The sequence below is a fragment of the Panthera leo genome, chromosome A2 (genome assembly GCF_018350215.1).
Source record: "Panthera leo isolate Ple1 chromosome A2, P.leo_Ple1_pat1.1, whole genome shotgun sequence".
Taxonomy (NCBI): domain Eukaryota; kingdom Metazoa; phylum Chordata; class Mammalia; order Carnivora; family Felidae; genus Panthera; species Panthera leo.
In genome coordinates this window covers 70,716,100-70,788,188 of record NC_056680.1, presented here as the reverse complement: position 1 = coordinate 70,788,188, position 72,089 = coordinate 70,716,100, and the positions used below count along the sequence as shown (strand labels likewise).

Below are 72,089 nucleotides of genomic sequence, written 5' to 3'. Positions count from 1 at the left end.
CCAGGTCACCTTTTCTAAAGAACCCATTCATGTATTTGTCTCTTCAAGTACGCTGTTTGAGTGTGCCATCTGCTGGGACCTGACACTTTATGATAGGAACATATATGAGAAAGTACAAAGAAGAATAAATATTTGTATCAATAATTAATTTTTATGAGCATCTACTTTGGGCCATGTAAGGTTTACATGCTTTACATGTACAATGTCATTTAGTTACTCTTCATGCAACATATATTTTGATTATATCTGCATATCAAGTATGAATCTAGGCTTTGGGAACTAGTGTTCAAAGTAGAAGAAGACTTTGAACTTGTGGAGCTAAAATTCTGCTGGAGGAGCTCAGAAATATGAATTCATACTCCAATGGATATGGATAAAATACTGGAAATAAGGGAGTGAGAGAAGGGCCATAATTTCATGGGTGGTCGGGGAAAGAGGCTTTGGTACAGTGGTGCCATGAGAGCAGAACTGTAAGAAGTCAGCCCCGTGGGGATCTAGGAAAAGATCAGTGTAATTACTGTTTCTCTTTGATGGATTTTAAAAAATGAGGCTTTGAAGAGTTAAATGACCTCCTGAAGGTCATATAGCTAAAAATCAGGAGAGGCAGACATGTCTCATCAGAAAGCCAAGCACAGATCTCTCCTAAGCACCTAATTCAGGAGAACAGTAGGTCTCAACAAATACTCGTTGAAGGACTGAATGAAGGAAATTACTTGTGTAATAAATCATAACTAATAATAACTGATTTTATGTTCATTGGTAATCTAAATAATATCTTCCTGGGAACCAAGGATAGGCTTTTTTAGATTAAGCAATGGGCTGAGAATCCCTGATATGCAAGATTCAGCATGAGAAAACCAAGTGATGAAATTCACAATATCAACAAACTGAAAGAGGAAAATCACATGATTTTCTCAATAAATGCACAAAACACACTTAACAGAATTTAAGATCCCTTTTATGATAAGGAATAAACAGGAACTTTCCTAACCTGATGAAAGGCATATAGGAAAAACTTATAGTTGATATTTTTAATTATTGTGTCTTAATGGAAGATTGAATGCTTTCATCCTTGTAAACAATGCTTTCTTTGTAAACAAAGAAAGTCAGTCTGCTGTCACCACTCCTATTCCACCTTTTTAGTGGAGTTAGTAGCCAATGCAATAAAGGAAGAAAAGTAGGGGCAGGGGGAGGCATACAGATTGGAAATACATAAATAAATCTGTTTTTATTTGCAGGTCAATGATGGTCTATGTAGATGCAATGGACTGAATATTTGTGACCCCCACATATTCATATGTTAAAACTCTAATCCCATTGTGATGGTATTTAGAGGTAGGACCCTTGGGAGGTAATTGAGTCATGAAGATGGAGCCCACATGAATAGGATTATAAAACAAGGCCAGAGAATTAGCTCTCTCTCTTTTTACCTTGTGAGGATATAAGTCAGCATTCTGCAACCCCAGAAAATGACTCTTACCAGAACCTGAAAATGTTGGTACCCTGATCTTTGACTTACAGCCTCAAGAAATGTGGGTAATAAATTTTTGTTCTTTATAAGCCACCCAATCTGTAGTGCTTTGTTATATCAGTTCAAATCCAAAAGGATCAAGGGATTAATTAAGACCTGTTAAGGCAGCAGAAAATCTCAAAGTACCTACAAAAAAATGCTCCTATAACTGACAGATAAATTTAGCAAGATCATGGGATACAAAGTCAGTATTAAAAAAAATGAAATTTAAAATTAAGAATATTTTGAATTACCATTTATAATAACAAAACATGAAATACTTGATACAGAAAAAGACTTAACATTATAAGTATGCATATATATGCTAAAATATGTATGTTAAAATTGTAAAACATTCATGAGTGATATCAAAGTAGATTTAATAAAAGTGGGACTTTATCATGATCATGGATTGCAAATCTCTATATTGAGATGTTGGTGTATACCAAATTGATGTATAGATACAATGTAATCCCAAGCAACATTTTTTTTTTTTTTGGTAGAAATTGGTAAGCTGATTTCACATGGAAAAGCAAAGGACCTAATATGGCCAAAACCATACTGAAAGAGAACAAACTTAAACAATTCATACTAGCTGATTTCAAGATTTAATATAAAATCATAATAATCAAGATAGCGTGGTAATGATGAAATAATAGACAACTGGATTGATGAAATAGAGTATAAATACCAGACATAGGTCAGCACAGGTGCAATCAATTGATTACTGACAATAGTTCAAGGTAATTCAATGTAGGAGGAATAATCTTTCCAACAAATGGTTCTAGAATAGTGGATATGTACATAATATCTTTCACCAACATCTCATACCATACCAAAACATGAAAAGTTAATATAAAGAATGATTTTATATTCAGGGATTAAAGTAACAATGGATTGGTTTGTAAAAAATAACAACTCTGAAGAATAGAGGCATAGCAGTTATTAAGAGAAATCATGATCTCCAGGGCTGAGATAGACTTTGTTAGACAGGGCACGGCTGTGGGTCTTTGAATGGCAAAGAATCACTGTGGTGCTGTGCTGGTGGAACATGCTGGAGAGCTGCCCTCTGGAACTTGTTCATAGCAAAGTGTCTTACCAGAAACACTGGCTTACACGGCTGCCCTCAGGGCTGCCAGGGGATGTCATTGCTTGGTCAGCAGTCTGCTGACTCTGACGGAAGTGCCCTAGAGCAGCCAGCCCTGGAGAAACTGTGGGTATTACAGGAGCCTGTGGTATGAGCACTCTAAAACCAGAAAACAAAACTCCTTTCCTCCTGCAGTCTCTCTAGTACCTTCTATTGACAAGGCTTCAATGACAGTAGGAAAAGGAAAAAATATTTAATGGGCCCAGATCTGTTTTCAGTGAGCAGGCAAAAAGAATTAATGTGGAGGTGAAAGGTAATAAACTGATAAAGGCACACACCTAAAATTTTAACACTTCCAAGAGAAAACATAGAAGGAATTTGTGTGACTTTCGGTTAAGCAAATATTTCTTAGGAGGCAGAAGACATAAATCATAAAAGAAAAAGTGATACATTCAACATCATTGAAATTGAAATCCTTTGTTTTTTGAAAGACACTGTTAAGAAAATGAAACGACAAGCTACAGATTGGGAGAGATTATTTGCAAAGCATGGAATTGAAAAAGGGCTTGCATTATAAATATATAATGTTCATATATTGCTTGCTGGAAATCAACCAACCCAATAAATAATGAGCAGAAGACCTGAACAGTCACTTCAGGAGAAAAGGTTTACAGATGGCAACTAAACAGATGCATGATGTTCAGTATCATTAGTTTTAGGTAAAGAAAAATTGAGATCAAAATGATACTACACATCATTTGGGATGGCTACAATTAAAATAAACTGACAATACCAAGTGCTGCATGGAGATGTAGAGCGACTAGAATGCTCATTCATTGCTGGTGGCAATAAAAAATACTATAGCCACTTTGGATGGGGCGCCTGGGTGGCTCAGTCGGTTGGGCAGCTGACTTCGGCTCAGGTCATGATCTCGCGGTCCGTGGGTTCGAGCCCCGCGTCGGGCTCTGTGCTGACAGCTCAGAGCCTGGAGCCTGTTTCAGATTCTGTGTCTCCCTCTCTCTGACCCTCGCCCGTTCATGCTCTGTCTCTCTCTGTCTCAAAAATAAATAAACATTAAAAAAAATTAAAAAAAATACTATAGCCACTTTGGAAAACAGTTTGGAAGTTTCTTACAAAGTTCAATGCCTTCTTGACTTATGACCCAGTAATCTTATTCCTAAGTACTTATCCAAGAGAAATAAAAATACATGTCCACATGACCCTTATAGGTAATGTTTATAGCGGTTTTACTCAAAATTGACCCAACAAGTCTAATATCTATCAGTTGGTGAGCGAATAAACAAAGTGTGCTAACTCCACGCAGTGGAATACTACTCAACAAGAAAAAGGAATGAATTACTGGTATGTGCATAATTAATGGATCCGAAAAGCATTATGCTGAGTGACAAAAGCTCAACACAAAAGTCTACATGATTCCATTTATATGACATCCTTGAAAACCAAAAACCATGGGAACAGAAATCAGATCAGTGGATGTAGGGGTATGGAAGGAGGAAATTGATTACAAAAAGCCACAAGGAACCTTTTTGGAGTGATGGAGAAATATCATATCTTGATTATAGCATCGTATACATTTGTCAAAACTCATGGAACTGAAGTGAACAAAAAGAAAATTTACTGTATGTAAACTATTCTTCAACAAACCTCACTTTAAAAAGTTCAGATGTAAAAACATTTACGTACAATTAAAAGGTGCCTGTGGGGCCCAGTTAGTTAAGCGCCCAACTCTTAATTTCAGCTCAGGTCAAGATCTCATGGTTCATGAGTTTGAGCCCCACATCGGGCTCTGCCCTGACAGCACAGAGCCTGCTTGGAATCCTCTCTCTCTCTCTCTCTCTCTCTCTGCACCTCCCCCACTCATGTATGTGCATGTATACACACACACCCTCTCTCAAAATAAATGAATAAACTTAAAATATATTTATATGCAATTGAAATACCAAATCTTTAGTGTAGGTATTGAAGACTGCATTTAGTTATTTTTCCCTTACTCATGGACATTTAAAAAAAATCCCAATTATTTGCTGTTATAAATATAGTCTATGAAAATCAGATACAAGACTCTTGGTGGATACACATCCTTGATTCTTTTGGAATTGGAATCCACTAAATTCCTAAGCTAGAAATCGCTGGGTTACAGTTTACATATATGTTTGGTGGAAATTGCCAAAAAGTTTCCTAAAATGGTTGTAATGCTTTATGATCCTGCCAATACATCTGACAGTTCCAATCGTTGCACTTTCTCTCCAAAGTTGGAATTTCCAGTTTTTGAAAAATAAGAATTCAAAATTTAACTTTAGCCATTCTGATGGCTCTATAGTAGATCTCATTTTGGTTTTAATTTGGATTTTCCTGATAAGAAATGATGTTGGGCACCTTTTCATATGCGTGTTAACTATTGTGATATCTTCTTCTATGAAGAAGAAATCTTCTATGAAGAAGAAATGCCTTTTCCAATCTTTTTAACATTAAAATGAATGAATTGTTTTTCTTTTTTTTTTCTTATTGATTTTAGGAGTTATTAATATATTCATGATGAGGGTCCTTATCAGATATGTGAGCTTCAAGTATTTTCTCAGGGGAAATTTTGGCTAATTATAGTTTAGATGAGAGTATGCTGAAAAACACAACCAGTGGCTAAAGCACATTAACCTTTTTTTATTTTTTATTTCAGAGAGAAAGAGAATGTGAGCAGGGGAGAGGGGCAGAGGGAGAGAGAGAATCCCAAGCAGGCTCCGTGCCCACCATGGAGGGATTCCACCCCTTGAGCTGGAATCAAGAATAGAATGCTTAACCAGCTGAGGCACCCAGGTGCCCCTGAACCACATTATTCTTTTAAAACAAAATAGCTAATGTAAGAAGAAGAAAAGACTTTGGTCGGCCCCTGCTGTCCCTATCTTGGTAGACTGGAAATTGGCTAGATGTTCACCAAACCCATTCTTTATCTTCTCACCTACTTCAAGACTATATTCCCCAGCCTTCCTTTCAGTTGACTGGGACCATATTACCAAGTTCTAACTAAAGGAGTGTGGTTGGAAGTGATGCATCCTGCTTCCCAGCCTGGCTCATAAAAACCACTCATTCTTTTCCTGCAGTCTCCTGACTGAGTGGAGATGGCTCTGAGTCTCTAGAGGATGGTGGAATCAGAAGATGGAGGGGTCCTGGCTCCCTGAATGACAGAATGGAGCAAAACTTCCCTCCCACTCCCTTCCTAACTTGATTGCCAAATGGACTTGATGTCAGTGAATAACAGACTTCTCATGTGTTATTCTGATATTTTGTGTTATGTCTTGAAGAAGCTGGTATTACTCTACTTAGTATCCTTGGATATTTAAATCTGCACTCCTGTAAAATCAGTACTGTGAAAATTCTGCTTTCTGAAACAATGGGAGTCATTTAATCCCTTCACTCCTGAGCCATGGCTATCATCAGCACCTCTATTTCTATGGTTATTCAATGAAAAGATCCGACTTTTCATCGAATCATTTGGGGGAGGAATGAAGCCAATAAAGAAATAGTACATGGTTTGAATCAGTTGATACAGAAGGATGTTGAAGAGACTACCCATTTGTATTTAGTTCTTTTTTGCTCCTGCAAAGGAGGCTCATTTCCAGTTAGAATCGTCCAGGTACTATGGCAAGGGAGGTGCTTTGATTACTTCCACTTGAGGACATCACTTGCCAGCCTGGGTGACGCTGCATCTGTCAGAAGAGCACCTTACTCTGAAGCTTCCCATGGCAAGAAAATTTTAATTATAGAATTAAAATTAGCAAGTATCTGCCATTAGAGAGGGGCTTTGATTAACTCAGAAACTTGCACTGGAAGGCATCATAACCATATTAGTCTGGGCAGACTGAGTTGGAGGTGTCCATTGGCTACACGTGGAGGGGATCCAGGACCTCTAATGGGCCAGAAGGATGGCAGAGTGATGGCCGTGTATGTGTTCCTGGGTTACATGAGATCCAAGCTGGAGAGCTTCGTTATTATCCTGAAGCCCCCTCCTTCAGCTTATCCCACCAACAGCTGCCCTCCTCTATTCTGTGAGGCATAGCATAGGCACCTTACAAACTCCAGCCCAAAGTGGAGATTCAGCAAGCCTGCCATTCCTACCTTTTAATTCCTACTGTGAGAACAGTTAGAGCAGTAGCACTGAAAATCACCTGTCTGAGGAGGACCAGGAATTAGGACAAAAGCCAGTAGCACAGCCAAATGCCTGTCAGTCTACTACCTGGCATGGAGAGAAAGACCACTCTGGCAAGCTCACAAGCCTGGCCCTCCTCTACCCATACTAGCAACAATTGGTGGAGCCCCCAGTGAACCACCTTGCCCCAGGGTGTATCCTCCAAAGGAAATTCCCTTCATCCTGGGCCACTTGGACAAGTGGGAGGTTAGCAGAATTTGCCTCGCAGTGTGATCATGGGAGCAGCCATGGTGGCAGGGACCAAGGGGCGGTCCTGCCTCTGCAGACACATGCGATTCAGGTCAGCTCGAAAGAACTGGCATGAGGCTGAGAGCAGAGAGTAAGAGGAGACCTCAGGTAATGGGAAGCCAAGGTAGTGATATAAACAAGAAAGCAAGTCAGGAAGTCAAGCGCACTCTCTATGCTTTACATGGAGCATGAAGTTCATGAGCTCCATGGAGCCCAATGGGATGGCGTAGATCAGCCAGGTGTTGGATACACACAGCTGCAGATATGAGCTGAGCAAGAAGCACACAGCCCACCTGAGAGAGGACCTCATTCAGTGGAGGATGAGGGTGTGAAACTGGCCTTGCCTTTGCTCACAGGGTTCAGAAAACAGGACATACGGCACTTCTATGACTTTCCAAAGCAGTCTCCAAGATACCTGCTGAGCTTAAAGGACTTCCAGGAGCCACTTGGAAGACAGGCTAGCTCCTGGGTGAACATCAGAGATTAGACTGTTTCTCCAGGGCATTTCTCCCCTCCTCTGCTCTTCTCCATCTTGTCTACTGTGTTTATGGGGGGGTGGGTGGGAAATGGCTCTGTAGAAATAAACACAGGCTCTCTCTCTTTTTATACATAATATGCCAATTCGTTGTCTAAATACAGTATTTTAAAAACGCCACCCTGCTTTATCACTGTACTTGTCACAAGACACTCATCCTCCACTTTACAAGAGGAGGGTTCTGAATCCTTCAAAGTTCTCTTCTGAGAATGAAACAAAACACTTCTCTTGAGGGAAATTGAAGCCCAGAAAGACCATCCTATGAACAGAACAAATGTTACTACACTGTAGAAGGGTCTGTGTTTGGAGTGGTTGCTGGGAAAAAAAGGCCTGAGGCTCACATCTATATGATAAATATTGCTGTGAGGCAATCACTTCAATATTTTTAAGTCTAAAACAATTACAGTGTATTCTCTCTCATGGTCCCATGAGTTTGGCTGGGCTCAGTGAGGTGGTTTCTCCGCTCCTTGTTGGTATCTGCTGGGCCCACTCCTGTGGGTTCATCCAGCTGGTGATTGGGCTGGGGTGGAAGGTTCCGAAAGGCTTTGGTGCTAATTGTGGGCTGATGTGCCTTAGTTCTTCTTCACGTGGCTTCTCTCTCACAGCAGGAGAGCCAGAACTTCCCTACAGAATGGTGGGTTCCAAGAAGGATCATTCTGGAAGGGCAAGACCCATTGGGCAAATGCTATCAACCCCTGCTTGCCTCACTCTGGCTAAAGTCACATGGCCAAGCTCAGGATCAATGTGGGAATGGATCATTCAGGGGCGAGAGTACGGGGATGCATAACCAATGGGGAGCCTGTGTCATAGTCTACCACAAACTGCTGTATGGCAGAACAGTAGACTCATTCAGAGAACCGGACAAAAATGCTCCAGATGGTGACATCCACAGCTGAATGTGGAGTAGAAGAGGCCACAGAATTCCATGAATAAGTGTGGAGGCTGATGGGATGCCCACTGTCACTATCCATGACCATTTGTGGTCTTTCTGTGCCATCCCATGTCATGATTCCCAGGGAGGCAGGGTCTGATTCAAAATGTTCCAGTGGACTGCCAATGCCTGGTATGTCACCACGTTGGGAACACAGGAACCTACTGTGGTAGAGAGTGACATGTCTACTGTGGAGGTCACACCAATAGCAGACATTGCTTTTTCACACCGATGTTCAGGACAGCATCCAGGTTGACCAAAGCACAGAGTAGCTGTCAGCAGCCTGGCTGAACTTTGTTGACTGGGGAAATGGGGGCGGCTTGGTAAGACCTGAACGTTTGGAGGGGGGACGTTATTCCCTGTTCATTTTCAAATCTTTCCCTAGCTTCACTTCCCAGGGAAGTCCCGTACGGTTCAATTATTTTTAATTCTCATCAGAATTCCCTCCCCTCTTTATTTTAACATGCATCTCTCTTCCTGATTTCAAGTCTGCATTCCTACTGGCCTCTCAGCTCTGGGCATAGAGGAATCGGGTATCTTGCCGTGTCTCCATTGCCAATATCGAGGGTGTTGAAATTGAAAATTGAAAACTAAATTCCCTTCTTACCTTCCACCACCTCTCCCTTCCGCAGAATCATTTACCTTTGAAACTGCTGACTAAGAAGCAGGCCGATGACCTTGGGTCTCTGACCATGGCCTCCAGTGATAACTGTTTTGAGGAGCCATGGCCCCAGGATGTGGCGCTCAGCTGGGCTGATGTAACTGCTGCCCTTTGACACGGTCATGTAACTCAGCCGTCAGTGGATGGTAGCATCCTTGGAGAGTTACATGACAGTATCTGCAATCCCCCATTCTCTGCAGAATGGGGCCTTGAGCCAAGTTTCAAATCCCAATGGGGATTCTTGAAAGTCAGACATTTCACCGGGTCATCCCAGACTGTTTTTCTGCTTCCAGTGAATCCTTGATCTTTCTCCCATCTTGCATAGTTCAGCTGTCCCTTCTTATTATCCTAGATCCACCCAGAAAAGTTCAGCTCCTTTATTTCCTCTATGTAGTGCTCATCCAAGGCCATGTACCGTCCTTATTCAAGATTCAGGATGTAAGTGTGGGGGTTACATCAGAGGGTAGCACAGCAGATAGAGTAGACTGTCAGACTTCATTCATCTAAAGGCCTGCTGGTCCCCTTCTCTTGGGGCCCCAACCCTAATGGGGAATGTGCACTGAGGGGTCTCCTGTTGGCCCCAGACTCCACTTCTTCTTGACTTTCACCACTCCCGTCAATCTCCTTTCATCCTACTATTCCAAACCCCCCTTCAAAAAAGCTTATTTTTATTTTTAAGAAAGTTTTCGAACGTTTTTGAGTTATACTTGAAATGCACAGAACTGCAAATACTTATTTTTTATTTTTTAAATTTTTTTCAACTTTATTTTTTTAATTTATTTATTTTGAGAGAGAGAGGGGGACAGTATGAGTGGGGGAGGGGCAGAGAGAGAGAGAGAGAGAGAGAGAGAGAATCCCAAGGAGGCTCTGCACTGTCAGTGCAGAGCCTGATATGGGGCTCAAACTCATGAACCATGAGATCATAATCTGGGCCGAAGTCAAGAGTTGGATGCGTAACTGACTGAACCACCCGCGTGGCCCCAAACTACAATATATAAAGTGTATAATATCTAAAGTGTATAATTTCATCAGGTTTGACATATATACCCCCATGAAACCATCATCTCTCAAACATTTTCGTCACCCCCTAAAACTTCCTTGTGGCCTGTTTAATCCATTTCTTCTCCATCCCATCCCCAGGCAATGGCTGATCTGCTTTCTTTCTATGTAAATTAGCTTCTACTTTCTAGATATTACGTAAGTAGAATCTTATAACGTTCTCTCTCTCTCTCTTTTTTTTTTTTTTTTGCCTGTCTCTTTCACTCAGTGTGATAATTTTGAGACTTACCCACATTGTTGTGTACACCGATCGTGATTTGTCTTTGTTGCTGACCAGTGTCCCATTGTATTCCACTTCACAGTCTATCCATTTATCTGCTGATGGATTTGGGTTGCTTCTCGGTTCTGGTATTACAAATTAAGCTTCTATGAACGCCATGTACAAGTCTTTGGGTTTCATGCTTTCTGGTAAATACGCGTCAATACCATCTCATACTTCCTCCAGCCATGGATGAGAATTTCAGTCGTCCCACGTCTTCACCAACATTTGCTATGGTCAGTCATTTACAATTCGGCCCTCATTGTGTGTGTGTGTGTGTGTGCGTGTGTTTTAAAACACAACAGTTTAGCTGTCTCTTGGCTTCATTTCTTCCAAAGGGGAGTGTGTGCTTAGGTTTACAGGGAACAATGCCGGGTTATGCGTGTTGCTCCAGGGAAATTATTAATAGTATCTGCTCTTCTCCTCCAAAGTGTCCTGGAGTGCATGATAAAATATCTGATTCTTCTACTTGTAGCCCAGCCGGACATGGTCCTGGGTTGTCCTTCCACATTCACAAAGGCCCATCAAGGTGTTCTGTCCAACAGATTTTTCTCTAAAAGGAATGTTCCTGCTTTCCTTAAGCGTTGTTTTTCCTTACCATAATGCCACCCAGTGAGAAGAGCTTGCCTCAAGATGAAGCCAATACTGAGGAAAGGAGGGCGAGGATTGGGAGGGGTGGGTTCGGATCATGTCCAGGTGACATCCCTCGAGTCACTGGGTCTCTGTACTTTCTGCTCAGTTTTGCTGTGCCCTGGAAACCACTCTGAAAAATAAGGTCTATTAAAGCAAACAAACATTTTAATTTTCACTTATTTTTTTTATATATTTCCCTTTGGCCACAGAAGTTATTTAGAAGGCCATTATAAAGTTCTAATTGGAACAATTCTTTACCTAAATCTTTACCATTATCTCTAATTTTATTTTACCGATGACAATGTGCTTTTTCCAGATATGTTGACACTTGATAGGTGGCTTAAAATGAAATAATTTTCTAAAAACTATTCATGGGCACTGGAAACAAAATGATACTTTCTGTTTAAAAGGTAAAAAGTTAGAAATGTATCTTTCAAAAAATTGTAATTCTTTGCATGAATAATATTTCTTATAAACTTAAAACATTTGTCTACTTGCTTAAACAAAGGCTGAGTGAACTTTCATTTCTTCTACCATTATGGTTTTGTCATATTTTCTATCTCTATTTTTAACTTAAATACCCAGACAGATAATAGCATTTGTCACATAAATTGATTGATTGATATATCCTTTTGTGAATGGTACTCTCACAACTTAAAATGACGCCTGTCTCGTCACTTACCTGCACCGTGAATTATTTTGACCTCAGACTTTTCTATTGCTGTTTATATTTGTCTTGCGTATGTGCTTAACATTTTCCGTTGGCTTATTTTATTTACTTTTGGGATATCAATGATTTTGATGCTGAAATGATCCTACCTCCAGCTAGGGAAACCTCTTCAAATGCTCTGTGTCCTTTGACACAATTTCAAGATGATCCAGTCTTACCCTGTAAGTTTATGGGTGCAGGAATCAGATCTTGCACTGGGGATCTCTCCAAGAATTTCTGATTCCCTTACATGGGAAAGAGTATTTAGAGAAAACAATCAAGGCACATCATAATTCTATGGCTTCAGGTAACTAACTTGTTGCAGTAAGAAATTATGCCTACTTTACCTAAGATTGCCTGGTAAGACGCAAGTAAGTATGGCGGCTTTATAGGAACAGACTGTGAAACACTCTTGACATTTTTGTGGCAGTGCTTTAAGTAAGTAGGTGAAACTTTCCAACATCTGACAATAGAAAACAGAAATCAGTAGATAGCTATATCACAGAGTGTGAAATAACGGTCTTGCTATAGAGACAAAAAGAAGAAACAAACGCGGTTGCCACATAGCCAGTAGGGTGCACTCACTGGAAGGGGTGTGTTTTCTCTCCCCGTGCATCATGTTTGTGTTATACACCCCTTATGCACAACAACACTGCAGGACCTTGACCAGGCGGGACTATGTCCTATTTGTCATACACTCACTTATCAGGCACATATCATGTGATAGATACTTTATTAACAAATAAATTTAAAGATGCCACAAAAGATGCCCTTTTTTGGCAGGGGAGAGGACAAAGTAACTTATGGGAAATGTAGTTTGTTCTGTATGTTTTTTAAACATGCTCTTTTCAGTTTCATACAGTTACAGCTTGCCGACTCAAAAACCATTTCCATGTGTGACTTAGGAAAAGCAAATATTAAAAACAAAGCATCAGCTCAAATCATATTTCGTTGCCAGATTAAATGTGAAAATCATTAAAAGACAAATTATTTGAAACAATGATTGCTCCTCAGGAAATCCACAACAAATAAAAGGAATAGTTGGGAAAGTACTTTTAATATATTATCTTTTTTAGAAAAAATTCTCTGAGCCTTTGTTCTTAAGGAAGCAAACTGCTGTTTTACTTCCCCGAAGCCACTGATAAAACCGTGCAAGAACATCAGAGAAAAAACGAATCCAAGATAGGTGCCATCCCCAAGGGAACAGAGCATTTCTTTGTTTTATATTTCCATTGGAAATCTGGAGATTTTGCATGCAAACATCTTATTTCATGGCACTGCTTCTCAAATTGAGAGATTAAATCTAGCTGCGCATAAAGGTTTTTCAATAAGGTAGGGTTGCACAGTCTTCTGTTTATGGAAAATTGATGCATCACCTGATATGGTTTCAATTGCTAACTTTTGTTTCACAAAAGCTGGAAGGAATTTCAACCAACCATTATCTAATCAAGAAAATATTTCCTACCTCTCTTGTCTTTAACATAACTTGCTGCCAAATGTAGTTTTGACTATTGTAAATCACTATGCATTTTAACAAGCAAAATGGACTCTCTCGTTTTGTTAGAAAAGGTACAAATTATTGAAACTATCCATCATTATCAGTGGGATGCCCCCAAATTTTGTGTGCATTGCAGAATGATTATGACATAATTTAATGTTATGTTGGTTATACTACTTTAAGTAGAAATTTTACAATCCTGAAATACAGTTACATATTATAATACTTCGCCTAACCCTGACTCGGTAGTAAAGTCTGCACTTTGGGTGTTGATTTAACTATAAAATTGACAGTGACTTATAATATCAAAATCCCACCTGGGTTCAACACGGTATAAAGAACAAGAAGAAGCAAATTCAATATGAATTGTGAAGGCTTTTGGTGGTTTTCAAATAAAAAGGAAATTATCTCGGGGCACCTGGGTGGCTCAGTCGGTTGAGCGTCCGACTTGAGCTCAGGTCATGATCTCACAGTTCGGTGAGTTCCAGCCCGGTGTCAGGCTCTGTGCTGACAGCAGGAGCCTGGAGCCTGCTTTGAGTTCTGTGTCTCCCTCTCTCTGCCCCTCCCCCACTCAGGTTCTGTCTCTGCCTTTCTCAAAAATAATAAATAAACGTTAAAAATATAAAAAAAAATTAAAAGAAAGTTATCTCAATCTATCCAATTGGTGTTCCTCGTGGACGCAAAAAGTGCTTGAAGAAACATGCCATAGTTTGTAAGGTGGCTTCTGTCTCCCGAGACGTTTGTACCCGATCATCCAGTTTGACTTGATTCGAGAGGATGGTGATGCATGTTCAGGAAAGAGGGCCTGACTGAGGAGGACTATCGTTATCACCCCTGGAGCCTTCTGGAATGTATGCTCAGGGAGCCAAGGTGGATTCTGGAGCTGTCTGGGTTCAGCCCCTGCTTCCACGTCTGCCTCAGTGACTTTGGGCGAACGTCTTTAGGTCTTTGTACCTGTGCTTCTGTCCAGTGGGAAATGTTTCAAAACTGGAGGTTTAGATGAGTAACGTATGTAAAGGTTTGGAAAAGGGCCTGGAGTGTGAGAAGCGCTATCCACACGACAGCGATTTTTCATTATTATTGAAGCTTCGTTGCAGACGGTGACTTGCCACCTGTGTTGAAGGCATTCCTTCAACACACATTTGTGTGTGCTTACAGAAAAGATACGTAATGCGTGCTTTTGGCTTATGGGAACACAACCGCAGAGTCTCAGGCGGAGAAGGAACCAGTGAAACAGCACAGTCCCCTCGTTCGCTCCACCAGCGAGAACCAGGACACCTGAAAGGGAAGAACCCGGCTGTTCCCTCAGTGGGTCTCAGTCTCCCTGTGTCTCCCCTTGTAGAGCGACAGACTGTCACTCTAGTGTCTGAAGCATCACTGTCGCTTCCGGTGAGCATAAAACAAAAGCAGGGGTCTCTTCCAAAGGTGGAGAATTCATAGTGTTGGCAGGATGGGTGCACGCACACACACACACACGTGCCCTCACACACATCTGTATACACACATGCACACATACACCTGCACACACACACACGCTCGCATGCACACACACGCGGTGTGTGTGTACCTGCACATACAACTGTACACACACACACACACACATGCACACACACGCAATTTGCAAGCACCCTGTCACCATACCTATGATCATCCCCTCCCCACCCCTACTCTGGAATCCAGCCCTCTGCGTGGTGACTCTGTGTGTTCTGTGCCAGAGGATGAAGATACACTTGTCTACAACACACAGCTTCCGTCCTCAGAAGCTAGTCACCCAGTTCAGACATCCTCACGTTTAGCGTACGGAAGAACCATCTGGGGTACCATAAACATGCAGCCTCTTCCAACCCATCCCTAGAGCGTCTGGGTCAGTAGGTCTGGGGTATCGCCTGACAGCCCGTTGCTCAATGCACAGCCCAGGTGATTTTGGCACATGTGCCCCTCAGACCACTCACGGGGCTGATGGTCAGGCAAGAGGCACTTGCCAGAGATGATGCAGGAATATGTTACAGAACATGGGAGTCAGAAGTAGAGCCAATTCTAATGAGGGAGTTGGACCAGAAAAGACGGTAGAGCTGAGGCGCAGCTGCCATGGGTGATAACAGAGGTCACACTTGAGAGAGCCCCAGCTCCGGCTTCTGTGGGCCGTCCATCTGACAGCCCCAGTGCCTCAGTCTAGTCTAGCGGTTCTTTATGACCCGGGCGTGCTCTTCCCCCTCCCCTCCAGGACTCAAAGCTTGTGGGGACCTTGATGCACAGGGGCCTTGCCCCCCTCCCTTTTGTGGCAGAGCTCAAAGGGCAGAGCAACAAGGTCAGGCAAAGAGAGGCTCTGACCTTGCGTTCCTCACCCTCTGTGGGCTGGCCGTGGGGCCAGTGCAGTGGGGTCCAAGCGATACTCCATAAGCAGAAGCAGAGTCCGGTCTAGTAGGGTTTGTAGGGGTCGGGAGAGCTGAAGGACCACCAGGCTCCGAGTGATCCCAGGATAGATCCCAAGTCAACCAACACCTGTAGACATAAGCCTCCAATGCCAGCAGACAGTCTGCGAGGACTCGATGGAGGGGGAATCCCTCCCCCAACCCACAGATGGTGAAATTCCATCTTTCACAGAAAAGAGGAATCCGAAAGACCAGTTTTCCCCCACTGGGTGAATGAAATCTCAAAGGCAGCTTTAACTACCGACTCTGTTTCTAAATAGCTCCATCAGTGTTTTGTTTTTTTTTTTTAATTTTTTTTTCAACGTTTTTTATTTATTTTTGGGACAGAGAGAGACAGAGCATGAACAGGGGAGGGGCAGAGAGAGAGGGAGACACAGAATCGGAAATAGGCTCCAGGCTCCGAGCCATCAGCCCAGAGCCTGATGCGGGGCTCGAACTCACGGACCGCGAGATCGTGACCTGGCTGAAGTCGGACGCTTAACCGACTACGCCACCCAGGCGCCCCCATCAGTGTTTTTCAAAGTGTGGTCCATGGACCAGTAGCATCAGCATCGCTTGAGAACTTGGCAAAAATACAAATTCTCAGGCTCCATCCCCTGCCCTGGAGAATCAGAAATCCCGGGGAGGGGCCCGGGGGTTGTGTTTTAAGCCCTCCAGGGAGAGGATTTTGATGATGCCAAATCCAGAACCACCAGTCTACCCGAGGTTCTCAAATGCATCCACACGTCTTTTAGTGTTACTGCTCCGGGTTCCGGTTCCAGGGACGGTGCTTTAACCAGCAGGGGTGAGGTCTGGGCTTTGGGAGTTTTTATGATCACAGGTGATCTAATGTGCAGACTCGTTTGGGAATCACTGGGTCAGACTGAGATTAGTTTTTTCTTCTGCATTAGCGGCAGGGGCCTCATAAAGGATTCCGGAGAGAAAGGCAGTGCATTTCCTCCTCACAACAGGCAGGGCAGGTTATTTCATAACCTCATAACACTTCTTTCCTTTCCTGCTCCCTCCAATTTGGCACTTCCCCTTCCACCTGACAAGCTCGGGTATCCTGGTTGTGACTTCCCCCCACCCACGCCCATCACCTTCGGCTATTTCTTGAACAGGGGGTGCAATCCAGGGAGGCTGCCGTGGAGAAGGCTGCTGTGAGCAAAGAGAAGACGAGCTACGCTTTCCCCAGGCCGCCAGTCATCAGGGGATGGTCTTCAGACAGGACATCCAAGCTTGGACAGAGGACCTCTGGCCAGCGGACAGGCAGGCTCGGGTCATTCTCTGGGCTTCTCCTTCTCAAGCCTGAATGGGGATTTAAGCCTGCATAAGCCTCAGCGTGTCCAGGCAGTGATCTACCCCTTACAGCTGAGTAGTGGGGGCAGCAACAATCAGGGACACCTCCAAGGATGCTTTGAAGCTCGAGACCAGGAGCTGGACACTGAGGGTTAGTTGGCTGCATGCTGTGCATCCTGCTGAGTGGCTCCTGAAGAGGAACTGGACTTAGTTCTGTTAGGAGAGTGTGGGGTTGTCTAGGGCGCCTGGGTGGCTCATTCGGTTAAGCACCTGGCTTCTGCTCAGGTTATGATCTCTCGGTTCGTGAGTTCAAGCCCTGTGTCGGGCTCTGTGCTGACAGCTCAGAGCCTGGAGCCTGCTTCGGACTCTGTGTCTCCCTCTCTCTCTGCCCCTCCCCTGCTGGCACTCTGTCTCTCTCTCTCTCAAAAATAAACATTAAAAAAAACTAAATAGCATGGGGTTTTTTTTGTTTTTTTTTTTTGCTTTATTTTTTAAAAGGCGTTTTGTTGGGGCACCTGTGTGGCTCAGTCGGTTAAGCTCAGGTCATGATCTCACAGCTTGTGAGTTCGAGCCCCGCATCGGGCTCTGTGCTGACAGCTCAGCGCCTGGAGCCTGCTTCGGATTCCGTGTCTCCCTCTCTCTCTGCCCTTCCCCCACTCACACACACTCTCTCTCTCAAAAACAAAGAAACATTAAAAAAAATTAAATACTCCAAATGGGTGGCCATCTATAACAATGTGTCATGAGCAAAATGACTCAACGCACAATTACTTAATGGTCACTCTTGGCAACCACCGAATTCTGGGAATGCAGACACGGGAGGCACTGGCTCTCCAGAGGTCTTTAGTCCTAGTGCATGAGGGGGCACAGACGGCCGCAGTTCACTTGGCGCTGTGTGTGTGTGTGTGTGTGTGTGTGTGTGTGTAACGTGAAGGGAATCTCCAATTGTGCTTCTGTGAATCCCAAAGGAATCCCGTGAGCCCTATGGGGAGTTCGAACTTACAAACTGCAAGACCGTGACTCGAGCCAAAGTCAGATGCTCAACCAACTGAGCCACCCAGGCATCCCGAAGATGGTGAATTGTAAAGTATGTGAATTTTATCTAAATAAAAATAAATAAATAAAAATTTAAATAGATTTACATGTAAATCGTAGATGGGATAAGAGGAGGCAGAGTCTCTCTCTAGGAGCTTTGTGGAGGCCTGGGTCCTGGATCTGAGGCCAGACGACCCAGCGTTCAGCATGGGAGCAGTCCCCAGCTGGTGCAGCTGGGCCAGGGTGCAAGGGAGGAATCCTGCTCCCCGAGGATGCCTCACCCAAGCCTTGGTAGGTGGGCTCTTTACATGTCCATATCCAGCAGCTCCTCTTTGTTCATCTTCGTGCTATTTCCTTTATTTAGCCATGAAATTTAATTAACATCTCATAGAAAATTCCAGTCTTATCCTTTCTGTTAATCTAGTCAGCAAAGTCACGTCTGTGCCAGCAATAGAGACACGGTTGTGAGCAGGGAGCAGAGAGCATGAGCAATCAGTCTTGAGACTTCGAGAAGCCCTTGTAGGGGAGAAAGCCGTGTCCCAGGGGATGGCAGGAGCCCCGTCGAAAACCAGACCACAGGAAGCCAACTACCAGAAGCCCTAGAAACACTGAACAAGGAGACCTTGGGAAGGGCTGAAATGTCTACTTTGCGTAGTCAAAGTAGTCATGGAGATTTGAGCCACTGCTATGCTGTTAAATGGGCATGAAAGAAGTAACCTCTCAATTTTGAGTCACATGCCAGTAACTGATTTATAATTTAAATGTAAATTTAATTCACACACATTTAATTTTTTTAAATTTATTTTTCCCCATAACGATAGAGATGATATGGTAACTGCTTGTCTCTGTTATTAAATAGTATTCTATAACATAATTTAAATGCCCATAGATTTTGCCATTATGTGGGATTACTACAATTTAGACAATGAATTTAGACATTGTATGACATATAATTTTCATAAGCAAATTTTTTTAGATACATCTTTGCACAATTCATGATTACTGCTTTAGTTTAGTATAAACCTTCCCAGTTCCCTTACATTCCTCCTCTCAGAGTTTGCTCTCAGGGCTCCTAGGTAAAGCAAGGGACAGGCTGAGTGCTGTGTGTGTTCTCACTGAGGCCTCCCATTGCCATGTCTGTCTCACATGACCTCACATATTTCTCTCAGTTTTGACTCTGTAGCAATAAGCCTCCTCTCCATCGGCTCAGGCAAGCTTCTGGATTATTTGTTTTTTGGTGTGTGTTTATTTTCACAATGAAACGATACGACCTGGACTTATGATGTAGTCCCATAGGAGGAATTGTTGGATACAAGTGAATAAAATTTTTAATAGAGAATATATCCTTATGTACACACACACACACACACACACACACACATAATCTTCACTTACATACACACAACACGTACACATATATTTGGAAGCTGACCCCCAAAAAGATTTTACCGTTTTCAGTTTCTATATCTATTTTCTATGTCTATTAGCATTTTTCTAATGTCGAAGGTCAAATGTAGTATTCCAATGCTTTTTAATTTGGAATCTTTATGAGGTTGAATTTTTTCAACATATATAAGCTATTTGTTTCTCTTCTTTCATAAATGGCCTTTCTTGTACTTTATTTTCGTATTTAGGTAATTGCACCTTTCTTATTCACTTCTAAATAATTTCCTCTCATTGGTTTGCAAATATTTTTTATTTGTGAGTGTTAATATGATAAAATGTGATGATGGTTTTAAAATTCCTGTGTTAGCATGATACTTAAAAAGTCATCTCTATCCAAGGCTATATTTGTATTGATCTATGTTTGCTTTCATATTTTGTATATTCATTTCACATTTATTTATTTAAAAAAAATTTTAAATTTATTCATTTTTGGGAGACTGAGAACAAACAAGGGAGGTGCAGAGAGAGGGAGGGAGACATGGACTCCAAAGCAGCCTCCAGGATCTGAGCTGTCAGCACAGAGCCCAATGGGGCTCAAACCCACAAACTGCAAGATCGCGACCTGAGTTGAAGTCGGATGCTTAACTGACTGAGCCACCCAGGTGCCCCTCATTTTACATTTATATCTTTAATTTGTGGCTCATGGTCAGAATATAGAATTTATGTGGCTTATGGTCGGAATGCAGAATTTATGTAGTTTATGGTCAGAATATAGAAAGTAAATTATTGTTTTTCAAAATGCTTCATTGGTTGTCCCCAAATCTTGTATTCATTAAATACATCCTTTCTTCACTTATTTGAAATTCCACACTTATTATACATTAAATGCTTAAATATATTTTGGTCTTTGGTTTTACAAATTCTTTGGTTTGATATTCTAGCGTTGTGCTGTTACCTATCCCTGTATATATGTTATGGTCCTGGTATGACACATTTTCCTCTGTGCATTTATTACTTAATATTTACTTTTGATATTTATATGTATTTATTTTTCAAGGCTGACTTGAAAACCATGTAGTCAATGGGCCCTTCCACACACATAAAAGTCATTGGCTTCCTAATCATTATCATCCTCCTCCCCATCATCATCCTGGTGAGCATTTCACGTTTCACTGAATTTAGAACGATGAGAATGTACGTAGCTGTATTAGTCAGGGTTCTCCAGAAAACAGAACCATAAGACGTGTGTGCGTGCATGGAGAGAGACAGAGAGTGAGATTTTTTTTTTTTAAGTTTTTATTTATTTTGAGAGAGCATGAACGAGCCAGTGGGGGATGGACAGAGAGAGAGGGAGAGAGAAAATCTCAAGTAGGCTCCTCACTGTCAGCGTGGAGCCTGATGCAGGGCTCAAACTCACGAACTGTGAGATCACGACCTGAGCTGAAATCAAGAGTCAGACACTCAACCCACTGAGCCACCCAGGTGCCCCGAGAGAAAGAGAGAGATTTCAAGGAACCGGCTCGTGTCACTGTGGGGCTGGCACACGTCCGTACTCCTCAGGGCAAGCTGGTAGGTTGGGAAGCTAAGGGAGACCTGATACACATTCCCAAATCCAAAGGTTTCCTGGAGCAGAATTCCTTCTCTCAGGGGGCTGCCGGGGGTGTCCTCAGTCTTTTCTTTCAGAGTCTTCAACTGTTTAGAAGAGGTACAACCCAGCCCACAGGCGCGTATGGGGGACCTGTGCACTCGTGGCCTGTCCACGTGGTAGTTTTGTCCTCACTGTTTTACTCTGTTTTCTAATTTGAGGTAATTGACCATATATATTGTTCGAATAGGGGGATTGCAATAGAAATCCAGAGTTCCAGATTCTTTAAAAAAAAAAAAATTAATGTTTATTTATTTTGAGAGGAGGGCAAGTGGGAGAGGGGCAGAGAGAGAGGGAGACAGAGAATTTCAAGCAGGCTCTGCACTGTCAACTTAGAGCCTGATGCAGGGCTCGAACTCACGAGCCATGAGATCATGACCTGAGCCGAAATTAAGAGTTAGGCGCTTAACCGACTGACCCATCCAGGGGACCCCAGATTCTTTTATAAGGCGGACGATCTTGATCTTGGAGCCCTGAGCCTGTTTCTGATGCAGGGGCTGTGCACGTGGATGGAGCACAGGGCTCCCGGGGAGCACAGGCTTGTTCCCCCACCCTGGCTTCTTGCACATGGAGATTGAATGCCAGTTACCACTTATAATGATACTTACAATACTGTTTTCCGTATCTAAAGTTATGAAAAATAAACTATTTCTCCTATCTATGTTTCTATCAAAATCTGGGAGAATAAAAGACTAAAAGACTAAGAGAATAGATGTTTGAAAAAAAACAAGAGAGACTAATTTTGAAAGAGAAGCATGTCATTTCAAGTGTGAAATGCAAATTTTATTAAGATGTCATTTTATAACAAGCCAGAGCTCGTTAAATGTGTATGTATGTATATACGTGTGTGTATAAAAGTATATATATATATATATATACACACACACACACACATAGATTATATGTATAGAAATACGTGTAGATTCCTATACATGGAAAAGGTAAGTGATTTAAATCTGAATAAATTGAAATAAAAGGACCTGAATTTTAATTTCAGAACTTGAATAAAATAGTCGTGCTGCAGTAACATAAAGACCTACGTTAAATGGAAAAAATCGCCTAGGTGTCAGAATATTTTCTAGATAATAAATTTATATGAATGTCTATTCAGTGCAGCAAAAATTGCGTGATTCTCACAAACATTTACAAATATTAATTTAATGGGAAATAGCAGTTGCTCTGTCTGGTGGAGGTTGATAGTTTTCTGCCAAATACTGTATGGACGCCATGCTAGAAACTACGTTTCCCAGCCTCCTTTGTGGCAATGGTGGCCATGTGATTAAGTTAATACCTGTGTAATGTGTCAATGTATGGAACGTGAGCAAAAGGGATAGATATTCTTTCTGTGTCATTTGTTGAGAAAAATGCTTATCATGTTCTTCAGTACTTTCTCTTCCTGAGAGTGGGTCCTCAGAACCACATTTCAATCATGTGGACAAGATAAACACCTCAAGAAAGGCTAGAACAAGATGGAACCTGCAAATGATGCATGAAGCAGAGTAGCCCAGCCAACCAGGGCTCCACACACTTTGAAACTATTCGACGGGAGTGAAATACATTTCTCCTTTCTTTATGCCACTGTATTTTGTTATAGAAGCTTACATTTTTCCTGAATGCCTTCAGCATATTGAAATATGGCTAAGAAGTTATAGAAAGACTGCCGTGAAATTTTAAGTCACTCATGGCATTTTCTATCATAGCTGATATGAAGACAAAAATAATAACACTGCCTTGTAAGTTATGTTAACTTATGGTGGCAATGAGAAATCTTACACACCAAAAGAAAATTTGGACACAGTGTCCATGAAAATGCAAAGTCAAGGAATAACTTATTTTTGTGTGTTATGTTAAGAATTTTAATACAATCTGTCAAAATTGGAAAATCTAACTACAGATGATGTTCCTTCCATGCTAAGGGTTACCGCCTTATTTGTCGGGAAATCTACATCTAAGGTACTAACTTTTCATTTACTTGCTGCCTCAAATGAAGTAAATACTCACTTTGAGTTAAAGAATTAGAGACAGAATATAGCATGAATGTGGGTTAATTAACACCATGGCCTGGATACCCTCAAGTCGCTGGATCTTGAGACAAAGTTTCAATGCCCTTGTCAATGACTTGGATGCACATGAGTATGCTCTTCACAGAGGGTAGATGTGGATTAGAAATGAACTGACTTGTTAGATCATTCAAGGAAAATACCCCACCTCACCTCACACAGAAGAAACAAAGACTTGGCCTCCGCTTTGCCAAACATTCCTACCTACTCTGAAAATATTCTATAAGACAGCCTATAGATAGATACTCAGTTATGATTTAACACTGTCAGATATGATGGAAATCAGCCTCGGCTCACTTTCTTTCATTGCAATCAGCTTCCAAAAATGAAACCATGTCAGCATGAACTGCATTCCCTAATAGTGGCATTAAAGGCTAAGTTCAAAAACAGGTTCGTAATAATAACTAATACAATGTGCTTGTCATGCACTGGGCATTGTTCTAAGAGCCTTGCATGTATTTGATAATATAATCTTCCCTCTGATACAGGTGCTATAATTGTTATCCCTTTATTGATGATGCACTGAGGCCCCAAAAGTTTGAAAAATTAGCCCCAGGTCATAGTTCCTGAGTGTTAGAGCTAGGATAGAATTCACACAGTCTGGCTGCAGAATCAGTGCTCTTAACCTGTGAACCATAGAGTGTACACAGCCTACTGTATGCCAGCCTCTCATTTTGAGAGAAGTAACCAATAATGCTCACTTCATCTTTATCAGAAGAAGGCTGAATGAAGAGCTACACGTGGAAGTTTCTGAGCTCAGAGCATACAGTGACACATGTTTACATCATTCCATGAGAATTGTGTGGATATCCGGGGTGTGACTGCACTAAATAGAAAAATCATCAGACAAAGATTATGTTAGGTTAGGAATTTCCTAAATTTGTGAGCAGCTGTTTTCTCTTATGAAATATGAAACCGTACGAAAAGAAATATTACTCTCAGTTAAAGGCTTCAAAGGTTGAATCCTGTTCTGCACATTACAATGGAAACATCAAATTTGGTATTGCTATCTTACTACAAAATGTGTCCTATTTGTCAGGCTGAAATCAGCATCCCCAAGTGAGAAAAATTTGTAAAATAAAGTTGTTCTGATTTCTCAATGTATATTTTTTCTACTTGAAATTTAAAATGTAATCTTTAGTATAACAAATGTTTACATTGCTCGTTTAAACCAAAATTCAATATAATAAAAAATTTGTACTGCCTTCCTCACAATTTATTTTCTTTCATCCATTTTCATTAGGTGAAAACGCTGTATGCGTTTGAACTGTGACCCCAGTTATAGATCAACGTGGGTTTATTGATTAACTGGCAATCTTACTAAACTCTCCATAGTTCTATTTTTTTTCAATAAGTTTTTGGGGATTCCAGAGGAAATATGGTAAGAGCTAACAAATACAATATTACTTCTTTCCTTCTAATATTTATAATCCCGATTTCATTTACAACTTATTTTAATACTAGTATTTCCAGGTCAGTGTTCAATAACAGTATAATAAAAGATGATGGTAATGGATGTCCTGTCATTCCCAGGTATTCTGTTTACACAGTGGGATGTACAGATCTCATGTGTACAGGTCAACGATTTTGACAAATATATATGTCCCATGTGAACCACATTTCAATCAAGATATAGGACATCAAGAGCATTTTATGTTCTTCTGCGGCCTGTCCCATTCAACTGGAGGAAATTGGCAAGTCCTATCTCTGTAGGGTACCCCACATGGGTAGGGAAGTATCAACTTCATAAAAGCTCTGCAGAGATGAGGAAACTAGATGAGGCAACGAGTCCAGGCCTTTGACATCCGGCCCTTCCCGTTCCCCTCCCAAATCTTAGAGCTGGTGGATTTCTGTTTCTTTGGATGAATTTGTAGATGGCTTTGCGGTCCAAGAGTTGACTGGTGGAGTAGCAGCGAAGAGATGAACAGTGGAGCTCTTAGGTTCATCCCCTTGCCTCCCCTAAACTGTTTAGTAGGATGAGAACTGGAGTGTGTGTTTTGACCTTTCTTGTATGCACGTTACAGGATAAGGTAGCTGCTATTCCCAGGGAGACTTAAAGTCGCAGGCCAAAAGGACACATGAGAGAAGAACATAACTATTTAAAAAAATATCAACGAGTACAAAGAAAACATACTGCAAAAAGAAGAATCTTTAGATCAGATGAATAGTGAATTGAAAGGAAGCACAGCAATACCTCCAGGGCATCTGGGAAGGGGGATATTATTAATCTGAAGCAGGAAGAAGTCATTAAAAAGAACCAGATGAAATGTAAAATATAAAAAATATAGGAGTTGAAATAACACGATTCAATTCAATCCCGGTCAAAATTCTGGTTTGGCGGTTTTATAACGAACCTGATTTGTTCTAAATGTCTGTTGAAGGATAAGGTCTATGAATAACTAACTTAACTTTGAGAAGGAATTTGCTCTCCTTTCAATGAATGCCTACCACTAGGCCACAGTAATGGCAACAGTATAGGATTGGCCTGAAAACAAATAGAATAGAACTGGGAATTTAGATCCATGCATTAATGGAAATTAATGCATAATGAAGATGAAAATTATTTCAAGGAGCAAGGACGGGGGCCAGTAGCCCAAGAAAAATAAAACTGGATCCTTACCTAAAATGGTATGCAAGTGTAGGCTCCAGATAGGTGACAGGCCTATAAGTAAAAGATAAAGCTAAAATGTTAATAGAAGTTGTTATAAGAAAATATCTTCATGATCTAGGGGAAAAAAAGAGTTTTCCTTTCATACCATGAATTGCACTTTACTTAAACTTATCATCAGTAGCCACAATTTAGGGATAGGATCAAGTTTTTTTTTTTTTTTTTCTTTTTCTTTCATTGTGTATGCTTCTGCTGAATGGAATTCTATGTGCTTTCCTGATTGTCGTGACTAGGACTTCCAGTACTGTGTTGAATAAAAGTTTTGAGAGTGACATCTTTGTTCTGTTCCTGATCTTAAGGGATATGTCTCAGTTTTTCACCTGCCTATTCACATTCTTAATGACATCTTTTAATAAACAAAAGTTCATGATTACACTAAAGTCAGAACGATTGTCTTTCCTTTTATGTTTAGTTTTTGTGGGATTCTGTTTATGATATCTTTGTTACTCCCAAAGTCATGAAGATGCTATTCTACATTTTCTTTGAGAAGATCTCGATCTACGAGCCACCACGAATTAAGTTTTTAGTATGGTGTGAGGTAGGGAATTAAGGATCATTGTCTTTCTTTTTTTTATGTCTGATCTTATTTATCTGTTACTCTTAGAAAATCTCATTTTTGACTGGACTCAGACTTAAAGGCAGAAGCTTTCAGAGAGGACAGCCTCTATCTCCTGGCAATCTTCTCGTTGCATGTTATTTTGACCTCTTTCATTCTCTTGGCCAAAATTTTAGCATATTCTGAAGCCTCTTCCTTATTTTCGTTAGTACACTGTTTCTTCAGAGCCACACCCCAATGTTTGTGTTGCAGGATACGTGCAGTAACCAGATGTTGAATCTTGGGGACTTTGGTTCTAGGTTTCTTACCATCTTTGTTTAGGGGCTTTCTCACAACGTACTGCTGGACATCATCTTCTCTAGAGAGATCGAAAAGTTTGCACAGATTCTCCTAGCTCTTTTGGGTCCCAGGTGATGAGGCACAGTAGTATCAATGAGTCCAGGAATTTCCTTCTCTTCTTCTTTTTTTTTTTACAATGACCAAGTTGAGAACACTGAGATTGGCATGCAAAATGCAACTCTGAGCAGATTTACGCTTTCTTTCTCCAGTCCTCCTTGGTCGGTAGCAGGAATGTCCCTTACTCAGCAGCAGGCAGACACTTCCATGGTCAACACCCCCTGCTTCATGAGGAAGCCTTGTTTGTCATTGCCACCACTGATTGAGTCCATGTAACCTTTCCACTCTTTACCCACAGCATCGGCAGCAACTTCTGTGGCCATACACTTCCCATAAAAGGTGAAAAGTTTGCATTTATTGTCCATTTCAATGAGTTTCTGGCAGCCAGTAGCTGGGAAAGAGATTCCAGCTTCATCCTAAAGCAGCCTACTGCCTCTGAAGCACCATTGAAAGAACAGGATCATTTTCTTCTTTATGTGGACCTACAGTTTCTCCAGCACTAATTTTTGAGAACAGAGTCCTTTTCCTAGAGAATTGTGGTGGTGCCTTTATTATAAATCAAAAGATAGTGTATGTGTGAGTCTATTTCTGGACTAATTTATTCTGTTCCATTGGCATTTTTGTCTATCTTTGTGCTAATATCATTTTATCTCAATTACTGTAGGTTTACAGTAAATCTTGCAATCTGGTAGTGAAAATCTCCCAACATTTTTCCTTCAAGATTGCCTTGACTCTGCTAGAAACTGCATTTCTCTATTATTTTAGAATTTTAGGGGTGCCTGGGGGGCTCAGTCAGTTGAGCGCCAGCTTCAGCTCAGGTCATGATCTTGCAGTCTGTGAGTTCAAGCCCCACACTGGGCTCTGTGCTAACAGTTCAGAGCCTGGAGCTTGCTTCAGATCCTGTCTCTCTCTCTCTCTCTCTCTCTCTCTCTCTCTCTCTCTCTGTCCCTCTCCCACTCGCGCTCTGTTTCTCTCTCTAAAAAATAAAATAAACATAAAAAATTAAAAAAAAAAAGAATTTTAAGATCAGAAATCTGTCAATGTACAAGAAAAACTTTCTGCTGGGATTTTGATGGTTATGATCTGAATGTATAGGTCAATTTTGGCACAATTGCCTATATTAACACTATTGAGTGTTTCAATCCATGGACATAATAGATCACCATCGTGATTCTCATGATCCCACATCCTGGGCTTTATTCTTTTCTATAATCTCCTTGTTTTGAGTGTGGCTTGGGACCTAGAATTTGCTTCTAACCAAGAGAATATGACACTGGTGACGGGATGTCACTGCAGTGATTACATTATGTTATACAAGAGTCCACCTTGCTATCAAATTTACTATTGTTCTCCTGCTGCACTTGAAGAAGCAAACTACCACCTTCTAAACTTCCTGCAAAGGGGCCACATGGCAAGGACATGCAGGCAGCTTCTAGGAACTGAGCATCTAGCAGACGGCCAATAAAGAAGCTCACACTTCTACAGCCACAAGGAAATGAATTCTGCCAACAAAATGAGTTAGTCTGGGAGTAGATTCTTCTCCACTCAAAATCTCCGGGTGAGCATCCTGTCCATCAGAACCTTGACTGCAACGTGGTAAGATCTGGAGCTGGAGAACCTAGCTAAGTGTGTCTGAACTTCTGATCCACAGAAACTGAAAGAAGAAATGTTTTAAGTAAAAATGTGTGGTAATATTGGACACAAAATAGCTAACTATTACACCATTTGTTTAGGTTTTCTTTACCTTTTCAACACTGGTCTGTAGTGATCAGTGTAGAGGTCTTACATACCTTTCAGTAAATTTGTTTCTGGATATTTTATATTTTTCATACTCTTAGACATGCCATTTATTTTCTAACTGCTTGTTACTATTGTTCATAACATATAGAATTAATATCATTTTCTGCTGATCTTGGATTCAGAAATTCTGAATAAATTCTGAAAATTTCTGAATAAATTCGGAAATTCTGTTAAATTCGCTTATTGATTGTAATAGTCAGTTTGTGACTACTTTGGGTTTTCTATGCAGTCATGTTATCCAAGACCAAAGGCTGTTGTAGTACTTTCCAATTTTCATATATTTTGTTTTTTCTTTATTTATTGAACGGAGTAGAATTTCTAATACAATGTTGAATGTGGGAGGTTATATTGGACATCCTTGTTCCATTCCTGAAATCAAGGAGAAAGTGTTCAATCTTTCACCATTGACTATATCATTATCTTTAACTTTTATATATTTTCTGTATCAAGATTAGGAAATTACTTTTTTTAACGTTTATGTATCTAGTTTTTAAAAGTGAGGGGAAGGGCAGAGAGAGAGAGGGAGACAGAGAATCGCAAGCAGGCTCCACACTGTCAGCACAGACCCTGATGCAGGGCTTGATCAAAGGAACTGTGAGATCACGACCTGAGCAGAAATCACGAGTCAGACACTTAACCCATTGAGCCACACAGGCAACCCTAGAGAGTTATTGTTTGTTCCTAGTTTGCTGAGAGTTTTATGATAATCAATGTTGAATTTTATATACTGCTTGGGCTCCATTTTCCTGTGCCATGGTTTGGAAAATGTACTGGAAGAGAAAGCTGAGTTTAGGTGAAGCTCATCTCATGTGCTCTCATTTCTCGAGGATTATAGTCCTGTGATGGTTGTTGTCCAACCCTTGCGATTAGTTGTTTTATTTTTTACAGCTTCTGCAGTGTTTGATAGCAGTTCACTCAAGATTTCTGGACTAGGCCTTCTTAGAATGCCAGAAGACTAAACAATAGGGAAAATGCGATATATTTTATCTAAAATTTAAGGATTTATACTTTAAAAAAAGGATGCCTAGAGAGTAAGAATGGCGGCAGGGAAGGAAAGGGGCGTGGATACATAAAGGAGTAAAACAAGAGAGGACAGCCAGGTGAGTGTGCCACGAACTCACCCCTCCACATCCACTGTCCGACAACACGTGGAGGGCGATCTCTGCTGCAATGCGGAAAGATGACTGTAAGAGACAAGGTGGCAGTAATAGTGGCCTTTGGCTTCCTTCACAAAGTGGTACCTGAGCGTTAGCAAGGAATGGTTGCCTGTGGTTTGGTTGAATCTTTCCCTACGTCTTCAAATAAGTAAATAAATAAAGACAAGAGAGATGGAGAAAGAAACAGTAGAGGAGACAGAATGCTGGTCAACTCCCAAATCAACATCTTGGAGGTGGAAGAATGATGATACCATTTCCTTTTTCAGACAAAGCCCTGAGGCTTTGCTCCCTGGGATACTTGGTGAAGGAGATACAAAACGTCCCCTCTCTTTGCTTAGGTGGTTTGGTTTCCTTCGGTAAAACCAGGATATTCCATAAGCCTTGTCTTTTTTTTTTTTTTTTTTTTTTTCAATCCTGTGTCGTCTGCCATATAATTGGTGTCAGTTGCTCTCAGGATCTAACATTAGGTCAACTGCCCATGTCAGTTTTCAGTTTCATTTTGTTTTTAACCTTTCCTGTGTCTTTCTGGATGTTTTGGGGAGACATCAAGGGAGAATACACTGGAAGCTGCTTGTCAGTTGCCCTGTTCTAACAGATGCCTCATTGAAATCATTTATTACGTTTTCAAAGGATTAAATTTTTGACATCTTTCCAAACGCTTGAGTCATGTTTCCTTCCAAGCCTCATGGCACAGAATTATGTATAACTTTTTCTTTAAAATTTCTCTGAAATGTAAAGCATAATTAAGCAAACTTTTAAAAACGGGTGGATTTGAGTCACTAAATAATAAATACAAACTATGTAAAAATAGCTCTAGTGAGAGGTATAAAGAAAACTAAATAAGAACATGAGGCTTGAATACAGACTTGTTTAAATAAGTTAGCCTTTTCCCTAAAATCAAAAGATGTTGATGATCTGTATATTAGTGTAAATGATCTGAGTGATACCGTTCTAAAATGTTATTTTAAAATTCATCTGAATTAGCACAATAGAATTTCCTATAGCTTTCTTTTTAAAAAGATGAAATGGGAGAGGAAAAACTTACCCTACCGTATTTGAAATAATCAAAATTTTTATAAAAGTAGCTGGCTCGCCAGATTACAATGGGTCATGGATAGCCTTTAAATATACTTAAGGATTTTGAATATAATTAAAATGCTATTACAAATTAGTGGGGACAGGAAAAAAATGATTCAATTTAAAAATAGACAATCACTATGAATAGACACTTCCTAGAAGACGAAAACCCAAATAATACATCCAATAGACATGAAAATATTCTCCACCTCCCTCACAGTCAGAGAAATGACAAAGGTAGGTAACAACCAGATATCATTTATAACCATCAGATTGATAACAATCAATAAGTGATAACATGTACAGCTGGAAATGTACATTGTTTCAGCACATTTTTAAAAAGCAATTTATTGAAATCACTTGAAGTTGAAAATAGACATACTCTTGATTCAGATTTGACTGCTGGAAATATATCCCATAGAAATGCAAGCATAAGTATTGAAAAGAATAGGAGACAAATATGCTGATTACAGATCTGTTTATAATGACAAAAATCTTGCAAATAGTGTGAACTAATAAAGGGAAGGGCTGAATAAACTTTGGAATGCCACTAAAACAGAATGTTATACAACCAACCAAAGAATAAGTTAGAGCTTCGTTAGTTTGCTGGAAGGAGCTGGATGGGGGTGGGAATGGGCAGATAATTCTCTCTCCAAACGGAGAGGCACTGAAAAGTTGCAAATAGAAAAAGTATAACAAAAAGGGATGGGAATCTATTCCATAATAAACTGTTTATATATTTACCATGCCTTGAGATTGGGGTGGTAACTTAGAACAAGGGAGAAAACAAAGAAGAAATGATTTCAATTTCAATACATTGATTAATCTTAACTCAAAACAGGGTTTGGGTGGGAAACTACAGCAGGAACTGACTCACTTGGTGTTGTAAGCATGTTCATTTCTGTGGGGCCAGAGTTAGATCTGGCTGGGAATCTGCTGCTCAAGCAAGTGGTGGGGGGAGAGGGTGTGTAGGGAGAAGCACAGGTGTGAAATGCAGGGAAATCAACGTGTTGATATTTTGCATTTTCTTTACATAGCTTCGAGCTGAGTCTGGTCTTGAAAATTTCACAAGCCTACAGAGCACTGGGGATCAGATATCTTTACAACATAGAGATGCTTTGGGGGCACCTGGGTGGCTCAGCGTGTTGAGGATCTGACTTCAGCTCAGGTCATGATCGAGGGTTCATGAATTCCACCCCCCCCCACCTTGGGCTCAATGAGCGTAGAGCCCACTTAGAACACTTTGTCTCCCCACCCCCCCACCCCTCCCCTGCTCAGTTCTCTCAAAAATAAATAAACATTAAAAAAAAAACAACATAGAGATGCTTTTGTTTTGGGGTCTCAAGAAAGAAAATTCTTAAATGCTTCCCACTCCCACTCCAACCTCACCAGAAAGCCTGAGCCATTGCCACAAAGAGGGTCATTTAATCCATTCAGCTCCCAGCCTCACTGTTGACTGCCATCAGCCACAGCACTTGGACTCAGATACAAACGTGACTAGTAATTAAAATATCTGTCTCAGGGGCACCTGGGTGGGTCAGTTGGTTAAGTGTCTGACTTCAGCTCATGTCACCATCTCACAGTCCATGAGTTCAAGTTCCACGTAGGGCTCTGTGCTGACAGCTCAGAGCCTAGAGCCTGCTTTGGATTCTGTGTCTCCCTCTCTCTCTCCCCCTCCCTTGCTTGAGCTCTGTCTCTCTCTCAAAAATAAATAAAGATTAAAAAAAATGTAAATATCTTTTTCAGGCAAGGGTCTCCATGTCATTGTTGTTGTTGTTACTGTATCTGTGTATTTATTTCAGCAGCAACAGCACCATAAAACAAGGAGCATATGGGTATGTGTGATAGATCAATGTCTTTTACCCTGTGTAAGGAGGTTAACCCTAAGGGATTGGTCTAAAGATAAAATGAAATCGTTCATCTGAAACCATGCAAAGACCAATCAAATAGAAGGTGTTGGTATTAAACATTATTCGTTTCAACCTTAAAGAAATATCAGGTCACTGAGAGGAAAAAGAAAATCAAAGAATGAATCCATGTTTTAAACACCAGATTATTACGAGTTTTGGGAGATTTCCAACTGAACCTATTCACTAAGTATATTTTGGATAAATAATGACCCTTAGTTCAAAGTGAGCAGAAGACACTTAGAAAATACTACACATATGTGAATATTACACTTGTGGAAGTGAACATTTGCTCATTTAATCTGCAGCCCCTGGGCAGGTGTTGCCTTCTTCCCCCTACATTCCAAAGCAAAGGGCTGATCATCTAAACATAATCTTAGGGAAGGGAGGTGGCCAATGACTAATTTTGTGACGCTTAGCTCAACGTCCTTCTGATGTTTGTATAAGTTTGAGGTTGGAAATTCCAGAGTAGATTTCTGTACAGAGAGTCCCTTAAGGATGCTGTGATTTCTGGTCTCTCCATGGAGAGAGGTGCTTCCCTTAACCTCCTGCCTCATGAGAGAAGCTGCAAGAAACCCCTCTGGGGAGAATGCAGGGCTGCCTTCAGCAGCATAGGACAGTCGAGGGCTGTGGTTGGGAAATAACTGAGCCATATCTACCAAAAGCACAAGTTTCTTGTAACTAGATGCAGGCCAACCCTGCAAGGGAAAGAGCCAAGATGGTGCCTGTTTAAAGGGCTGACCCCATCTCTGGAGAGTGATGGGACTTCAAAAGAGAAGGTTGAGTGGGTATGGGCAGTGGAGAGCCTAGAGCCCAAGAGCAGGAGCAGTAGGCCATCACCACATCAGTGACCTGCAGCCCTGAAGAGTACTCGTGGAAGTTGCCATGTGTCATCTCTGAGAGACAAGAGCCGATTTCAACGTGTAGCATGGCCAGAAGCCAACACCAAGATGGTGCCACTGAAATACAGCTGAGACATCTCATAGGATCTTGGGTAGGAGGTGCAGAAGGGCCACAGAGGATTACATTCAGGGGCCAAAGAGCCATAGGTAACCTAGGAGCTCAGGCAAGCCTCTCCCTCTCCCCACTCCCTTGCCCTCTGTTTGTCCCTTGTCCCCTTCCTACCTTCTAAGATACTTTCAAATATACTTGAACCTCTGCTTCGTCTTTTCTTCTCTCCAATTTCCACTGGGAATGGTGCAAAGATTCAAATAGCTCTGGCTTATAGGTTTTCTTACATCTAGAAAGAACCCCAAACTGACAGTACAAATAAGGTGCGAATTCCAAGTCCCGGGGAGAGAGATTTTGATCAGCCCAGACTTTGATTTCTACCCTTAATTCCCTCAACTAGGGTCGGTGCTGTACGGTCGTATTGTACAAGTATGGCGGCCAAGGGCTTACCCATCTGGAAGTAGGAGCATTCTCAGGTCAGTAATCATGGCCTGAGAAGATATCCCAATAGTTGTCTGTCAAGTATAGTCTCAAAACACTGAATACATAAATGCAAACAAAATATAATCCATATATAAAAATACTGAAAAAGGAAACCAAAATTCAAAGAGAGAGAGAAAAAAAGACTACACTTATCAACTGGGTCACTCAATATACATGGTCTGTATTACCCACTGAAAGGCAAAAGCTCTTTGATGAATTTACGGAGAAATAAGAGAAAATCTAACTATGCTGTTTACAGATGTCATTAATGGCTTGAACCATGTTAAGTAGGTGAAACTATGTGATTTCAAATGATATTAACAAAGTCACTTTGGAAGTTTCTAGAGCACCACTCATTATTCTGAATAAGTGGTAAATAAAGGATTAACTATCAATCTTTTTTTGAGGGTGCACATTACTTTTCAGAGAGACATTTTAGTAGAATATCAGCTGGTAAAAAAAGTATTGGTAGAATTAGGTAATCATTTTTCAGCCCCTCATGAGAAATTGCCCTTTGGCGACCATTAAAAACTACATGCTAAAACCCTTAGGTGAAGGTGGGTAGGGAACTCTGTAATGGCTGGATGATGCTGGCCACCTGGAACCCAAGACCCAGCCCTGTCATCTAATGTCACTTACAATAGGACACCTAGGATGTATTCTTATGCAAAAAATTGAACTGGCATCCAATCGAACCTCTTCATCAATTTATCAGCTTAAAGGAAATACAGGGAGTAGAGGAACATACTAAATGACACCACACAGAAGCAACGAACTGAATCTAGAATATAGGAATGGCAACAGGAGAAATGACCTGTTTATTTTAACAAGCACATTGCATAGAAAGAAAATGGGGAGACTGCAGACTGTTAGAGATGAAGATAAGCCTAAGGACTCACCAGCCAACTGCAGTACATGGAACTTATTTGGATCCAGATTTAAATAAACTAACCATATGATGTTATTTTTCAGACAATCAGGGGAACGTAAACCCAAACTGAGCATTAGATGATTAGAAGAAGAATTGTTCGTTTTGTTAAGTGAATCATTGTAATATGGTTATCTTTTTAAAAACCTTAAATGACACAAAACATTTATGGTCAAAATGATATGAAATATGAGATTTGCTTTAACACCCCAAATTATCCTTCCAAAAAAGCATGTGGGTGGAAGATAAAACAAGATTGTTAAAATACGAGTGATTGTTTAACCTAGTCGATTATGGTTTGTGGGTTTATGTGTTTATTCTTTCTACTTTTGAATATGTTTTGAAAATCTCTAAAATACGTCCAAAATTTTTAAGGCATTGTGTAAGCAAAAGTAAATGCTAACTGTATTAAATCCATTCATTTAATTTCCCTTCCAGTAGGGGAGGTATCTTGACTCCCCCTTTTCTCTCTGAGAACGGCTTTAGATTTCTGGACTTGTCCTTTCGGGTGCCTTGACTTCTTCCCCAATGAATATATAAGACACTTTAGTTTTAAACCACCCTCCGGACACCCAACCAGAACATCCACAGTCACATCCTTAAAACTGGCTCACGGATAAAGCTAACAGGAAAATTAGGGATGAAGTCCAACAACAATGAAAGCATTTCTCTGTTCACTGCAATGGCTTCAATGACTCTGAATTCCATTTCTGGAAATGACATCAGTAAGAGCACTAGAGCCAAGGACATAAAAGCAGGGGCACTAGATCCAGAGAGACCGTCTCTCGCTCTGGCTCTGTCACTGACAAAGAAGTTACTGAAATTTCTGACTCACTGTATAAAGGGTAGAAAATCATAGTGCCTGAGGCACAGGGTGATTGTGAAAGCATATTTAGCTTAGATATTGACACAGAATAAGAGACCAATGCATTACGACACATGCTAATATAAGTAACATAATATTTATATTTTATTAGTGGTGTAATATTTACTAATTTATAGTGTTTCTCAATTCATTTTTTACACTGCTTCCAGACTCATGCCTTCCTTTGTGATCAAATGATTTTGCTGTTTGGAAGTCAAGTTTCTAAATGAAGTTAATTTCTTCGTAACAGAAAACTACCGGCTTAAACTAATTCATCCCCCAATACTTCCAACTCAAGAAGACATAATGGAAGCACACTCATTAATGAATTTAAAATCAAACTTGTATTTTGCATAATGTTAGATTTACAGAAAAATTGCAAAGATAGTATGAAGAATTCCCACATACCTCTCAGCAACTTGTGTTTTTTTATTTATTTTTAATTTATTTTTAGCAGTGAGTTTAAAAATTTTTTTAAATATGAAATTTATTGCCAAATTGGTTTCCATACAACACCCAGCGCTCATCCCAACAGGTGCCCTCCTCCATGCCCATCACCCACCCCCCTCCCTCCCACTCCCCATCAACCCTCAATTTATTCTCAGTTTTTAACAGTCTCTTATGGTTTGCCTCCTTCCCTCTCTGTAACTTTTTCTTCCCCTTCCCCTCCCTCATGGTCTTCTGTTAAGTTTCTCAGGATCCACATAAAAGTGAAAACATATGGTATCTGTCTTTCTCTGTATGGCTTATTTCACTTAGCATCACACTCTCCAGTTCCACCCACATTGCTACAGAAGGCCATATTTCATTCTTTCTCATTGCCACGTAGTATTCCATTGTGTATATGAACCACAATTTCTTTATCCATTCATCAGTGGATGGACACCTAGGCTCTTTCCATAATTTGGCTATTGTTGAAAGTGTTGCTATAAACATTGGGGTACAAGTGCCCCTATGCATCAGCACTCCTGTATCCCTTGGGTAAATTCATAGCAGTGCTATTGCTGGGTCATAGGGTAGATCTATTTTTAATTTTTTTAGGAAACTCCACACTGTTTTCCAGAGTGGCTGCACCAGTTTGCATTCCCACCAACAGTGCAAGAGGGTTCCCAATGAACTGAAACCTTAAATAAAATCATGCATGCAAGATACAACCCAGTCATAAGATAGACTTTATGTCCTTTACCATTACAGACTATAGGAAATAACCCAGTGAAGAAATGGGCAGAAAACATGAATAGACACTTCTTTAAAGAAGACATCCGGATGGCCAACAGGCACATGAAAAGATGCTCAACGTTGCTCCTCATCAGGGAAATACAAATCAAAACCACACTTAGATATCACCTCACACCAAAGTGGCCAAAATGAACAAATCAGGAGACTATAGATGCTGGAGAGGATGTGGACAAACGGGAACCCTCTTGCACTGTTGGTGGGAATGTAAATTGGCGCAGCCACTCTGGAAAACAGTGTGGAGGTTCCTCAAAAAATTAAAAATAGATCTACCCTATGACCCAGCAATAGCACTGCTAGGAATGTACCCAAGGGATACAGGAAGGCTGATGTATAGGGGCACTTGGACCCCAACGTTTATAGCAGCACTTTCAACAATAGCCACATTATGGAAAGAGCCTAAATGTCCATCAACTGATGAATGGATAAAGAAATTGAGGTTTATATACACAATGGAGTACTACGTGGCAACGAGAAAGAATGAAATATGGCCCTTTGTAGCAACATGGATGGAACTGGAAAGTGTTATGCTAAGTGAAATAAGCCATACAGAGAAAGACAGATACCATATGGTTTCGCTCTTATGTGGATCCTGAGAAACTTAACAGGAACCCATGGGGGAGGGGAAGGGGAAAAAAAAAGAGGTTAGAGTGGGAGAGATCCAAAGGATAAGAGAGTCTTAAAAACTGAAAACACACTGAGGGTTGATGGGAGGTGGGAGGGAGGGGACGGTGAGTGATGGGTATTGAGGAGGGCACCTTTTGGGATGAGCACTGGGTGTTGTATGAAAACCAATCTGACAATAAACTTCATATATTGAAAAAAAAATAAACTATTACAGACTATAGGAACCAAGTTCACTCATGGTTCTGGATTCCACACTTCAACCAATCTTTAAGAAACTACCACTTGAATTGAGGGATAGTATCAAAGAAGAATATCCACAGTTATCTGCAAAAGTTACTAAAATACTCCTCTCTTGTCCAACCGCTTATCTGTGTGAGGCTGAATTTTCTTCATATGCCTCAACAAAAACAACATATCACAATGGATTAAATGTAGAAACAGAAAGGAGTATCCTGCTGTTTTTCATTAAGCCAGACATTAAAGGGATTTGAAAAAATGTAAAGCAATGTCACTCTTTTCACAAGTATGTTTCTTTTGGAAAGCATTAAAACAGACATTATTTGCCTTCACACTTAGTGGAATGATTATTGGTATTTTTAAATGAATTATTAAATAAGCATTTACACTTTTTATGTTTATTCATTTATTTTGAGAGAGAAAAAGCACGAGTGGGGGAGTGGCAGAGAGAGAGAGAGGGAGAGAGAGAATCCCAAGCAAGCTCCACACTATCAGCACAGAGCCCCATGTGGGGCTCGATCTCAGGAACCGCGAGGTCATGACCTGAACCGAAATCAGGAGTCAGACGTTTAACCAACTGAGCCACCCAGGCATCCCTAACTTTTTGTTTTAATCTTCAATCAGTAACTATTAGTAACATAATCCATCTAAATAAAATTCTTTGGAGTTGTCAATAAACTTTACAAGTAAAAACGTTTCCTGAAACCAACAAGTTTGAGAACCATCTTAAGTGTGTCTGAAGTGGAGAAAGGCTGACCAGCAGGGCAATGAAGACAGGAGCAGCAAAGTAGCCCTGGGGAGCTAGTGATATAGTAGGACTATGGGTTTGGGCTTAATGCCCCTGTAGAGTTCCTGTTCCTTGTTCCTGTATACAAGGGAGTTGGATGGGCAGTCCTTGCATAAAGCTAAGACTTTAAAAGTTCTGCAGACTTGGAGAAAGGAGAATAATAAACTCCCTTTATAGGATTGGGAAATGGCAAGGAAGCTCACTTATGTCATGAATTTGATGTGGCAAAACAAATTCTGAGGAGAAATTGAATCCCTGGGCCTGCACCTGAATTGGAATCCTGATTCCAAGAGGTGAAAAAGCATAAGCAAGTCGTTATTTTAAGTGAGAATTGGTTCAGAGTGGTTGATACTTATGGGGCACCTAGAAGAAGCAAAAATGCAGAACCTCTTCAGTGAAGTTCTTTAGTAACTCTGTTTCCATGATATTCAAAATGGCTTTGGGCAAATCAAGTTTTGTTAAACTGAATGTTTATTGGAGATTCCCCTTCTTTTCCAACAACTGTGATGGGGAGGAAATTTCCTTAATTTGATGGAAGTTAAGAAAAAACAAACAAACCACAAACACCTGCAACAAATACACACAAAGATGCAACCATAAAAGCATTTCCTTAAGGGCGCCTGGGTGGTTCAGTCCGGTTAAGGGTTCAACTTCGGCTCAGGTCATGATCTCACAGTTCGTAAGTTCGAGCCCCACGTCGGGCTCTGTGCTGACAGCTCAGAGCCTGGAGCCTGCTTCGGATTCTGTGTATCTTTCTCTTTCTGCCCTTCCGCCCCTTGTGCTCTGTCTCTCTCTCTCTCAAAAATAAATAAACATTAAAAATTTTTTAAAAAAAAGAAGCAATTCCTTAAATGTCCGGAAAAGGACAAGGATACCTAGTATCTCTGCTTCTTCTTCATCAAGTTAGGGTTCTAGGCAGTGCACAAGGACCAATTAAAAAAAGGAGGAAAGAAATAAAGTTGCCTTTTCTTACAGATTATTTGAAATAATAAGACAGTTCAGCAATTGTTTAAGATACAAGGTGTACATACAAAAACAACCATAGGCTTATATGTCAGCAACAAATAATTAAAAGTGCAAATAAAAATATAATTAATATGGCAACAAAAACTATAAGGTAATAGGAACAAAAAAATCCAAAAAATTCTAAATAAGTGGAACTTATTCATGTTTATTGAATATATAAATTCAATAAATTGATAGAGAGCTATATCATTTTTTATTCTCAGAGAAGGAAAGGTTCAATGGAAATTCTCCCAAAATAAACATATAAATTTAATGCAATTCCAAATAATGTTCTAACATGATTTTTTACAAGTTGATGTTGAAATTCTTATAAATATCACATGGTCAAGTATATTACTCTCAGTTTTGAACAAAAATAAAAATTAAAAGGGACACATCTTACTAGATATGAAAACTTATTATAAAGAAATGGTAATTAAGACAGTTGTATGCATCAGGTGACAAACTAACAGGCCAACAGCATAAGATAAAGAGCCTAGAAAAAAATCCACGTATGCATTTTTGAGAAGTATATGCAGGAGGCAGTGTTATAAACCGGCAAGGAAAAAAAAATCGACTAACCCATAAAATATTGGGCTTTCTACTAAAATAAAAATAAAACTAGATTCTTCCTCATTCCATAAGCAAATGTAAATTCTAGATTGAGTAAAAGAGTAAAACTTTAAAAATAAAGTGTAGGAGAATATTTGAATGGTATTAGAATGATTTATTAATGATGTACAAAGAATAAAAATACAAAGAAAAGATGGAACCATTTTTACTATGTATCAAATAATTCCCAAAACTCAGGGTTTAGAAGACCAAAATATATTTTTGGATCATGCTATGCTTCCCTCAAGTCTTGGCAGAAAGCTCTGCTCACGTGAGGCTGAAAGACTGGGTTTCCAGAACAGTCACCTCGTTGATGTGTCAATGACTAGTGAGTGACAGTGAGTGTAAATTCTGCATGGCTCAAGCAAACAGTCCATTTGCACTGATGATGGGTTCCACAGAACCCATAAAGTGTATGAAGACACAGAAGTTCTGGTTTGGCTCTTTGAAATTTTCAGTAATGAGAGCCACCTCTGCAAACTATAGCACATTAATGACGATTATGCTTTAAAACTTGTTGTGAATATATTCAAATAAGTGTAATATTATTCTTTCTCCACACTTCATTTGATTAGGATATGGAACTTTAATCACTAACAGCTTCAAAGGATCTCAGAGGGATCAAAGTTTTAGTTTAATTCTGTTCTGAGACTTTGGGCAAGTGATTTTAATCTCCAGACTTCAGTGTTTCATTTTTGTAAGCTGAGAAGTTTGGGTGGATCGCATATGACATTCCTTCTAGGTTGTTGATATCCCCAACTCCATATTTCTCCAACTCAGCCAAGGAAGCACAATGTTCAAGATTCATTTTAGAATTCCGAGCTGCGGATTCACTGGCTCTCAAGTCTGACAGCCTGATTTCTTTATCTTAAATTCGTTTTCTCTCTTGTCATTCATCATTGAAAATGGTTTTGATTAGCTTAACTTTTCTTCTAGCCAGGCAATGATATCATTCTTTTGAAGGCTGTAATTAGTTGATGGAAGAAACCACCAAGGGAAACCATTGGCTAATTATTGAGTGGAAAACTTGGTTTATGCAATTTTGGCCTACTGATGAGTTAACAATAGCTGGTAATAAGGATTGCCAGCCAAGAATCCTCTGAGCTAATTTAGCCATCCTGTAAGTACCACACAAAAGCCCAAACAGAGCGTTTTCTGAGATTGCCAATTTTTCTTTGATTTCCAAGTTGAAGGGTTAATGAGGAGGTGGGAGTGGACGATGATGGGAAAGAATCCTCTTTCTGAACCTAAGAGGCGAACCATTCAAGGAAACCGAAGTGTAGGCTTTAGCAGAGGTAATGGAAGTGTTCTGTGGGACAAAGAATGAAGTCACCGCTGAGGCCATCTCGATATTATCTGGATCTCTTAAGGTCACCTGCCGCTCTTGTTAAGGTACAGCTAGCAATGTATGAATGGTGTCTTGGAACAACCCATCTCTCTGGAATCCACTTTTAATGTTGAGAATTGTTTGGGGAAGGGCATGGAGCCCATACTAACAAAATCTCACTGAACTAGTTTATTTCTGTTCATTACAAATACTCATGTCTTTGTGAAAGATACCTTCAATATTGTACCTCATTTGGAAGGAGGTGTAAGTAGACTCAACATTGGAGAATGGCACCTTTTCATGATTTTTCCATTTTTAAAAAAGCCCAGATGGAAGAATGTGAACATTTTAATATAAAATATACCAAACCCCCAGACCTCCCAGCCATTAAACCTGAGGCGTGATTACCCTTGTGTTAATGAAGCCTTTATTAGACATAAAATTCCCAGCAGTTACAGGACAGGAGCAGCAGGTCCCCATCTTCAGGGGGTGAATCAAGTCCATATGGTGGCCGGAGAAAGCCAACGGGTATGACTTATTAACATCCCCCCCCACCCCCGCACCCCCTACTTGTTTTGTTCCCCTGGTGTCAGTGTCCTCTTAGATCTCTGGGATAGATTAGAATGGCCTGAAGCAGGCATCTCACAGGAAAGCAGAGCAGCCTCTGGGGAGATCCCAGGGTCCACTGGCAAAAGTTTCCCTTGCACAGGTCTTAAACGGTGATAGTACTTTTTGCTCTAAGTGTAGGTTGAATGGAATCAAATGCAGCTTTGCTTTCTCCAGTGTTAAAAAGATGAAAGCCTGAGCAATACTTCTTAATAGACTTAATTTTATTAAGCACTTTTAGGTTCTCAGCAAAATTGAGTGGGAGGTACAAAGATTTCCCATAGACCCCGTGACCCACACAAGCACAGCCTTCCCCGTTATCAACATCCCCAACCAGAGGGTGCATTTGTTACAAGGGATGGACCTACGCAGACATATCATTACCATCCAGGGTCCATAGTCGATGTTAGGGTTCACTTCTGGTATTATACATTCTGTGGCATTGGACAGATGCATAATGATGATATGTACCCACCATTATAGAATCATACAGACTCATTGGCCGCCTTAAAAAATCATCTTAAAAAATCCACTTATTTGTAATATTTTGTTTCCAAAAAAGATCAAACATGAAACTAACTTCTTTTTTTACGAAGCTGAATATAATTGAAAAGTTGAGGGAAGAAAAGGGCTGAGTTCCCCCTTTTTTCAATGGTCAGGTGAAGCATGCTATCTGCATTGGTTTCTGCTTGTTTGCACACCCAGCCAGGGAAAGATCACAAACTCCCTCCCTCTTCCTAGGTGGCAGTTCCCCTTGGTATCAAAAGTCTTCTAAAGCCAGTCTGAATTCGAAGTGCAGTTTGAATCTTGTGTGTCTGACTCTACAGATCTCTTCTTGGAAGGCTGCCCCTGGAACAACCTGGCTTTCCGATCCACCTCTTGCCCCACAGGTGTTGATATTCTACTGGAAGTTCTCTCCCACCCCCGTCCTAGTGTAACCGTGGGAACACCTGACAAGTTCATGTGCATACACCTGCATTTAGTAGATAGTGCATAACTGGGACTGACTCGCATTGCATTTCTGCAATGGCTGATTTCAGGAGTAGAATAAGCATGCAGAATTCTAAGAAAGTTCCCCCTGAAAAGGAATACTCTGTTTCCCTCTGTCCAAGAGCCTGATTTTAAGTTTCAAATCAAGTGTGAAATAAGAAGCTTTGAAAGATGGCTATCAGCTATGTAGATAGGACTTACTTTTCCCTAAGATAAGCAGAATGAACAGCCACTAAATGCAACCTAGAGCACTTGCCATGAAGGGATTAGAAAAGCAAAGACGAGTTTTCCAGGGGAGTGGGTTTTGTTTTGTTTTGTTTTGTTTTGTTTTAAATCTCTAGCAGTCCCTTGTCACTTGCTAAGGCAAAAGAACACAAAACAATAGAACCAACCCAGTCCAACCCAAAGAAAACAAAAATATATCAGAGCATGTTAAGCGGGATCTTCCCTCTTGGTGGGAACTAAAGTTACAGCCCCAAATTATGGGCAAATAGTGCTAAGTGACCGAAATGCTATGTCCAAAGTGCCGCCAGCATTTCGGGCGAGCCATCTCACCAGAGGGCTTCCAGATGCTTGGCAGGAGGGAGGCCAGGCATCAACTCCAGCTATTAGGGTTGAGTCTGCCTGGTGCAAAAGGAGGTCCTTCCACAAGATTTGCATGGGAATCCCGGCTCACAATAAAGACAGCCAGAAGGAAAATAGCAAGCACAAAGCAGTTTATTAAAGCAAAAGTACAGTCTCAAGGTGGGAGAGTGGGCAGGTTCTCAAGGTGAAAGGCCCCTAGGTTGTTTGGGATTGGGTATTTGTTGTGTCTCTCTGGGCTGGTGGAACTGTGACAAGCAGTGGGGTGGTCTTTCATGGAGGCTGCTTCCAATCTTTTGGGAAACTCCTCCCACAAGTTGGGAGGGGGAGTTTTTGACCCCATAAGGTCTGTACCCAGTCAAGGCAGCCTTTCTCCACGGAATGGGTTCTACCTGCAATGCAGATACATTATAAAGAGTCTAAGGATTACCCTGAGTCAGAGGTGGTAGAAAAGAGCTTCTGTTCCACACCTATGGCTCTTTGGTCTGTCAGCCCCAAAGAGCTTAGAAACCATAAGGTCAGGATATTGAGCTCCTGGGCTTTTAATGTATAAATATATCACCGTCCTTGCCTCCGGCTCCTGTTCTCTGTCACTCCCCTTCAGGGACTTGGGAACTCTGCTTTGGGGGTATTCCTTCCACTGCTCAAGTGTAGCTCCTACCTAACAAAACCATCCCTCTAAGAGGAGGCCTTGGAGAAGGGGCTGCTGGGGGGATGCTGAGCCTCTGAGGGGAGATGGTTTTCTGCTCTCAACCTTGCCTTGGAAATGGCGTTTGAATTGCTGCTAATTCCTTTCCTGTAAGCTTGGGAAGAATAAGGGTAGGAATTGCTCAGAAAGAGTTCCTGCAAGATAAGGAGAAAGGACATGGACCCCCTGGTCGGATCACTTAGCTAGTTCTGACCCTGGGCTACTAAGCCTGTGAGAGCCTCCAATAAATTGAGGAGAGGTGTTGTTTTGATAGACTTCCAGGTGCAGAGAATGCCAGAACTGTGCGAGGCCTCAAGAATTACAGAAGCTGGATCTAGTGGAAATAAGCAGTGGGTAGTAGAGTAGTCTGGGATTCGTGGATCTGTCCCAGGCATGGTGTGATGCCTCCACTGAGATGCAACCCAGTCACCAGGATGCTCACTGCAATGAGTGGGCCCTTTGTCAGTGGGGCCTGTTGGGGCCATGGCCATGTCCTCCAGCACAAATGAGGGACAGATGCCCTCTTTTCTCTCCTTCTTCTGCTGCCTACAATGAGGGGCTTGTGCCCAGAAAGGACCGAGGGAGATCCTGGTGCCCTGCCCACGCCAACCACAGCTCCAGCTCTCATTAAGGCAAGAAGAGAGGAACATTGAATTCCCAAACTGAGCATCGTTCCAGCAACTGACAGTGGCCGGGAGACATAGAGCTGGGCCAAGCTGTCATTAAAAGTGTCAAGAAATGAGGATTTGGTGGGAGAAGTAGGAAAGCATGTAGAAGAAATTAGACTTGCAGGCTTTGATTTCTCAATAGACTTGTTTCAAGGACTAGACTTCAAATCCAGTCTATGTCCTCAGAATATGTACAGACCCTGGCAACACTCCTGGCTCAGAGTGAGCAACTCGAGTTAATGAGGTTGAATTTGAGGGGAACGCTAACTTCTCAGTGGCACCCCCTCCTAACTTGAGTTGAGACTTGAGAGGGTGGCAGCCCCAAAGAACAGATTTCATTTTTTAGGGTGTGATAGAGAATTGGGCTTCGTTTGCATGTAACTTCACTTGCTGGAAAGAGCGATAGCATTTTCTTGAAATCAAAGTGTGGATAACCATGGAATCCATTATAATGGGACTAGTTTGGCCATTGGAATACCTGGTCTATGCCCCTCTAGGACTGAGATGCTCATTACCCCATTGCTGAGAACAGATGACAGCTCTCAGTTGTGTCCCTGTCTGGGACTGGTCCTGGTGCTAAAGACGGGCACCTCCTTCAATGCCATTCCCCTTCCCAGGAATATCCAGCCACCAAGGTCACACTGTAGGGCAACTTTCTGCTGATTCAGGGTAACTCTGCAGGGCCATCCCGGCTCCCGGACCCTACAAAGGACAGGCAGACACCCTGTTGTGACCTCATCTCATTTCAACTTCTGCCTCTGAACCAGGGTCAACGATGACAGCTCACCAGCCAGATGTAGCCTGCTGCTTGTTCCTGTAGGGCCCATGAGCTAAGAATGGTTTTTACATTTTTAGATGGTTGGAAAAAATGAAAAGGAGAAGATATTCTGTGATATGTAAAAATTATATGCAATTGAAATTCTGGTAAATTTAAATTTACTAGTGTCTGTAAGTGAAATTTTAGTGGGCCACCTCCAAGCTCATCTCTTTATATATTTTGTGTGGCTGCTTTTATGCCACAACAGTCAAACTGTACGGCCCACAAAGCCAAGAGCATTTACTATCTGACCCTTTATACCAAAGTTTGCTGACCCTTGCTGTAAACCAGTCCTGCTCCCCTCACTCACTACTGGTGTTGAGCCTGAGCTCATGTCCTAAGCAGCTTCCAACATGCAAGTCTGCATCTCCAGGTTTCCTTCCTCAGGTCCCCGACTAGCGATGGGCTATCATTCCTGGTTCTCGAAGTTCTCAAAGACAAGACTGCACTCTAGGGTGTTGGACATCTTGCCATAAGGAATGTCCACCACAATTACACACATTTTCAATAACAGTGATTTTCTAACTTCTATCAGCTTCCTGGAATCTGTGGTTTAAAATTGATAAAACAATACTGGGGCGCCTGGGTGGCTCAGTCAGTTGAGCATTCGACTTTGGCTCAGGTCATGATCTCACAGTTCGTGGGTTCGAGCCCCACATTAGGCTGTGCACTGACAGCATCCTAACCAATGCAGAGATTTCCTTCTGTCCCCAGAGATGTCACACACGGTGCTCCTTGACCTTCATGCGACTCTGACAAATGTGTGTTCACACGTGAGGGCACCGAGGCTCAGGGAGAAGGAACATGCCATACTGATGAATCAAAAACCCGACTCCCGTCCTACTCCTCCTAAACCCCCGTTCCTTTGGCTGCATGATGTACAGGATTACTCACTTCTCAACTGTACATTATAAAACAACAGAAAATGATGAAATTCACAATGAAAAAGAAAAAATCTTCATGTTATAGTTGACAATGTATGGTGCTCAAGTTCTTTTACCTCCATTTGTTAATGGAAATGAAAATCCATTTTAAGAAAAATGTTCGGGGGCCCCTGGGTGGCTCAGTTGGTTAAGTGTCTGACTTCGGCTCAGGTCACGATCTCATGGTTCATGGGTTTCAACCCTGTGTCGGGCTCTGTGCTGACAGCTCAGAGCCTGGAGCCTGCTTCAGATTCTGTGTCTCCCTCTCTCTCTGCCCCTCCTCTGCTTGTGCTCTATTTCTGTCTCTCAAAAATGAATAAGTGTTAAGAAAAATAAAAAAACAAAGGGGACACCTGGGTGGCTAAGTCAGCTAGGCATCCGACTCTAGGCATCCAACTCTTGATCTCGGCTCAGGTCATGATCTTATGGTTTGTGGGGTTGAGCCCCACATTGGGCTCGATGCTGTCAGTGCAGAGCCTGGTTGGGATTCTGTCTCTCTCTCTCTCTCTACCCCTCTCCCGCTCATGCCCATGTTCTCTCACTCTCTCTCTCTCAAAAATAAAATAAACCTAAAAAACATATGACTGTTACTGATACTAATGCATCTATTTAATAAGATAGGTGATGTTGTTTTACACACAAAACTCATTATCCATGCTGCATATTTTATTGGATTTAAAAAGAGCCAATATGATGCTTGTATGATGTGGATTGGGGTCTCAATTCACTACCTCCCAGATTTCTCAATGGTCCAAGTCCCTGAGGTGGAGAATTACCATTCTGAAGGAATTTTTTGTCAAAATCTCAGCCCTCCCCTTCCACAGTTAGTAACTGAGTTGGGGGAAGGGGGCTACATAAGTGCTTTTAACAGCTAAGTCAGTGACATGACACAGGCTTAGAATTCTCAAATTTTCATGAAATTCTTTGGACATGGCAAACTCTTCATCCTGAGTAGACACTACACCATGTGGAAGAAATGATCCATTTTCCTTTTTTTCTTTTTAAAAATTTTTTGGTGTTTCATGTTTCTTAAATTTTCATACCGTCGTTTTCTCCCCCCCCACCCCCCCACCCTCCGTAGCAATTAACGAGAAAAACATTCAAACAAATGACTAAAAGGCTCTGTGTGTTTATCTTTGGGAACTGGCGCTCAGTAGGTAATGATCTCAAGTAGAGCTTCTCGCTGTTTGTTCACATGGCACTTGGTTTTGCCTTCACTATTTGTCATACTCTACTTTCTCAATTCTCATGTGTCTCTCTCGCGTAAATTCCGTAAGGGCAGCAGACATATCTGTTTTTTCTTTTCTTCTCTTTAGTTTTAATTTTTTTTTTTTTTTTTTTTTTTTTTTTTTTAGAGACAGAGAGAGAATACAAGTGGGGAGAGGTGCAGAGTGAGAGAGAGAGAGAGAGAGAGAGAGAGAATCTCTGTGCGGAGCCCAACACAAGGTTCAATCCCACGATCGATCCCACGATCCTTCCGTCTGTCACCATATGACATCGTTATAGGACCACTGACTACATTCCCCAGGCTGTACCTTTCATCCTCATGACTTGGTCATCTGGTTTCCTTGTTTGTGATGCGGTGACAACACAGTTACTCTGATAAGTCTATGCAACTTTTCAGTATCAATTTGGAGTCAAAAGTAAAAAGGAGTAGCACCTAAACCAGATACGCTGCTGTCTTCCTGCGGGTGGGGGTGGTCGTCTCGGCCACCTGCGCTCTGCTCTGAGACGCCTGGCGTTCTCCAGCACAGGCACTACCATCCTAGAGGTCAAGGCCATCTTGCCCTAGCATGGGGCCTCAGGTTCCCAGCTTCTTGCTCCTGAATCAGCGCATTGTGTGAATCCTATAAAGTAGTTCATACTCGAGTTATAATAATTTTATTGAACAGCCCAAAACTTTGTGAGGGTTTGACTATTATTAAATGGTTTTGTGGTATTTAAACCTTCCGCCACAGTCTATGGAAATTTCCTTTTCTATTCTCTATGTGTATATGCTTCAGGCAAATCCCACGGAATTGAGTCCAGTGCAGACCAATAAAAATGTTTAGTCTAGATTCCTTATCTTTTAGAGATATATACTGAACTATTTATGGCAAAATGAAAGTATGTCTGGGTTTTGGTTACAATTAATGCTGGGGAGTAATGATGGGGAGATGGGAGGGTATTGGGTGGGATTCTAAATGAAGCAAGACTGGCATTAGCTGAAAATAGTTGAAGCTGTGTGATGGGTATATGGTTGCTATTTTGCATAGGTTTGGAAATGTCTTTAGTAAAAAGTTTTTAAAATGTTCTTTAATTATTACCCTAGTTATGTATGCACACTAAATTACCATAAATAAAAAATCTATAATAAAGGAAACCACTAGAGAGGGAAAAAGTTCTTCAGGGTCTTATTTGACCGGATACATATGCCCCGGGCTCTGAGCATGGGCTTCTGTGAGTGTTGGGAACAGAGAGGGATGTGTTTTGCTATGATTTCTCCTTCCTCCTCCCTTCCAGATCTTTCTATGTCGTTTCCAGATCTTCTGGTGGCTGTGTAGGGAAGAGACTTTAGGGTCATATCCTTTCTTGGATGTTTCTGCGTCCGGGTCCCTGTGGGCAGCAGGTGTCCAGCCGCTGGCTCTCCCGGGTACAGCTGTCGGTTCCTGGGGGGCTTGCTGCTGGAGCATTTGTACTGCGCATCTGCTTTGCGCGGGAGGTCCCCTCTGGCTTCATGCCCACTGTCACCTGTTCAGTCGCTGCCCCTGTGGTGAACCCCACAGTATCTACCTGACACTCACGGTCCTGGTGGAGCCGTATATGGGATGGAGGCTCCCATTACCCTTCCTCCCTCTAAGGCTCTCTCTCCTCTTTTCCCTGCAGAGTCCAGACAGATCTGCCGCACAGTGAGGCCTTCCTTAGGGTGCCCTATGCATTTTATTGCTGGTTGTTATTATTAGCATCACGCCCAGGGGGGACCAGCCTGGACTTCGCACAGAGGGAGGCAAAGGAAGGCGGCCCTGCCCTCCGCTGGGCGGATTCTGACTTCGGGCTGGCAGCACAGACCTTTCTCGCACATTTTCTGTGTCTTCAAGCCTCACCTCTGCTGCTCCCGTCTCCCCTGCAGTTTTGTTCTTGGGACTGCATTTCATTCACCCTTAGGGTTTGCTACCACCCACCGCTAGAAGTATGCCTGCCCTCCCTGCTCAGCACACCCTTTCATTCAGCTACATCCTGGGCAGGGAATGAGGCCTTCCTGTCCACATCCACCTCGCCAAGCAATTGTCCAAAGCCCTCAGCCTCTCTTCAGAATCTTATCCGAAGCTAAAGCGTGGCTGGGCTCCGACTCCTTCTCCTGGCTTCCTGAGCTTTTTGAAATCAGGATCTCCATTCCTCCAAACTTCAAGGACTCTGCCCCTTCCCCATCTTCTGCTCTCACCCCTGTGTTTCCTCGTTCCTTCCTGCAGACACAGGCTACTGTAGTTCACAGAGCAAGCATGCATCTGAGAATCTGGAGGTCCTACCCTTAGGTGAGCTGTTCCTTTGAGTTTGTGTCCCGTTTCCCTGCAGAACGGGAGATGGAGGAGGAGAAGGGAAATGCACAGACAACAAACAGAGAGGCAACTCTGCCATTTCTCTTTCCCTGGTAAAACCATGAACGAATTCATACTCAAATGATAATGGTTGCTATCTAACACATCTTTTAAGTACTTACCCCCAATCTGCTGATTGGCCACAGAGTAGCCACCTGGAGGCTTGAAAAAGAGCCCTAGACTGGGTCACAAGAACTGGGTCAGGCCCCACAGGCATGAAAATAAAAGAAAGGCCACTAGCTGAAGGGCACCGTCCTGGGTTTGGGAGGCTGAATGCTCTCTGTTGAGTCTGCAGAAGGGTTTACTGAGTACCAACATGTCCATGAACATCAGTTTCCTTATCTGTGGAAGGAACAAGTACCCTTCTCCTGGGCTTGCTGTGGGGGGATTAAATTGAGATGATTGATATATTTTAAAGAGGCTTAGAAACCAAAATGCACTTATGCAAATAGCAGTTATCAAAACCCCTTGGGGCCTCTGAGAACATAAGATATTCTGACCATAGAGCTGATTTTGCTTAGCTGAACCAAGAGAAGTCTTGAAAATCAGCAAGATAGGTAATTTATGGGCTGTCTTCTATGGCCTGGACCCAACTATGTTATACCTCTCCTAACTCAGACAGCACATTGAAAAGGAATCTATTCCCAGAGGTGGAACATGGATGGGAGAGGAGTCGGTGAGCTATTATCCCTTCTACATCTGGCTTCTTTCTGCCCAGGGAAGCACAGGGGTGTGGTGAGCTGGCTCCTCCTATGACTCCCCCAAAGCCAGGCCGGCGCTCTTCCTGGGGAAGGCCAGGAAGCCGAATTCGAACTGGTGCTTGCGTAGGACGTACCAAAGGCAGACTGTGTTCTCTTAGCTATGGCAGACTCCAGACCCTTGCCTTACAGTTGACTATCACCTAGTACCTGGGGTCCAGATGGTGCAGAGTCCTTTCCCTCCTAGTAGACCAGGACCGCTTGCTCCTGTCCTCACATGCCGCTTGCACTTGTGTGGAAGGACAGGCACACACAGCGTCACTTTCCTTTAATATTTAATACAGAAGCCGCGTAACTATTTCAAATGTACCTCAGCACCCTATATATGTAATTGCTAAATCTGGTGACCACAGCCACGAAGGGCACAGGATGCTGTAGACATACAGTTATTGCAGGTTAGGACCTCGTCTGATGGCAGTGGTGACATTGACGGCTCAGAGATTAGGGCACAAAAGAGCCACGATCAGTTAACTTTGGTCTAGCGTTTCAGAAAGAGAAGTAACCTTCAGAAACAGCCAAAGCAAGGCCGTGGACAAGCGTTGTCTGACCAGCGCTCCTCGGTGGCAAGCCCATTTTTGAAGTTTAATATTGCGACGCAGGGTGATTTATAGATTGCCCTATGGAAAGACTTGACGCGAAGTTTCCATGCAGGGCTACAGAGCTCAGAGCAGGTGCAGGAAGGGCCATGTTCCAAGAAAGTCAGGAAGTGCCCTCCCTGACCAAACACCGCAAATCCTCTGCACACAGAGCAGTGCTTGAGCGAGGCAGAAACGCAGGTGGAAGCATGCCATTTTCTCCAGGCAAGACGGGTAACTTACAAAAATAAAGCCAAATGCGCCCGCGGCGTCAGCTTGCGTGTAGGAATTTCTGTTTCACGGTGCATTTACTTTTCGGTGTGGAGCCAGGTGCCCCTGAATGCAACCCCCTCGGAGGCAGATCTGGAACGCGGGGGAGGTAACGGTACAGGTATGCTCCGCTTTTTTTCTACATGATCCCCAGACCATTCTCCACTCTTGTCTTGAAGAGCCTGGAACTCTCTCCCTCAAGCCCCCTGATGTCCTTGCCTTTCTGCTTCTCCACACCTCTCTCCCTGTCTCCAGTGATCTTTGTCTGCTTTTGTGTTTGACGCTCCTGCTTCCTAGGCTTTCCCCATCCCCTCTACCGTGAACATATGAAATTGAAGTATTTAATACAATAAAGCAGCGTTATCCATTCTTACCCCTAAAAAGAAAAAAAAATTGAAATTGTTCTAAATAAAATCCCCAAATGAAATTATTTGGTGTTTTGACATAGCCCTTTATTAGCTGTATTAGCTGTAGTTTAATTATTTCCCTGTGAGTGGTCTTCAGAAGAAAAATGTTCCTTTTTCCCTACTACAGATAACGTCTAAGACCTAATAGAGTCCAAATCACAGGGACTAAAAAGAAGTTGTTCAGATGATATCTCCCGAATTTCACTTTAACTTTTGGCCCCACCTAAACTTTCATTACTTCTTTTTATTCTTAGTATGGCTGTGATCCTGCAGATGAGGAAAGAACCGTATTCATGCAATATTCGACATACATTTCTTTAACAATACCCAAAGGACTTAGGTTAATTTGGATTTCCATAAACACCAGAAAAGGAGTTGGGAAATAGTAAATCTATTATGTGGAATGAACTGTGGGTAGTTTACTGAGACATTTACTTTTGCAATATATATGTCTTTTCCATCTACAAATAATCAACTCATAAAACAAAGAACAATTCTAGTGTTAATAAAGAGTCAGTTCTCACTAAAGCACGGGTGAAATCATTAGCCTGTTGGGGCTTGGGAAATTCCTCTGTCCCCTGAATCTTCTCTTTCTGTCATTATCGGACTCAGTGTCATTTGATAATCCTCTTCCATTTTCCATATCTGACTATGTCCCATATTGTTCCATTCAAGGAAACAATCCTTTCCTTGTATCATGGTGTCCTGGCCAATTTTTTTTTTTTTTTCCAAAGGATGATTGCATTTTCTACCTCTGGATCTGCTCATTTCCCAATCCAAGCTCTTAAGCTTTTGTTAATTCTACCATAATAAATGTGCCCCCATTTCTTTCTTTTTAAACAAATGTTTACTTATTTGTTTTAGGGGAGCGAGGGTGAAAGTAGGGGAGGGGCAGAGAGAGAGGAAGACAGAGAACCCTAAGCAGACTCCACGCTGTCAACACAGAGCCTCGTGCAGGGCTCGATCTCATGAACTGTGAGATTACGACCTGAGCCAAAATCAAGTGTTGGATGTTTAACTGACTAAGCCACCCTAGTGTCCCCCCCCCCCTGCCCATTTCTTTAAGATGGACAGAGTTTATTTCTGTTGCTTACAGTAAGAACACAGACTGATTCACCTGCTTTGAATGAAACCTGATTTGTTCTGAATGTCTTCAAAAGAAGCACGCTTAGGAGATGAGCCGTCGGTAGCATTTCCCCATTTTCTCTTTACTGATGATTTTATTTTTTATTTACTTGATAAAATGCTCAGGTATAAAATCTTTAAATTTTTTTTTTTTAATGTTCATTTATTTTGGGCGGGGGGAGAGAGTGCGAGCAGGGGAGGGGCAGAGAGGAAGGGAGACACAGAATCCACAGCAGGCTCCAGGCTCTGAGCTATCTGCACAGAGCTCGGCGTGGGGCTCAAACCCACAAACTGAGAGATCATAACCTAAGCCGAAGTTGGATACTCAACTGACTGAGCCACCCAGGTGGCCCTCAGGTATAAAATCTTGATCTCAGTTCACCCCAGAAACGCACTGGAACACCTTCTCCCAGCTCCCGGGAGCCAGTGTTAAATTTTCAAGAATTTCTGTGAACCACTTGTTACATTCAGCTGCTGATGGTGGGAGCCTTTATTTTATTTTATTTTATTTTATTTTATTTTATTTTATTTTATTTTTGTCTCAAGGGCTGGGTGTGTATCAAACTGCCCCATTGTTCCGCACCTTCTCATTCTCAGCTCTCACTTCGCCGAAATGCACTGCACCACCTGCCACATTGATACACGGTGCCACTTCCTCTTCAGCTCTGTCACCTGGAACAACAATGTTCATCGTGGGGTCTGCAAACCCAGAGCAGCCGCGGAGCACCTGGGACCGCCTGTAAAGTCCTCACTTTTCCAAAGGCATGTCTGTGTGAGGCCGCATTTTCTTCATATACGGCAGTTAAAACGATAGATCACAACAGACTGATGCAGAAGGATGCGTGAGAATCCAGCCGTCTGCTCTCCATTCAGACCCAGAGAGATCAGCACATACTTAGAACAACATCAATCTTCTCATGAAAGATTTTATTTGAACGGCAGTTTTTTTCCTAGGACTGTGTTTTTTACATTAAAATGTAATGTGTTTATTATTGTTTCTTATAGATGAATTAATAAATATTTAAAACTCTTCCAGCTTTAATTGTTAATACAGTAAGTAGTGACGCTGTAACACACACAAAGGAAGCTGTTCGGAGTCTTGGATAATAACGGGGTCCCGAGGCTGAGAACTTTGAAAAGCGCTGCCATTCCCATTGGTGTGGTGGGGTTGTCAGAAACGGTACCAGGCTTCACGTTCCTGAGGGCAGTTCTCAGTGGAGAGTCTGGTCCCACAGACTGTAAGAGTCCACATCACATTGTGGTGACCTGGGATCCCCAAGAGTCTCACCGGAGTGGAAAGGACTTATTGAAGCTTTGCTCTCTGGCCGTCGGGGTGACTGTCTTGCATTAGGACGTGGCAGTCTCTCTGAGAAGGAGCAGCCCCTCGGGGATGCCTTTTGGCACAGCATGAGGGTCCCTGCGAATGCTGAGACCTGGAAAACAATGAGTCATGCCAAATATGAAAGAAAAAGACCAAATCAAAAGAAATATCATCTGAAAATTAAAATCATAAAAATGTGCTCACGTTCGGGGCCTAAGACATATATGGGAAGTGTGTATGTTTCTCTGTGTTCACCGTGATGAAACTCAGGGGTCCTAAGGGTTACCAAGGTTTTCTATTGGCCCAGTTGCAAATTCCGGGCAGAGGGAAATTCTGCAAGATTCTCTCTGTTTATGGTCCACTGCTGTGACTTTTTTTTTTTTTTTTTTAAGAGAGAGAGCATGAACTGGGGAGGTTCAGAGAGAGGGGGACAGAGGATCCAAGCAGGCTCTGAGCTGACACCAGAGATCCCAATGCAAGGCTCGAACCCACGGACTGTGAGATCATGACTCGAGCTGAAGTCGGACGTTCAACCGACTGAGCCACCTAGGCGCCCCTCACTGCTGTGACTTTGGAATGAGGTGGGGTTACTAAACCTAGGTCTCCGTGACAAACACCTAGCCTTGCAGGATTGCCTAAAGGTCTTTTCTAAGACTTTCCCCAAAACACGTGTGAAACTTGGTCCGGAGGACGGGGACGTGTGAGTAGTTTTTAAAGTGATAGTGGAGAGCAGGCCCCTCCACACCTGCGTGGCCCAGGTGTGGATCACATGCAGGTGCTTCAGTCTCCAGACGTCGTCTTCCAACACCAATCATCTTGCTAGTTTCAAATGCCTCCTTGACCATCTCTGCACACCCCAGGCCCCTCCTGCTTGTGACCTTTCCACTTGCTGTTCACTCTGCCTGGGACGTTTTTCCCATCACTCTTCGAGATCTCCACTAAAACGTCTTCTTGTTGAGGCCTGCCTTGGCCACATCACCTAAAGCTGCTCCCCGCCCCCCCGCCCCAATATCTACTTATCCCCTCTTCCCACCATTTTCTTTTGGTGACTCATCACCTTGTGGGATGGTTTATATTTTTCTCACTTATCTTGCTTATCATCCTCTCCTCCACTAGAAGGTTCACACCAGGAGGGCAGAAATTTCTCCCTTCTTTGTTCAGTGTTGTGTCTCCAGTGTCTAAACGTTGCCTAGCACATAGATGTTGGACAGATTAATAAAGTCAAACCTTACTCGCAGGATATTATTTCTTCTCGATGGTGTAGTTCTTCTTTTCTCATACAGTCTTAGAGGAAACGGAGACACTAGGGCTGGAGGTATCTCCTGGAGCATCCTGGTCCCCATACCGTGTTGAGATCTCAAGTTCCACAGTAAATAGGTGATGGAAGGGGATAAGGGCCTGAGGATGGGGAGGAGATAAAATCGCTTCACCTTAGGGAACACTGGAAATGAGGGCAGAGAAAGTATGGTTCTGGAAAGTGCCTCTGGGGACAAATGCTCGGGAGCCCGGCAGGGCACTGATTTTAATGTCTTCATGTTCCTTGTAGGGAAGGATGGGGAGACACCTTCCACATGTCCTTATCTGGGGCAGCTCCAAATGATGTTTTAGAGAATTTTGACCCTTAATAGGATTCAAAAAGATAGGGCATGGCATTCTTGTTAGAGATCTGTTGACCCTGTCCCAAGCTTAGTTGGCTGTTATAGCTGGCAAAATAGGTAAAGGGGGTTAAAAGGCACAAACTTGCAGTTACAAAATACGTGAGTCACAGAGCTGAAGAGGACAGCATAGTGAAAAGTCAATAGTATAGTAATAATGTTTGGATGGTGAGCATTGAGTAATGTACAGAACTGTCAAATCACTATGTGGTACATCTGAAACTAATATACTATTGCATGTCAACTATACTTCAATAGTAAATAAAAAAAAAATAATTGTCCTTGAGGCTTAACCTCAAACTCATGGGTTTTCAATAACCATTCCACATTCAGTTGAGATAAATATTTATGGAGAACTGAAATTCATTTCTTTAGACTCGTAGTTCTCAGACTTGGCTTGGGTATTGGATTGCCTGGGGATTTATAAGTATACAGATGTCTGAGCCTCACCCATTGGGATTCTGATTCAGCAGGTCTAGAGTGGTACCCATATATCTGTATGGTTAAAAACTTCCATGGGTGTTGTGGCTGCTGAGCCGGTCTTGAGTTACTACACAGCAGTGAAAAAATTGAACACAAACTAAAATGCCTAAGGGGGCCAAGCAGGTAACATAAATGAATTAAGCAGACTAGTGAGGACTATGGAAAAAATCTATCGCCCATCTCCTGTACAAAAGGGGCAGCTGCTACTCAAAGCCAACTAGTTATGGCACTGTAAATCTAGGGTTGCCAAATCTTACAACTCTTTAAGGAATTCTGAAAACTCTGAATTTTTATGTGCAATGGCTCAATTTTTATGTTTGCTCAATTAACGCCCCCTCCCCCCAACTATTGTGGCCAAACCAAATATATTTCAGGCCAAATTTTAGTTCAAGGGTAGCCTGTTTGCAACTGTGGCAAAAATCTTTTCTTGGTCGAAGCCAGTTTGTTAGAGAGCCGTGTTCCTGGACTGCATTGAATTGGCTCTTCATTTCGTAATTTTTAAAAAATTGTGGCATTTGCTTATATTAAGAGAAGTTATAAAAACAGTCCCACTAACATGATACACTCTGTTTATTATAACGCTGCTATGGGACGCCCCTTGTTGCACTACCTCTAGTCCCGAGGATTTGGAGGAAATTTATTTTGAGCTTCAGTGTAAGGACGGGCTGAGGGTCTCTATGAGAGATTGGTTTATACTTACTCTAAGGGAACTGTGAATGGTGGAACTTCTCACGTGCCCCAACTTCTCATGTGTGTACTAACTTGATCATGAGCAGGCCAGATGTCCTGATCTTAGCAAGGATACAAATTGACACGGGTATGTGTTTTTTCACATTGAATTCCTGTTTGCACTTTATAATTTAATCCTGTTCGTCCTCCATGGCATGAGTCTTACTTCTGCCTTACCTTGCTATGTTCCAGTTTCTAGATTAACTATCTCAATTAACATATTCCTGTGGCGAACAAGAGTTGTTGGAAAACAAGGAATCTTGAACTTTGTCTTATTTTGGAAGAATGAAAATATCCAGAGTTTTGAGAGAAGACAGTCACGAATCAGTACTTGAATCAGAGCTTGCGTGATTCCATAGTAAGCCCATAGTGAAACCAAAGGATCTGCTTTATTTGTACATTCTCACACTGTCTCTATTAACTAGAATCTGTAGGATTAATAGGGATTTAGCATGAGATGGGGACCTAAAAAGTATTTATAATCAAATAAAAAAAAAAACCCACCATTACAGTTTTAATGTGACTAAAGGAATGTGTGTTTAGGTATTTGGATGATACAAAGCTCTCCTCCACAGGCTGTGTCTCCAGCTCTCTGACCTTTACAACAAAGCATGAGGACACTTCTCACACGTCTGTCTTCTCCAACAACCAACAGTGTCAATCTTGTAGATTGTTCCGACAATGCGATAGGTGATAAATCGCTTTAGTTTGTTAGCGATCTTAAATATATTATCACAGCTTGGCTCTTTCTATTTTATCTTCTTAAACTTTTTTCAGATGCTTTCCAATAGGTTGTTTATACTTTTTCTTATGAAGTTGTATGTGGTGCCCCTAGGCTATGGGGACAATATATAATCGATATATGTTGTAAACATGTCTTGATAATCACTTATTTTTAATTTTATATGACAAAAGATACCATAACCATTTATTTTCATGTTGCCAAATTTAACAATATTACTTTGATTCTGAATATTTTGCTCAGGAATATCTTCCCCACTAAAGCATTTGTGCAATATGATATTTATTATCTATTTAGAATTTTATTGGAGCGCCTGGATGGCTCAGTCGGTTAAGCGCCCGACTTCAGCTCAGGCCATGATATCCTGGTCTGTGACTTTGAGCCCTGTGTCAGGCTCTGTGCTGACAGCTCAGAGCCTGGAGTCTTCTTCGGATTCTGTGTCTCACTCTTTCTCCGCCCCTCCCCTGATTACATTCTATCTCTCTCTCTCTCAAAAATAAATAAACATTAGAAATTTTATTTGCAAATGCAACTGTACATATTTAGGTTCAGTTCCTAAATCTATTTGGAGTTTATTGTTGTGTGTGGCTTTATGTTAGGGAGTTTCATTTTTTCTCAAGTTGAGAGCCAACTGTCCCCAAATAATTTTGTGTCCAACTTACTCTTTATTTTCCCATCATTGGAACTGGTCCAGTTATTTTACTCTAAATTTAGATAAATGTAAAGGACTGTTTCAATGCCTGTCAATATTTTTAGCTTTAGTTCATTCATTTTTAACTTCTGTATAGAGTCCAAAATGTGAGCATGGCATTATTTGTTTATTCGTTTCTCCTAGGTTGTTCATAATTTTTTGCTCTTACAAAAAGCCTAAATTTCCTTGTGCCCACCTCCTTGCGTAATTATGTAAAAAAAATTGTTATGTATAGCTAGAAATATGCAATGTTAGGAAGTGAGGTACCTTAAATAGGCCTTGGTAGAGTACTCTCCAAGTAGTAATTAGAGCCAAGTAATGAACAACTACTCATTTTTCTAAATCCCTCCCTTTTTTCAAGCATTTTTCCTTTTGTCAACCTAAGCATATAAAGTAATATATCACTGTTGTTTTTGTGTGCTTGTCTTTAATTGCACGTGATGCTAAATGTTTATAGACCATTTGGTGTTCTTCCACTAATAAATACCTATCCTTATTCTTTGCATATTTTTCATCTTTATTGGCATTAAATAAAATACAAATGTTTTAAAGTATAAATTCTGTAAGTTTTGTCATATTCACGCACACATGAAACCGTTACCACCCAAGTCAAGGTAGTGAACATATTCATCACCCCATATAAGTATGTATCCATCACCCACACAACATGGTATAATTCAATTTATATAAAATTCTGGAAAACACAAGTGAATCTATAAGAACAAAAAAAAAAAAAAGATCAGTGGTTGCCTAGGAATGGCAGGGGTTGAATGAGTGCAGAAAGGAGACAGGGAGAATACAAATGGGCACAAGGTACCGTCTTTGTTCCAGAATTTCTTTATTCCTTTTGGCTCTTTCTTCTTCCATATACATTTTACAATGTTATTCAAATGCCACAATGCTTTTGGAGTCTTGATTGGAATTGCATTGAATTCATACATGAATTTGGAGATGTTGGTATCCATGCAATATTGATTTTTTCTACCCATGAATATTCTTGTCTGTGTTTCTCAATGTTTTATAATATTTTCACTAGGATCTTGTATACAATAAAAAATATTTTTCCCTAGGTATTTTTTATTTTTTGCTATTTTTGTGAGTAGGATTTTTTTCCTTTGCCACATTTTAATTGTTTTTTTTTCTGATATATAAAATGCTATGCATTTGTAATGTGGCTGTTAAAATCAAAAGCTTTAAAATCTTGATTTTAATGATTTTAATTTAAATTAAAATATAGTATTATTAATAGTTGGATTTTAATAGATTTGTGTTTGATACATTTTTAACTTTCTAGGTAGACAAGCATGTTATTTGCCAATAATAATCTGGTGCCTTCCTTTCAAATCTTATGCCTCTTCTGTCTGTTTCTTGTCTTATCACATTGGCTAGTAGTTGCAGAAGAGTAAGTTTTCCTTAATTTGGAGAGACTGAATCTATGGTCTCACCAGTATCATAAATCATACTCGATCAGACTCTGTTCAAGCTTTCTTTCACTTTAGTTTCCTTTCAAGCCATAAAACAAGCACTGTAAGGAGATAAGTAACCTAATCAAGTGGATGCAGATTATAATGACTTCTTTATTACTCAGTCCAAAATGGTGGTTACTGCACTGCAACGAATGAGGAACCCATATGCCAAAGGAACTCAGAACCATCAGTGCAATATTTTTTTACACGAATGCAATGGGGGAGGAGTCTCATTAGGCCCAAAGCTTCTCTCTTACCATATAAGAAATTTCTCCTCCAAGCCATTTGTTACATTCTTCAGCATTTTATTTTTTTAAAAAAGTATTTTTTAGGTTTATTTGTTTATTTGGGAGAGGCAGAGATAGCACAAGTGGGAGTGGGGCAGAGAGAGAGAATCCTAAGCAAGTTCCACACTGCCAGCACAGAGCCCAAGGTGGGGCTCAGACTCACAAAACCACAAGATCATGACCTAAGCCAAAACCAAGAGTCCAGCACTTAACCAACTGAGCCACCCAGGTGCCCCTTGAGCATTTTATTTCTATTGTGTCACCAGGCCTGGAGTGTTTTTGGCCATGAATGACCATATTTGGTTAAAAGTTTTATTTTACTTATAGTGTTCTAATTTTTCAATTTTTATTAATTAATTAATCAATTAAGTTTTTGCAGGGGGAGAGAGAGAGCAGGGGAGGGGGCAGAGACAGAGAGAGAGAGAGAGAGAGAGAGAGAGAGAGAGAGAATGTTAAGCAGGTTCCATGTTCAGTGCAGAGCCTGTCGTGGGGCTCAATCCCATGACCCTGGGATCATGATCTGAGCTGAAATCAAGGGTTGGTTGCTTAACAGACTGAGCCATCCAGGTGCCCAAGGCTTTAAATTCTTAAATTATTGCTTATATTTTAATTTTATTTTAATATATTGTTTTAATATATTGTATATATTTATTGTATATATTTAATATATTGTATAATTATATTATATATTATATATATAAATATAATATAAATATATAATTTATATTATATAATATATATATTATATAATAATATAATTTATATTATATATTATAAATATTGTATATATTTAATATATTGTATAATATATTGTATATATTTAATATATTGTTTTAATATATTGTTTAATATATTGTATATTTAATATATTGTTTTAAATTTTAGAACGAAGTCCAAACTTGTTCGGTATCTGTATTTTCTTCTCAAAGAAATTAACCTGCTTTAATTTTCTTTTAATTTCTACCATTTCTATGAACAATATGTGATATTTTAGTTTTATTTTTTAACTAATGAGAATTAATGGTTATTGTTGCCTTTAACTTCATTTAGATTTATCATCTTTTATTGGTTTCTTTGTTCACCTTTTTTCTTTCGGTTCACCACTTTATTCTTCAGTAGTTTCTTAAGTAAATAATTGTTAAAGTAAAACCTTCATTTTTATGTGCTATTAATATCTTCATTTAACTCTCAATACTAGGTGATAAAATTGCTCGGTATAATATTTTTGAAGATATCATAATTTCTTATGCTATTACTGATCACTGGGAGAAGTCTTCTCTTACTCTGTATTCTTTGGCTTATAAACATTTTTCTCCTAGTTACTGAACGACTTTACCTTTGATGCTATACAATTGTATTTTAGAGTTTCTAGATGGGATTTAAGTTGTTTGAAGACTAATAAATTCCTGCAGATTTGGAAAATTCTCTCCTTCGCTACTGCCTTTGTCCTGTTCCACTTGGTCTTTCCTTTTGGAAGGCCTATTCGATCAAGATCGATCCTTCCCTATGCCCTCCGTGTCATTTCACTTCTTTCCTATTTCCCAGTTTCCTCTTTCATTACCTGTATCTGGTGAATCACTCAATTCTATTTTCACATTCACTACTTCTATCTTAAGCTGTACTTTTACTGTTTAGCTCCTCTGATGTTTGTGCTTTTCACCGAATAATGTTTATTCTGCACTTATAGAATGCATAAAATATCTTTCTGGTCAATGTGTTCCCAGTAGAAATTCTTCTGATTTTTTCATACCCCCCAAAGCATAGTGTATTGGAATACAGAAATCATTTACATTTTCTCCCATAATTCAAATATATTCAACAAAATGACATAATGTAAAATACCCAAGTCATATTTTAAATATACAGGTAGAGTGTCAGAATTTCATGTGGCTATTTCGGGAAGTGACCCAAGGGTCAGCAGAGGGCATCTGCAGTATGTAATTGCATATGAAGCAGCTGTTCATTCATAATCATGTGAATCTTTTGGTCATCCAGAAGTGATGTTTTAACCAGCTCACATTCTAACATGAATGGAGGAAAAAGAGCTCAAGGCATCACGTCTAGAGGGCCATGGGCAGAGTTGGTCTGGGATTGGTATAAACCGCCTCATGGAACTTTCGAAGCCACACTGTGAGTGAGGCGTGTTTAGCCTCGTTTTACAGATAAAATTCGTTTGTCTTCAGGTAGTCCAAAGTACTTCACACTTTGCTCCTTGAGGCCCACCTCTCCCTGCCTTTCTTCAGGCTTGACCCGGACCTCTCTACCTGGAAATCCCATACAAACAGCAAATGCCATGCTTTGCCATATACGAAACCTGAGCAAATCCCCTTCCCTAAGACTGCTCCTCTTCCGGTCACACTGGAATCTTCTCTCTTCCTCTGTGACAAATAAATTCAGACATCAAAATTTGTGACTTAACCTTTTAACACGTTTTTGGAAGCTATGGTCTGCTCACGCATGCTTACGCTGACCTTGCTGAGGGCCTCGTCTTTGCTCCCAGCCTGTTTCAGCAGCTTCCGAATTAACGTTCCTGATCTGAGTACTTCACCCACATAACTGCCCGCGTTATGCAACGGAAGCGTAGGTGAGAATAAGTAAATCTCTTTCTTAAAATACCTCCATCTTCCTGGGGCTACTGACCCTCATCATTCATGGCTGAGCAGAGGCCTTATGTCTTCAGGACCTCCTTGGCCACTTCTGGTTGTTAGTCATATCTTCTCTGTATTGCTGGACTATTTAAGACATATTGCTGTTATCCTGAGTAAAAATATTGAAGTAAAGAAGAAAGGACGAATTTTCTTAAATATTCAGAAGGATGGTAGATCCCTAAAAATTATTTAATGTAAGAAACAGAAAAAGGATTCCAAAAGAATAAGATGAGTTAGAAAGGCAACAGGCTGGGGTCCCCTGGGTGACTCAGTCAGTCAAGTGTTCCGCTTCAGCTCAGGTCACGATCTCACAGCTTATAGGTTCGAGCCCCGCGTCGGGCTCTGTGCTGACAGCTCAGAGCCTGGAGCCTGCTTCCGATTCTGTGTCTCCTTCTCTCTCTGCCCCTCCCCCACTCATGCTCTGTCGCTCTCTCTCTCTGTCTCAAAAATAAATAAACATTAAAAAAAATTTTTTTTAAGGAAGGCAAAAGGCTGAAATTTAAGCCTAAAATGAAAAGGGCAGTGGTGGAGAAGAGGAAAGACTTCTGGGAAACCAAAAATGATGCAGCCAAATGAGAAGTAAGATTGGAAGCAACATAGAAAAAGTGAACACTGCAAAATAAACAAAAGAAAACAAAACAAAAAGACAATTTTTGAGGGTGAACTGGAGTTCTCTCAAGCTACAGAAGAAAAGGAAAGGCAAATGATTTAGTTCTTCTGTCTGTTGCATGTCATATATGAATACTGGTAATTTCTTAAGAAACAAGAAAAAATAAGGAAAATGTAGTAACTAATTATATACATAATAGAAGATTTTCTTAGTTATATAAGGAGCTACATATATAGGTTTCAAATATTTTTTCTTAGAAGGCAAAACTGATAAAAATAAATAAATAAAGGTACTTGAGGGGTGGGGCACCTGGGTGGCTCAGTCAGTTGGTTAAATGTCTGACTTGGGCTCAGGTCATGATCTCATGGTTCGTGAGTTTGAGCCCCTCATCGGGCTCTGTACTGACAGCTCAGAGCCTGGAGCATGCTCCAGATTCTGTGTCTCCGTCTCTCTCTGCCTCTACCCTGCTTATATTCTGTCTCTCTCTCTCTCAAAAATAAATATTTAGAAAAAGGTACTTGCATTTGGATGAATATTGGCAAAAATGCTTCAATTACAAAGAAAAAATAAATTTGTTTACTTTTCTCATGTAGAAACAATAGTTAAGCTGATCTTAGACTTAGTTGTGACTCTGAATGCCAGCACATAGGAAAGCAGTGTGTGTCCCCCCAACTGTATATTCAGTCCAAGTCTTATGTGTGAAGGTAACAAAATAACTCAAGATTAGTAGCTTTAAGAAGTGTAATATACACATAGGGGCAAAGAAACAGAAACACTGCTACTTGGAAACAATCTCAATGTAACTGAGAAGCAAAATAATATTAAGAATTCAAAATGTAGAAACCATATATGAATAATATGACAATGAGTGCTAAAATCTGCTAAACATATTATAAATAAGTTTAAGTATTGATTTTAAACACACAAATTACATGTTGGTAAGTGATTGTCATTATGGAAACACCAGAAATGATAATATTTTTGTTTTTGTCTCAGATTATGTTAACAGACACCATAAAGCAGGTGAATGAGGAATTAAAGGTGTAATAAATTTATCCATCATCCTAAGGAGGGAATGAAAATATGTGTTAGTTTTTCCCTTGGCAAATTAGATAAATATAAATCCATATACGTCCTTGAAAAGATTACTACTACCATTAAAATACAGAATCTATACCTATAAATTACAAAAACCTTAATATGTAGAATAAATGCAACAAATACAGAAGGCTAACATATATTTTAAGAAATCACAAAATTTAAGCACAAGAGTTCTGATAGCAAGCCTTATTTGTCTAAATGCCACAATTAAGAACAATAAAATTATATAGTTTTATCGATTTTTATGTCAGAATCAAGACCCTGGTAGGAAGTGAGCAAGACTTCGGGACCTGGGATGGAACATTTGAGTGAATGGGCCTGAGAAACTTAAATCCCAAACTTGCCAGTGAACCCTTCCAGCTAGCAGATGTGGCCTCCTTCCCCTTGCTGGAAAAGACCACTTTAGCCTTATAAAGACTTCAGCTGGGGCAGAGACCTTGCAAAGGGATGTTCAGTCCGTTAAGGAGATCAACCTTCTTCTTAGTGGCGGGTTAGATCCCTTCTACCGGGGAGGTGAGTACGTCTTCTACCCCTGGTGTGGATGTGTCTCCTTTGCCTCTGCCATCACTGCAATCCGACGGCTTACATAATGCCAGAATACACCACAGAATACAGAATATCCACGCGATGCCCTGGGCTAAGAGACTGACTGCATGACAAAGGAGTTGCCAAGACCATTACAGGACCATAAGGTCCACTCGTTGTACCCCCAGACACAACAAGACTCTCAGAATATTGGAGTAGCCTGTTAATGGTTCAGCTAATGGGGCTGCTTGAGTACAATACCCAGGAGACTGGACACTGTCCTCCAGGCTGCAGTACATGCTACAGTAACCAACGATTGATCTAAGGTGTTATAACCTTATTAGTTAGAATGCTAAGTCCAGGAACCAAGTGCAAGCAGAGTTGGTCCTATCCACTTGCAGAATTAGATACCCTAGATCCCCTGCTTGGGGGTGGGGAGAGGTGGACACTTTCACCAGGACACAAAGTATGGGGTTCCTTTGAATTGGAAGCCACGACTGCCATTGGGTCGGTCACTCTGACCTGGGAGAAGCTGGCCGTGGCTGCCATGTGGAGTCAAGGTTTCTGCTACAATGGAGCAGGGATATTTCCTGGGCTGTCTTTTGTCGCTCTCTTGCCTTGTCACCTGAGTGGACATTCATAGCAACCATGGCCTGGCAAGATCAAGGAAGACTGAGGGCACAGATTTATTAGTGGTCTGGGTCACCCTATCAGATCAGCTTCCTAGGTGAGCCCAGGTGCTGGCCAGGGGGAGAGAGATTAGAATAGGAGGTAGATGAGGCAGAATATGACCAGCAATTGTGGCCTTGGGACCAGATGCAGCAGAGGAACTGAGGATCGCAGCTTACTTCACTAGCCCCTGGAATCAGATCATGGAATCATGATCCCTTCAGGGATTCCGTAACTGGAATGAATTTACTGGAAGGCATGAAGAGATCTGAGTAATGCAAGGGGGTGGATATGTTACACCCCTTGTACATTGCTTCATATCCTCCTGCCCCTGTCCGCTAACTGTAACCACCTCTGCAACAACCAGGCCTCCTCGGGCTCTACTCAGCCTAACCCAGGAGCAATCTCACCACCGTGCCCTGGGATACCTGCCACAGACCTCTTGCTTCCTGATCTCTGGGCTTCTCAGTCCGTAGCACGGAAAACTCAAGGACACTGGAGCAGCACGCACAGTCTGGCAACCAGGAAATGCAGCAAGGTCAAGTGAGCAGAGACGACTTTGACCAGCAAGGGAAGCAAGTCGGCGAACTGACACTTTCTGCCGGGTGTGGCCTGGACACAATCCTGAGAAGTATTCCACACAGTTCGACAGGAGCTGCCTTGGGATCCCACAGGAGTGCCTGGCTTGCGAACACACTGGTTTTCTTTCCCTTTCCCTGTTTACTTTCTCTGCATTCCCCAGATCTCATTGTCAAATAAGCTATCTGCACATAAGTCATTACTCCGGGCTCTGCCTTCAAGTAAGCCACAACCTGAACCGTAATAATTTCATTCAGAGGCGGTCATGTTGTGCAATATAGCAGTTCTCAAGCTTTTTGGTTTCAGGACCACTTTTTACTCTTAAAAACTGATGACCCTAAAAGGGCTTCTTTTTTTAAAATTTAATTTTTATTTTTGAGAGAGAGAGAGAGAGAGAGAGAGAGAGAAAGCAAGTGGGGGAGGGGGACAAAGAGAGAGGGAGAGAGCGAAACTTAAGCAGGTTCCATGCCCAGCACGGTGCCTGATGCAGGGCTCCAACCCAGGACCCTGGGAACATGACCTGAGCCAAAATCAAAAGTCAGATGCTCAACTGACTGAGCCACCCAGGGACCCCTAAAAGGGCTTCTTAATGTAGGTTAGATCTGTTGATCTATTAAAAACTTGAAATGTTTACTTTTATTTGTAAATTCATGAAAAATAACATTGGTAAATCTATTCCGTGTTAATATAAATAACATTTTTCATAAAAAAGAAACTACATTTTTCAAAGCAAAACAAAATAACTGGTGAGAAGAGTGGCGTTGCTTCACAGTTTTTAGTCTCTTTAATGTCTGGCTAAATAAGAGACAACTGGAGTCTCCTGGCTGTTGCTGAGTTCCGTCTCCATGGTACATTGTCTTAGTTCAAGTGTTCAAAACACCCAGCCTCACAGAAAAATGTAATTGGAAAAGGGAGGGGTATTTAGTCGTTTTTTCCAGATAACTGAAAATATTCTTCTTTGATAGGACACCAAGATTTGGCAGGTGCTAGTTACTTAAAGGTTAGTTGTGACATGGCATCTGCTCTTTTATTGATGAAATTTTTGTTTTCTGTTGCATTAAAGTCCATGCGATCTATTGTACGATGTGGATGGACCTCTCACCCATGTGTGATTTTTGTTTTAGACCACGTATTGGTCACTTGGGCAATATTGATTCGCTGAGTTATGTAGATCTCTCAAATATCGGCACACTTCATTACACGGGATCCAAAAAGGATATTGGTTAAAAACCCGCCGATCGCATCAGAAAATCTCTAGTTATTGGGCAGCTTTCACGTGGCGGGTACAAGTTTCCCAAAATTTTAATCTTTTGTTTGAAAACTTCAGTGAAACCATTGGCCCCCAGGACTGTCAGTGGTTTTCCTCAAAGTGACGGGCTCACTTCATTCACTTTCAAGGCAATGTCACACCAGTCCCCAAATCTGGGTAATTACAGTTTTTTAATTGTTCTTTCAAGCAAAAGTGGCGTTTCATGGAAGCAGTGGCTAGTTGAGTTCTCAGCTGAAACCACCATACAAATGTTCTCCTGTAAGACGAGCTTCCCTCTGCCGTGGGCGGTAAAAGCACTGTGTGCACACTTCCTGCTTCATCACAGAGACTGCTCCTCCGGGGTTGAGATTAACAACGTCAGTCATTTCTTCTGCCTCATCAAGGACGTTCTCCTGTGACACTGGCATTTTTTAAACTGTGAGTGTGCAGAGGGAAGGGATGACAGGCTCGTGCCCCCGTGGACCCGGCCTGGCCACTGCCTGTGCGCCCAGCAAGTAGAGTAAATGTGAACTCAGTGAAAAGAATAAGTAACCATGGGAATCGTTTTGGCTTCTTAGACCCCCTGAAAGGTTCTTGGGGCATCCCAGAGGCCCAAGGCCTTGTTCTGAGAACCACTGATCTGAAAGAGTATTTTATTTTCTCTTGCCCACGTTTTCTGGAAGCCCAGCAATTAAAACAAAACACATACACGCACGCATGCGGGCTCACACACACACACCTATTTAGAAAATTTTTTTTTTAATGTTTATTTATGTTTGAGAGACACAGGGCACAAGCAGAGGAAGAGCAGAGAGAGAGAGAGAGAGAGAGGGAGACACAGAATCCAAAGCAGGCTCCAGGCTCTGAGCTGTCAGCACAGAGCCTGACGCAGAGCTCGAACTCAGGAACCGCAAGATCATGACCTGAGCTGAAGTTGGACACTTAACAGGCTGAGCCACACGGGTGCCCCCACACCCCCCTATATTTAATGCAAGATCAACTTGTTTGGCCCCCAAAGTCTCCAGTCAGCCATACTACCTGAAAAGGAAGCCTTTGAACCATTTTTCACTGTGGTGTGGCCAGAGCTGTGTATCCCCAGAAACACGAGTCTGGTCGTATCGCTCCCTCGTGTAAACCTGCGTGAACACTTTTTGGAGTTTCTGTTGCACCAAGGATAAAATTAAAACTCCTTTGCGTGGCTTGCAAAGTTCTTTATGGGGCTCTGAGCCCCGTCCAAGTTTATCTCTTGCTTTCTTCCCTTGAGATGTCTGCCGTGGCCATAACTGATAATACTTTGGTTTACATAACTCCTTTCCACCTTACAGGTGCCAACTTCGGTGGCCCCAAAGTGCCCTCTGTGCTGGGATTGTGACACATTTCACAGTGGCTTCTGATTTCGTGTTGAAGCATCCATTTCTTTGCTGCTCTGCGAATTTATGGAGGCAGTGATGTCGCTTGCTTACTAATCTATTCCCACTGCCTTTCAAATGCTTGGCACAGAGGGAAACCTGGCTTCTTTTACCTTCTACCTGGATGAGGAAGTTGGTACTGGGGCCTGGGCTAGGAGCAGGGATGCTCTGTGCCTCACCCAGATTTCTACAATTTCTGGAATGTTTGTCATTCTTAAATAAGTAATACATACTAATTGGAAATACAGCAATAGACACATGTATCACATATATATGACAGTCATGTATTTTAAATAATGCAATCATAATATATGGTGTTCTGAAATCTGCTTTGCACAAAATAATATAACTACAAGATTCTTTTTATACCAGCGACATAGATTCTCTTTTTAGAAAGAACTGTTCAGTATCCCTTTGAGTTTATTTCACTGTATTTATAAGTTAAATAGTGTCTACCAATGGATCTGTAGATAATTTTTGAGTAACTATTACCAGTTAAGCATCAATGAACATTTTTATGCACATATGTTTGTACTATGTGAATACTTCTACCCAGGAAATTCCCAGACGTGAGACTTCCCAAAGAGCACTCGAAAAAGCTAGATTAGGGGCGCCTGGGTGGCTCAGTTAGTAAGTGTTCGACTTTGGCTCAGGTCATGATCTCACTGCTCGTGAGTTCCAGCCCTGCATTGGGCTCTGGGCTAACAGCTCAGAGCCTGGAGCCTGCTTCAGATTCTGTGTCTCCCTCTCTCTTTCTCTGCCCCTCCCCTGCTTGTGCTCATTCTCTCAAAAAAATAAATAAAAAATAAACGTTTTTTTTTTTTTTAAAAAAGCTGGATTAATACATATTTCACCAAAAGTATATGATGGTGTCCATTTCTCTACACTGTATTATCAGTTAAAATATTTCAAACATAAGTGAAAATTGTGTTATAACTTTTTAAATTTATTTAGGTATTAGTAGTTTGGCCATATTTTATTTATTTTTTATTTTTATTTTGAGAGAGAGAGGACACGAGTGTGTGGGGGGAGGGGAGGGGCAGAGAGAGAAAGAGAAAAAGTCCTAAGCAGGCTCCATGCATAGCATAGACCCCTACCTGGGGCTCAATCTCACCACCATGAGATCATGACCTGAGCTGAAATCAAGAGTTGGTCACTTACCTGACTGAGCCACCCAGGGCCCCCAGTTTGGCTATATTTTAATGTCTTTGTCTCTTACGTTTGTTTCTACCTGAATTGCCTGTTCATACCCTAATGGTATGTTCTTTCCCATGGGCCTATTGGTTTTCTATCATAATTTAAAAATTATTATATATTATGAATAATAACCTACTGTCTGTTATATTTTCAAATATTTTCATTAGTCTAAAAAATTGTCTTTTAGCTTAATTTATCCTGTCCTTCCTGTTACAGAAATTTAAAATTTTCAAACAGTCAAACTTGTCAACATTTTCCTTTATGATTGTGCCTTTCATGTCATGCTCAAAAAGGCTCAGCATCCAAGAGTGCAATGCATTCCCTGTTTTCTTCTCAGATAAGACTGTTGAGTGCATCCAGCTTCTGAGGGCAGAACTATGACAAGAACCCAAGGAACCAGAGGTCCATTTTCCCTTCTCCTTGGACTACCGCCATGTCACAATGCCTTGCTTCCCAGAACAGCCAGACCAAAGGCAATTCTCAACCTTGTCACAAACACTCTCCACGACTTTCAAAAATCAAGCACAACCTCCTGTCAGGTTTGCTCCTGATTTTTTTTTTTTTTTTTTTTTTTTTTTGTCTGGAATTGAACAAAAATATTTCTGTGGGAATTTGGGAGGAAATCACACACACAAGGTTCTAGCAACATGAAAACGTGCGTATCTGTCTATCCCATATCAGGCAAATGAACGTGAGTTAAATCGAGATAAATGTTGAGTTTTTAACTTTCTTTTTAAATATGTATTCTTGAGATTTTTAAGGAAAAAAGCTCATCAAATTTTGTTTCCATTTTCTCCCTTAAGTTCTGAAATCCTTCATATACTCAATAGGAAATAGGAATTTGCACCACTGTCATCATAATTAAACATAATGTGATAATGGTTAAGATTATGAATCACTGTCTTAATGAATGGTGATTATATTGCTCATTATTATGGCAGTTGCTATGATTATTAT

General features: G+C 41.2%; 1 pseudogene; it reads right to left on the bottom strand.

Moving 5' to 3' along the window:
- Positions 1–26,446: 26,446 nt before the first annotated feature.
- LOC122213143 lies at positions 26,447–54,462 on the bottom strand (annotated as a pseudogene).
- Positions 54,463–72,089: the final 17,627 nt, after the last annotated feature.